Source organism: Apteryx rowi, unplaced genomic scaffold (genome assembly GCF_003343035.1).
Source record: "Apteryx rowi isolate R43461 unplaced genomic scaffold, aptRow1 scaffold_71, whole genome shotgun sequence".
In the NCBI taxonomy this organism is placed as follows: domain Eukaryota; kingdom Metazoa; phylum Chordata; class Aves; order Apterygiformes; family Apterygidae; genus Apteryx; species Apteryx rowi.
Genome location: NW_020450994.1, coordinates 1757279 through 1812356, shown reverse-complemented (window position 1 = coordinate 1812356; position 55078 = coordinate 1757279). Strand labels below are relative to the sequence as shown.

The 55078-nt window shown below is 40.6% G+C and overlaps 3 protein-coding genes across 3 annotated transcripts; 1 reads left to right on the top strand and 2 right to left on the bottom strand.

Annotated features, from left to right (window-relative positions):
• The first annotated feature begins 6 nt into the window (after positions 1 to 6).
• On the top strand, positions 7 to 1325 carry RXFP3 (relaxin family peptide receptor 3). The gene has a single exon (XM_026087272.1). It carries the CDS (start codon positions 66 to 68, stop codon positions 1323 to 1325), a length of 1260 nt encoding a protein of 419 aa, XP_025943057.1. The 5' UTR covers positions 7 to 65.
• An 11154-nt stretch (positions 1326 to 12479) lies between these two features.
• On the bottom strand, positions 12480 to 27287 carry SLC45A2 (solute carrier family 45 member 2). Its single transcript, XM_026087218.1, has 7 exons — positions 26849 to 27287; positions 25569 to 25745; positions 22930 to 23252; positions 18886 to 19029; positions 17639 to 17762; positions 16492 to 16697; positions 12480 to 13322 (listed from the first exon to the last, which is right to left on the bottom strand). The coding sequence occupies exons 1-7, from the start codon at positions 27285 to 27287 to the stop codon at positions 13098 to 13100; spliced, it is 1638 nt and encodes a 545-aa protein (XP_025943003.1). The 3' UTR covers positions 12480 to 13097.
• Positions 27288 to 28734: 1447 nt separating this feature from the next.
• Positions 28735 to 47553, bottom strand: AMACR (alpha-methylacyl-CoA racemase). The gene is made up of 5 exons (XM_026087211.1): positions 47273 to 47553; positions 45700 to 45843; positions 42664 to 42824; positions 37889 to 38075; positions 28735 to 29847 (listed from the first exon to the last, which is right to left on the bottom strand). The coding sequence occupies exons 1-5, from the start codon at positions 47520 to 47522 to the stop codon at positions 29438 to 29440; spliced, it is 1152 nt and encodes a 383-aa protein (XP_025942996.1). The 5' UTR covers positions 47523 to 47553; the 3' UTR covers positions 28735 to 29437.
• Positions 47554 to 55078: the final 7525 nt, after the last annotated feature.

Here is a 55078-nt window from a genome sequence, read left to right as displayed (position 1 = left end):
GCGAGCCCGGGCCCTGCTCGCCGGCCGCCGGCGCCAAGGGGGGAGCAGACGGCGACCTCTGGGACATGTCGCTGAGTTTCCTGGAGGGCGCCCCGACGGGCAACCGGAGCAACGTGTCCTTCCTGCAGCTCCTCAGGAACATCAACCTGGAGCGAGCCGATGGGATGCAGGGGGACAGCTCTGATGTGGTGCGGATCGTCATCTCCCTGGTGTACTCTGTGGTGTGCGCCCTGGGGCTGGTGGGCAACCTGCTCGTGCTCTACCTGATGAAAAGCAAGCAAGGCTGGAGAAAGTCCTCCATCAACCTCTTTGTGACCAGCCTGGCAGTGACTGACTTCCAGTTTGTGCTGACCTTGCCCTTCTGGGCAGTGGAGAACGCACTGGACTTCAACTGGCTCTTCGGCAAGGCCATGTGCAAGATCGTCTCCTATGTGACGGCCATGAACATGTACGCCAGCGTCTTCTTCCTCACTGCCATGAGTGTGGCTCGCTACCGCTCTGTGGCTTCAGCCTTGAAGAACCAGCGGCGAGGTGACTCGCTGGGCAGCTGCTGCTCTGCCAAGTGGCTTTGTGCACTCATCTGGGTGTCAGCTATCCTGGCTTCCCTGCCCCATGCCATTTTTTCCACCACTGCCACTGTCTTTGATGACGTGCTCTGCCTTTTGAAATTCCCCGAGGGCCGCGGCAGCAATGCCCAGTTCTGGCTGGGGCTGTACCACATCCAGAAGGTGCTGCTGGGCTTCGTGGTGCCGCTGGCCATCATCAGCCTGTGCTACTTGCTCCTGGTGCGTTTCATCAGCGACAAGCATGTCGGCAGCACCTGCAGYGGCCCCAGCACCAAGCGCCGCTCCAAGGTGACCAAGTCAGTGTCCATCGTGGTGTTGTCTTTCTTCTTGTGCTGGCTGCCCAACCAAGCGCTCACACTGTGGGGTGTCCTCATCAAACTCAACGTGGTGCACTTCAGCACGGAGTACTTCCTCTCCCAAGTGTACCTGTTCCCCATCAGCGTGTGCCTGGCACACTCCAACAGCTGCCTCAACCCCATCCTGTACTGCCTCATGCGCCGGGAGTTTCGCAAGGCGCTGAAGAGCCTCCTCTGGAGGATCACCTCGCCCTCCCTCACCACCATGCGCCCTTTCACCGACACCACCAAGCCCGAGCAGGAGGAGCAGGCCCTGCACGCCTTGGTGCCTGTCCACCCCGTCACTGCTTCCTCACCTGCTGCAGCCGTCCAGCCCGAGGTGGCCTACTACCCACCCGGGGTGGTGGTGTACAGCGGCCGCTACGACATGCTGCCCACCGGCTCCTCTGAACAGCGCTGCTGAGAGCAGCAGCAGGCACTGGGGGTGGGACTGAGGGGGGTCTGTGAAGGATGTGGCCCTGGGACACTGAGTGCCTTGGAGGGACAAGTGGAGGGAGGGTCACGGGTAAGGAGGACTTCTGGGTGGGAGATGCTTTTCAGGGATCATGTCTGCTCTTGGAGGCTTGTTAATGAAAATTGTCCTCTTGCAAGTGTCTAGAGAACAAGAGTAGGAGATGGTTGTGGTGCCCAGGGGATAGGGGTGTCTCTAGGAGATGATCTTGAGCACTTGTACCTGTCCCGGGGAAGAGGAACGGGGAGGGTGATGGGGCCCAAGCTGCTGGCTCCAGAAAGGATGCAGGATGTGCAGGGCACCATGGGGAAGAAAGGGGCTGAGACTGGGAAGCCTCAGCTGTGTCTCCCATCTGCGCTCCAGCCCGGGGCTGCAGGCAGCAGGGGGCCAGCAGCCCCCCCAGGGTGCGTGTGTGTTTYGAGGGAAGGGAGCTGGGTGCTTTCTTGCTGCCACAGGGCGGCACACCAAGCAGTGCCAGCCTGGCTGTGGTGGCTGCTTCCTGGGCTCCAGCAAGGACAGGGTTGGGGCAGTCCATGTCCCACTGCACACCTGCCCTGATGGGAACAGCCGGGACGAGCGGGTCTGAGTCTCCTGCTTGCTCAGGTTTGGCCCCTTTCCCCTCTCTTAGGGCGCCGAGAAAGTGCTGCCGGCCTTGGGCAGAGCAAGAGAGGGGACAAGGAGTGCTCTGCTCCCTGTCCTCCCCATCTGCTTTTCCAGCTTCCCCCATCCCCACTGGCAGGATACAGAGCAAACCAGACAGCCAAGGAGAAACCCAAGGATGGGACTTCCAGCTGTGTGCAGAGGTGTTGCTTTGCCTGGGTTGGGAGGGGAAGGTATGAGCCCCCCCGGCATCATGGTCCCCAGCCTCCTCCCTGGCTGCAGAGGGGAAACCCACCACCCAAACCGTGTGCGGCAAAGCAGGTGTCTCTCCCGGGGCGCTGAAGCAGCAGGTTTCTTCTCGCTGTGCTTCAGACTGGTAACTCACTCCAGGTAATCAGCACAATTGTAAATAAAAAAGGGAGATGGGGGTGGGGGAAAGCAGCCACTTCAAATTATTTGCCCCAGGATACTTCTGGGCTCAGCTAAAACTGAGCCACAAAGGCTTGTGTTCTGCAAAAATGCTTGTAAAGGGTCTGCATTGATACTTGCCGGTGTTTCAATTAATGCAAGTTCAAACCTTCTGGTGTGAGCAGCCTCGGAGCCTGCAGGTCACCGCTCTCATATGCAGGAGAAGGGCAGAGACAGAGGATTATCCCCTTGACTGTTCCAAATTAAAAAATGGGGAAATAATTTGGGGTTGATCTGAAGTGAGCTTTTAAGGGCATGAAAAAATATCATTTCAAGCTGTGAAACTTCTTATGGCAAGGCTATATATTTCTTTTTAAAATGTTTTTTAAAAAGTAAGACGCTAACATTAATTGTTAAATTATTAACATCATTAATTTTAAATGGAAAGGTCAGAAATACTTCCGTTAAAAGATGCAGAAATTGAACAGTTCTTATTTTCCTGCCAAAATGCAAGTTCATTAATACCTCAAAACTGCATATGGGATGAATAAAACACGATATTTGTAACCTCTCTCTATTCCACACACACACACACACACACACACACCCGGCAGCCAAATTCCAACATTTGTCCAACTCTGCTAAAAAAAACATTTCTGCAGAGGGCTGTTTCACCTCTAAATACAGATACAGAGCAAACTTGCTATTTCTGTCTGGGCAATATTGCATTGCCATTAGTGGCAATTATGCTTTGCAGACTCCTTTAGGTTTACTGCACATCAGTAACTCCTGTTACTGAATTCAGGTTTGGGTTGGAAGCAGCYGGCTCTGCTGCTTGCAACGAAAAGCCACTGTTTCTTTTTCAAGGCAGCAGAGACTTTTACTACAGCCTCGGGCGCTTGCTACCTGGGAAGATGCTGCAGTTTTGCAAGGTGTCTGGAGAAGAACCTCAGGAGAGACCTGGCAGCTGATGGACATATTTGTACAAATGCAAAGACTCTGGAAATCATTGTGTGAAGATGTATCCACAGAAGAGCTTGGGGACCTAAGCACTGTTCAACTGCCCCTCTAGGTTCCTAAATCCTGAGCAGCTGCTGATTGAGATCTGTAGGTACTTAAAAGTGTGTTTTTTCAGTAAAATTTCTTGTGCCTAGAAGTCTGCTCCTGAGCATGCCTAAATCTGTTTAAGTCTGTAGCATCCGCCTTGCGTGTGTTTCCCTGTGATCCCTCTGGCAGGGCTGGTTGCAGGTATACCCCAAGTGAGGGAGGCAGCCTTGCACCCCCCACACATGAGCACCCCCTGTCAGGCCCTGCTGTTAGGAGGGGCTGTAAACTTAGTTAATTCCCCCTCCCCAATCCCCTTGCAGCCGTGTCTAGCTACTCTTCTGCTGTCCTGCCTTCAACGCATGTGCAGCCTGTGCTCTCTTCCCTTTTCAAATGCTGCACCGGTGGTCTGAGCTCTTGCTCACAATCCAGGAGATTAAACTTTCCCCTTTCCACATCCYATGTGTTTTCAGACTGCAGACTGGCTCAAATCCTCTGGCTCGAAACTTTCATTTTTGCATGAATTGCTCACCGTTGCTGGATCAGGAAGGGAAAGAAAACCATTGAACATTACTTTGCAGCCTAGTGGTTAAGGTGTGAGCCCTAGAGAGAAAGTACTAGGATGTTTTTCCTTGTACAAGTAAATTGCTATAAAATACAGAAACATAAACTGGATCCAGGTCTGGATTCTAGATTTCCTGTTTCCAAGGACAATGATTAACCACCTGACTGTATAACCGGACTGTAAAACACCTGACTTGTTCTTGCTCCCAGGCCCTGGTTCAGTTAAAATTTCTGCACACTGTGCAATGTGAGATGGGTTTCACAGCCTGAGAGCTTTCCAGTCCCATAAATCTAGCAGCCTAATGTGTCAAAGGATTTGCAAGGGATGCATCTGGGTCCTATACGTTCTGGGAGAAAGCCCTAATGCTTGTGCTAACAGATAAATGACAGCTGCACGGTTGTCATGTAAGAGCAAGAGACCATGAACACCTATCTCCAGAACCCAGACAGACCTAAATTAAGGAGCAGGGATGGATCTTAAGACCAGATTTGTTTCTTATTGTTTGCTCTTAATCATTGAAGTTTCTGCTTGGCTTGCTGGATACTTAATTCCTATCCCCAGGTGCTTAAATGGTCTTGTGCATTTCATGGAAAGTTTCCAGGTATCTAAATCACAGCCTGAATCTCACTGGATAGCAAGTTGCCTAAAGGATATTCTCTGCAGTGTTCAGCATAACAAAATCTAGGTCCTTTTGTGGATATCAATCTACACATAATTTTAAGCGAAAACACAACACTATAAAATGGATGATACTCAGAACAACCCATGGTTAGCTCAGAACACCAGCAACGTACCATGACCAAAGGAAGCCCCAGATATCTGATCACTAAAGATATAAAAACCTTACATATGGCAAATCACCCCAAAGGGCAGGGAAATATCCTGCGTGTGTAGAGAGAGGCTGGAATCTGGACTTAGAGGGCCACTCTGTCTTAAGCCACTGATCCACCAGATCAAGGTCATGGATCTGCCCTTTGAAAGAGGCACAACCCATCCACAACTGGTCAAATGCTGGTTTATGCCTGACCCGCAGCTGAGGCTGTGCAGCTGGTCTGTGTGTGTCCAGCACCACTCTGGCTGTGCATGTGCAGGTATCATGCAAGTGTGGGGCTTTTGCTTCAAGTGTGCAGCGAGTCCCAGCTCGTGGTGCGTGAAACCTGGGCCCTGCGTTGCAGAGGCAGTGGGACCAGCCTGTGTGTTCCTGCTCGGGGCCATCTCCCTGCAGGTGCACACCTACCTGGCATGCGGCCAGAGCAAAGGTCTTCCCAGCTCCAGCTTTGAGGTTACACATAAACAGCAACAAATCCTAGCGGGTATCAGGGATGGGTGGGGTGGGGTGGGAGTCCTAAGTAATTAATACAACACTCTACAAAAATACTCCTGTTTCCTCCAAGTGTTCATGCTTTCATTTGTAACCATCACCTTTTCACAAACTAAAATAAAAACCACTGAAGGATTGAAAACAATATTTACAGAGTTCTTAAGGGATTTTCGTGACCTTATCTTGTCAATGTATACAGATGTCTAAAGCGAGGGTGTCAAGAGGATGGGGCCAGACTCTTTTCAGTGGTGCCCAGCGACAGGACGCGAGGCAACGGGCACAAACTGAAACACAGGCAGTTCCATCTGAACATGAGGAAAAACTTCTTCACTGTGAGGGTGACAGAGCACTGGAACAGGTTGCCCAGAGAGGTTGTGGAGTCTCCACCCTTGGAGATATTCAAAACCCTGCCTTGTTCTGTCAGGAATTCCTCTTAGGGTGCTGGTAGAGAGGTCCTAACTGCGAAGGAAGGACAGGAACCCAGCGGTGCAGACTGACCTCTAGTGACAACCTGGAGGAACCTTTACAGCCGCGATATTCTGATTAGGCACCGGCTTCAGTTTGGGTGCCTGAGGACTTTTAAATATTCACCTCCAAAATAACTAACCAAACTCTTAATGTGATAACAACCTCCAGTTACATTTCCAGGTTGTCCTTTGAAATATCTCTTCAGTGGAACAATTACTTCACTTTCTCTTTGAATTATTTTGGCACTCACTTTAGCAGGAAAAAGTCCAGTACCCTTCATTCCCTTTCACTACTTTCTGCTTTATACTTGGATTAGTCAAGTGAGTGCCTATACAGAAAACTCTGATCTAATAGGTGTCCATGAGCTTGAACAGGAATATATATGGGTGCAGTTCATTTCAAGGAAGCTAGAGTGGAAGCTTGGCTCTGCAATTTTTAGTAAGGGTTATTTCTCTTGTGCTTCAGAAGAGAATTCTGATTAATCTATTCAGAGGGGGCTATTGAAAATATCTTTTTATTATGATCATTCAGCTATAAGGGGCTCTTCCAGTAACATTTCTCTGCATCAGTCAGTGCAGTAGCTGTTGAGACAAGGTCTCCAGGAAAAGGCTGCGCAGTCAGTTAACTCATTCCTTTGCCAAAGTGTAGTTGGTAACATGCCATAAACATGTTCCCTAATTGCAAGGAGCTATTTTCCTTACAATAGGCTCTTTCTGATCCATATGAATTTTCACATCTATGCAGGTTTCTCAGCCTGTATTCATGAGCTGCCTCAGAGTCATTCCCAAAAACTTAACTATAAAATACAGACTCTTACAGGATGCCAGAGCAAATTGGGCAAAACACCAGCTGGAGGTAGAAACCATTTATTTAGTTGTGCAAGTTTTTTTGGAATCTTAACCTAACTGTGTAGGGAGTGCTAACAGAAAGTTAAGGTGACCCAATGCAGGTTATTCACCATGGGAAATAATAAAATAAAGGTAGCTCACTCAAATATTCTTTACACATCCATTTCTAGTGACAGTGAGGCACTATTTCTCCATGAGAGCCTGTGTCATTCCTTGCACAGGCCCACTGAATGAATACATTTATTGCACAATGATCAAATTAGCTATTCAACACTAATTTCTAGTTTCACTGTTCAATGAACCTTACCATGCTCTTGTTCCAAAATCACATCAAACCTGATGCTAGATAAAATTGGAATCTGGCAGAAAAATGACTTCTCCATATATTTATGAATGAGCTCTGAGAAATCTGAAATCTGAAAATCAAATACCTTCAATTTTCTTTTCAGGCTAAATCCTAAAGCTGAGATAATTAAGTAAGTTGCTAACAATTTATAGTTATCAATAATTAGCCCAGGGTTAACATGATGAGAAAATCTTGTTGGACTAACTTGATAGCCCTCTATGATGAGATGACTAACTTGGTAGTTGAGGGGAGAGCAGTGGATGTTATTCATCTCAACTTTAGTGAGACTTTTGACACTGTCTCCCATAATAGCCTCATTAATAAACTGATAAAGCATGGGCTAGATAAGTGGACAGTGAGGTGGGTTGAAAACTGGCTGAACTGCTGGTCTCAGAGGGTTGTGATCAGCAGCATGAAGTCCAGCTGGAGGCCAGTGACCAGCCATGTGCCCCAGGGGTCGATCCTGGGGCCCATACTGTTTAACATCTTCGTTAATGACCTGGACAGAGGGACAGAGTCCACCCTCAGCAAGTTTGCAGGTGATACAAAATTGGGAGTAGCTGTTGATACACTAGAGGGTTGTGCTGCCATTCAGAGGGACCTCAGTAAGGTGGAGAAATGGGCCAACAGGAATCTCATGAAGTTCAACAGAGGGAAATGCAAAGTCCTGCACCATGCACCAGTACAGGCTGGGGACCAACTGGCTGGAAAGCAGTTTTGCAGAAAAGGACCTGGGGGTCCTGGTGGACAAGAACTTGACCATGACCCAGCAGTGTGCCCTTGTGTCAAGGAAGGCCAATGGTATCCTGGGCTGCATTAGAAAGAGCATCGCCAGCAGCCTGAGGGAGGTGATCCTTCCCCTCTACTCATCCCTGGTGAGGCCACATCTGAAGTGTTGGGTCCAGTGCTGGCAGATATGGACCTACTGGCACAAGTCCAGCAAAGGGCCACAATGATGATTAAGGGACTGGAGCATCTGATGGACAAAGAGAGGCTGAGAGAGCTGGGGCTGTTTAGCCTGGAGAAGAGAAGGCTCGGGGGGAACCTCATCAATGTCTATAAATACCTGATGAGGGGAGTAAAGAAGACAGAGCCAGACACTTCTCAGGGGTGCCCAGTGACAGGATGGGAGGCAATGGGCACAAACTGAAACACAGGAAACTTCAACTTCATATTTCTTAAAGGTCTAGCTATTGGGATCAAGTGTTACACTAGAATCTCAGCATTTATCAAAGAAACAAGTACATCTTCAGCCCCTAAAATCTCTGGAATCTGATAACTTGCAAATCATATTGCAAGGCGGTACTTCTTGTATTTAAAAGTTTCGGATCTGAACATTGAAATGAAAAGCAAACTGTCTGGGATATGTTTGCACTTATATGTCAATCTGCCAATCATGCAACTCCAGGCTAGTGCTCCCAGCCTTTTAAAAAAAAGGCATCACTGCCACAACCTTCTGCTTTCTCTCATGCCACTACAYAGACCCCACACTCTTACTATTTTTCCCTTTCCCACTCAGCACTAATGGACAGAAGGACCTGAAAACAGAGGTGCTCAAGAAGTTGATGCTGCCTCCTCTCCTCACTACTGCCGCTCTTGCCTCCCGATGCACCTTACCCGTTGGGAACCAAAGCAACAAAAATTCCTGCACAGAACAAACAAGGGGCAGTTGCACCACAGGTTTGTATCTCAGTTTTAGCCGTGATCCACTTTGCACGGCTGCCACTAGTGCCGAAGGCTTGGGGGCCAGATGCCAGCAGGGTCAGGCACTACACATGTCCTCGGTGGACTCCAACAGCTGTACATCCCGATAGCAGCGTCTCCATCAGCATCACGCAGCTAGGTTAGAGGTAGCAGCAAGCAAACTTGGATTTGTTGTTTAGATACAGAACAAGAGAGAACTGAACTGCAACACAGCATCGTTATAAGGAAACTTCAAAGAAGATGAGAGGGACAGTATTCAGGTTAGAAAGCCATGCAAGAAAAGGTAGCTACGAGGCTCTGGAGAAGTGCTATAATGTCATTGAACACTGGGGGGCAAACAAGCACCCGGCCTTTRGGGAAGAAATTACTCCATCCTTGCTAACACAGCAGCCCCAGTCTCTCTCTCCCTTGGAGTACAGTCRTAGTCTTAGGTAACTATCTCTTCAAAAAGCTGCCCATTTTTTAGGAAAGACAACAGATTTCTGCTTAAAAGTGACAGGCAGAATCTGTTTTTCTCGGGCAATCAGGAGTGGAGAGCACTGAACTTTTATTTTCCTTCTTCGCAAGTAGTTACATGGAGCACACACAAGGCAATACTCTGGTTTGATGTCTCTGCGTGATGTGAAGACGTTATCATTAATACAGAGGTAAAATATTAATACATGGGAAACTAATAAATTCATTTTTCAAATGGGAACTTAATGGAAATACAATATACCTTGCATAACTAAACACCARTGTATGAAACTGAGTACACTGTGGAAGGCACCAGAATTGAGAAGAGTTTTTGACAGTTTAGTCTTGASAAGTGGCCCCAAGTGTTTGCTGCTTAAATAAACAAAGCAGCAGCAACTAGGAAATGAGAAGCAAATGCTGGAAACTTAGAGGGAAATGGTTTATTTTATAGATATAYTTTTTATAGCTTTATAATGACAAAAATTATTTGAAGAAATTTTACAGCAGATACTTCCACCCTCTTCCTCCATGGAGCAACCCATCTACAGTTCAGAAATATCAAACGCTGTCATTGGCACATCTCTTAATTACACCACTTTCTCCCTATCTTTTGACACGTTGCAGGGACTCGTAATGATTTGCAGGCACCAATGCTATAACTGAGAGTTCTGCCAAGGCAAGAAACATTTATGATTCATCTTGACTAATGTAGTTTTATCTTGAAATGTCTCCCACAAACCATTTGAGTTGCTTGTTTTCAGGGAAGTCAAAGAAACCTAATGAGATCACTGTGAGAAACAGAATGAAAACTGGAAAAAAACAACTGTGACATTACTAATACTGCAATTACTTTAAACAAGAGACCAAAAATTTCCTTAAATCTTTTACTTGTATGGCAGGCCAGTTTGTTAAAGGGGAACAAATGATATGTATTCCTAAGGAAAAAGAAAGTATCAGGAAGATAAGACAGCTGACATGTTTCCTGCTTTGTTTCCTTCAGCTGTTACTAGCTCTGTTGAAATGGGAGGGAGGGAGCCTTGATTATCTCAAAATGTCTCCTCTTTTTCAACTAAATTTATTCATTTGCGTAAATGCACCACAGATCTTCTATGTATAAGAAAGCAAAAGAAGATGAGAAAGATCAGACTCAGTGTCCTTCTAACTTTGACACTCACATCATCTTAATAAAAGCTGATAGTAAGTGCAATAACTGATCATATTGGTAACTTGATCCAAGGTCTAAACTCATTAATTTAGTACAGAAAACACAGAACTTTTTAAATTAGTAGAACCACAGTGTAGTTCCTCAATGCCTGTAACATATCTCTAGTGCTATTAGAAATATTTACTTTCTGCCTTCTCAGGAGTCTGTAACATTTTAAGTAGCTTTCACTGGCATCTGAAATACATTTTTGGCCTCAGAATGAGCACCATCATAATTCTTCTGTTTAAACCTTTTTTTAAATTGTGCTTAGTTTTCTGGCTGCTTGCTATTTTTGAGAAAGACCCATTGAGCTGAATATTATTTTGACATCTTAGAAACAAATATAGCTAGCTTTTGTAGGGAGACTTCCAAAGAAAAATGAAATCAATTCTGTTCCTTATACTACAGTGTGCAAATAATTTTAAAAGGAAGGATCATGGGAAAGATGATAACCTGATCCCTTGAACAGCTGCCTCTGAACAGATTTCTAAATAGAGCCATTGATAAATGATGCTCACATCTCCCTTCTCTTCACAGGTTCATGCTTCTTGTTATGTTGCTACAGATCTACAGCCAGTCCACAGGTCTGGATCAATGTCAGCTTTCYCTGTGTGTAACAGAAGAGAGAGAGTGCAGACCATCCAAATTTTCATGCTTTGATGGCATTAAACTTTAAAGAAAGTATTGACAAAGAGATAGGTAAACATTTCAAGGTTCCTTTCCACCCACGGCCTCACATTGGCATCAGAGCTTTAGCCTTAGTTATCCTACAGTTCCCTTAAAAATTCCTCCTCCTGTGAGATATTACTCAGTTAAGGTGAGTTAATGAGTTAATGATGGCAATGTTTGAATCACRATGTTGGTCCTGAATTTTTTTTGCCTTCTCTTGTGTGTCCCAGTTGAGGCCCTTGTGCTCGAGGCCATCCCAGCACGTACAAAGTGGTTTGAGCATAGCCCAGGGGCTCACTCTTGCAAGCTTTTTACTTCCAGGGATGCAACAAGAGAGGGACTAACAAAGAGCCACAAAATGAAAGAAGCCATACAGCATGGCTTTTTCACAGGGAGGGAGGAAGGAGCTGTGGATAAAAGTAAGGTCTGCTGTGCATTGAGCCCTGTTTTGAGCATACAGGGAGACACAATCATCAACATGGAAAGGTAGATGAGCCTTCCATGGGCTTGTAATAATTAATAAGAGTTTACTCTAAGGGAGATCTGTTTTTTCCTGAGAATAAATGACTCACCATACTCTTCAAAAAAAAAAAAAAAAAAAAGAGGATGAAGTTGGTGCACCTGTGCAGAGACATTCTCATGCTCAAATTAACAATTTATATGTGTAGTTGTCTGTTCATGCAGGGCTACTCTAGTGGCTGATCAGCTCAGCAGTTAGGATGACTGAACAGCCTTGATTACGTGCAACATTTAGGGAAACATATCTGGCAACAATCTTTCTCTGTGTCATTGTTCATTAATAATACTGTATTAGCAGATGACTACATGCGGCTTAGCACATAACACAGTAAATGGATTTGAAAATTTCCAGGGTGGAGGATGCACAGCATAAATAGAGCATTTCACTTTCACAAACACAAGACCTTTGAAACTCTGACAGTATCATAAAAATAAGAATGAAGCTCCATACTCACTTAAATACAAATAATTTGACTTCAGGATTTACTGTATTGGTTAGAGGTATACCTGTACAACAATTCATGATAGTGCTTTGCAGAACTGAATTAATTTACAATATTCTGTAGAGAGCAAAAAATATTTCACTCCAGGCTAGACACATGCAGGAATATAGAGAAAACAGAGATACTACATTAATTAAGGTAAATACTGTAATATCCAACATGAAGATTTGAGTGGCTTACAACCGTTCATAAAATTCTTATTTTGGCCTAGATTGTTCTTTTAACTGAAGTATTGAGGTCAAATGGCCAGACTTTTTGAGAATGAAGAAATTGTAGCTGCTTCCTGTAGACTGATTATTTAGGTGCCTAAACATGGATTTGCAGAGTAGCTTTAGGCAGACTTTTATGACAAGCTTGGCTGGTATTTTCATTTCATTTATACATAAGCAGCAGAATACAGTATAAAAGAATTGCTTTATTGTAATGGGTTATGCTTTAAGCAGTAGCCTTCAATCCTTTCCGAATCCCAATCGCCTTTCATACCCAAATCTGCTTCTGATGGTAGCTGGGAGGTAACTGATCTCATTTAACAATACTGCTAACCATAACATCACAGCACTATGGCCTTTGACACCTGTTTGATCCTCTTGCAGCTTTTGTCTACTGAAAGGAATAGTCCCATCTTAAAAGATATTTTAAAAATAAGATAAGCAACAGCTTTCATCCCAACTCTGTCCATTTTTATTACTTCTTCAATTTATCACATACTTCATTTATTAACTTCCACAAATTGATAATGAGGAATATCTTAATGACTACTCATGTAGGGTATCAGGATACCATGGCATACAAGCCTTAATGTGTAATAGTGTGTTAATACACTGGGCTTAGTATGAAGGAGGTAATAAAGCAGACAAAATAGAGAAGCTTTCAATTTGATGCATTAGGCTGCCAGCTTTACCAAGAGTCTCCACTTTGCRGAGAAGAAATGCTCTGGAATTGCAACCATTCCAAGGAGGTAAAAGAAGAGGACGTGCCAGCAGTCTCAGTGTGGCAACAGCACCAGTGCTACTGAACCAGAAAGAAAACGCTCGCCTGTGGTGATTTCTTCCAGTTGCTTCATACTGTTCTACCCCACATATCGAACGCAGAAAGCAACAAAGCAACAGCCGATCAGCGCCACAGTAGATGCTGAAATCACAGTGACCGCACTGCCAGCAACACTAACCAAGAGCCCGAGGCCCACGCCGAGAATGATCTGGGCCAGCTGGACCATGCAGGTGAGAGCAGCGCAGTCAATACCCTTCCCTCGCCCGTGCTCTCTGGCTTGGTCTCCATCCTGCAGCTTCAGGTTCTGCAAATAAACACAAAACAAAGCCCAGTGAAATGTGAACACTGCTAACTGGCAGCTCTCAGCCAATGCTTACAGGCAGCGCTCCTGTCACGACCCTCAGGTGCAGCAAGACGGGCCAGTAGGTTTCTGTGTCCCATCTTCGTTTTTCTGCCAGTCCCTCAGAGGTTACATTCAGAGCCTTTATGAGCAACAACGAGCTTTCCAAGCTCCCCTCAAATTGTCCCATTTCTCCCACCAACCATGTTTCCCTCTATCCTTTCTCTCAGGGGAAGAAAAGAAACTTGGTGAGAAAAAATAGGCTTTTCCTTGAAGTTTGGGTCTATTCGAGCTCTGACACAAGGTGAGAGTTTCACAGTACAGAATACCCCGTCAAGGATACTTTAGCTCCAACTCTCACGTGCTTAAAGGAGAGCGCCAAGGGATGTTAAGATAAGAAGAGTCATACACACACATCCCACACACATACAGATCAGAAATGCTTCTCATGGAGSACTGTGCTCTGAAGTCATGCTTCAAAGCTCAAAAAACAGTTCAATACTAACATCTTAACATAATGGTTTTATTGYCGATAAAAAGATTTGAAAGCAATGCCCAGACTAGGATTCTACATTACAGAAATCCATTATCAACTAATGACATTCAAGTGATATACATAGCAGAGCAACAGGCTTGATTTATTATATATGAGCATCTCTTCAAGGAAAGAATTATTCTGGTTTTGTTGTGAAATTATTTSATAGTTTACATATTTATAGTTCTTGTTGCATAGGCTATTGAATGTGTTGTAATAGACAGAGCTTCCAAGCTGTATGGTAGGTGAGCTGCTGTCTCCTGGTATCCAAATGCTCTCAGTCATCAGGATGCTTTTTGCTTTTCCCAAGACCTTATTACATTGCATTTGAGATGTTACCATGCAAAGTTCAAAAGTATTGGAGAAAAACAGTTATTCTCTTCCAAATCCAGTACACAAAACTGAATCGGGATCCTAGGGAACAGCAGCACACAAAGGAATCGAAAGGCCAGTATTTTAAAACCCAGCACGTGATTTTGGAAGAATGCATATTGGTGCAAAATACTCTGTCTACTTTTTGTTCGCGAATAATATGGTCTAACAATGTCATTTCATCTGAGGTATTTCAAACTTTAAATACAATATTTTTTTAAACTATTTTGCTGGGCTCTGCCCAGTGTCCCTATGTGCCAGTAGTTCTGAGCACAAATATATGAAGGTGCAAATGAATGCAATCTTGCACTTGATGTTTCCTCTTTATCTTTTCTATCTTGTCCATTACAGAAGGTTTGGGATAAACCTAATTTTGGTAATATCAGATCTAACATAAAATTATATATCATTTAACATCTGGCAAAGCAAGTACCACACATCAAAGAAGAAACAATCAGCTCCCTTCCAGGTAATATTTGAAGATATTAGCCTATTAAAGTCCATGCACACTTCACTTCAGCATATTTTATTTCACTGCTATCTTGGAACAGAGCTAGACTATGATTTGGCTTTTACTTCCTCTCGCTAAGATGACTGGCCCAAGGTTGGGACTGTGATCTCACCCTAAATTGGGTTCAGTCGCTGTGCTTTGTTAAATCTTTTTTAAATCCTTCAACATGGTTGTTCTCTGTTGGAAGGAACAGAGAAATAACTGAAGAATTAGGAATCAGTTCTATGAAATATTTCATTACCTTGAAAAATCCTCCTAAAATTCAGTAGAATAATTAAAGAGTTTTCTTGTATTCACCATTACGATGATGATGCTTAGAAGTTGTACAGAACAGCAGGATGTATTCTCAAGGATTTAATCTAGCCCTGTGCTAGTCTCAGCTATATATATATATATATATTATATATATATATATAAAAAATATATATATATGTATATATATATTTATATTTCGACTGTTCAGCATTTCCCTTATTCATTTCTTCAAATATCACAGGATATAATGAGAACTTTTCCTAAATCCTTCAAATTCTCCTCAATCCTTCTTCTTTCCATCTCTCTCACCAACTTAAGAGACTTCAGACAACTTTTCCAGTAAGGAGCTCAACACCTTACATGACAAGAAGATCCTGCCATGCCCAGTAACATGACATATGGAATGCAAGTTCTTCCAGATTTTCTTTGGAAGCAGGATTTCACGTTGGGGAGGACCAAAAACCAACTCCAGACATTAGAGAGATAATGAAAACATGGAACAGTTACAAAATGGGGAACAGAAACATGTTTGAAAAGGGGCAAACATTTGTTTTGAGGCATGAGGCCACAGGAAAGAAACTCCCCTCTGCTTGGTTAGGAGAAAAGGCCTTGATGGTCCCCTCATGCCCTAGGCTGGGGTGGTTCTTATACCTTCCTCTAAAGCATCTGTCACTGGAGGCACAGGCACAAACCACAGAACTGAGACAAACAAATATTCTGTTCCAAGCAAGTAAATTTTCTTAAAAACAGCTGTTCTAGTATAAGAAACATATTCTTGTAGGCATCTAATTTAATACTAAACTACATAAAATTGTTTGTACTTGAATTGCATACTTTTATTAGCAAATAGTTTTTGTAACACTTTGTAGTCAATTAAAATTTTTGTCATCCTTTACAGTTTGGTTATTAACTCCAGGGACTCAAAAGTCAAGTTCTCCACTAATATGAACAGGTTAAGCCTCCCTGAACCCAAGTTTGGCACAGTTATTCAATCTGAGCCTCAGCTCTCCCTTTTGCTTTTAAAAACAAAGACATGCATGCACACAACTGTGTACAAAACAGTGATTTAGATTTGATTCCCAGGATGGCAGCACTTACAGCCCAAACTAGAGCCCTGTTGTCTGTGTACTGCCTGAACACATACTGGGATCACCTTTGTTTCAATTGCGATGATAAATAATAGTTTGTTTCAATGCATGACTGAATTTGGAGAATTTGGAATGGGACCTTAGCAAAAAAGTAGTATATAGCTACAACCCAGCTTATAATGTTAGTATGGTTAGTTAAAGTCCTGAAGCTCTCTCTGTCAGAAACTTTCTTTTCATAGCATCTGTGTCACCACAAATAGTGTGAAATTATTACTAAAGTCTTTCCTCCAGTTCTATCCCAGTTTTCTCCCCAAACAGATTAAACAGACCTTGCCAGATATAAATTTACCCTTCCTTAGGCCTTGAACTCACCTCTTCTTCCCTGTGATACTCTGCGATGAGGTGGAACGGCACTGTGTACAGCGTGCTGGACATGACACCGAAGAGGGAGCACAGAGCCAGAGTTGAATAGATGTTGGGAAACAAGCCAATTAATCCAGTACCTAACCCAAAAAGTAGGTATCCAATGAAATAAAGTCCCTTTAATCCTATATATGGCAGAAGGGCTTTCTGCAAGTCTGTGAAAAGAAAGGGAAAATGGTGATGAGACTTACAAGAGGTTTCTTTTTGTAAGATACAATGAAGGGAAAAATCTTACAGATTTTGGAAGTTACTTCAAATTATTATGAGTATAAACTTGCAGCAGATACTTCTTCCTGACTTTCCTCTCTCTGGTAATACTCTTATTCTGAGTTAAGCAAGAGCAGAGAAGAATCAGTTAACAGGTATTCTGTAAGAACTGCCCTTGCTGGCAACCCTGACAATTTGCTGTTTGATTATAACACAAGCATTTGGCAATAACCTCTCACTGAGCTGAGAGGGGTGCTACACAAATGCCTGTATTTAAGATCCAAAGGGGAAAGGATTTCCATCAAGCCTCTTTTAGATGCTCAATTCATCCCCCGAAATGCTACTAATTTGATTTTTTGGATAGCAGATAATTTTTTTAATCCTGGGTAAGAACTATGGTAAGATCTGTCTGGGGAACTGGGCTAGCATGTTTACATGCAAGTCTGCAGAGCAAGGTTCATGTTTTTGGCAAGAAATTCTACTGCATTGTGAAAAAGTTATTTTGTGAAGAAGGCAGATAGGGAGAAGCACTAGAGCGACCTTCTGAGAACCTACAGCTACGTGACTCCTATGTAAAGAGCGTCTTAGAATGACGCTTACGGCATCCATTTTACTCTAGTATTTAACTTTAGGATGATTTTCAGTGCTCAGGGTCAGTCCACATATAGAGCAATACCTTAGTCCCAAAGTGATCCCACATCATGAGGTCTGGTCAGGAATTGTTCATGTTAAGAGATAGGTTTCTAACAATAATGAGAATGCAACATTTCTTTAAGTTTTAATGTGAAAAAGCAGTAAATTGGGGATCATTTTGTTTTTTTAAACAATGGCAAACACATTTAAACACTGTTTTGAAGTACGGTGTTGGAGTACATTCCTGAGTACTTACAAGAATAGAGTGACGAAGAAATCGCATTAATGCACAGCCCCCAACATCCAACTTCTACTCCTCTTTCATAGGCATGGTAAAGCGTGGAGTTACGAGGCGCATAAGGACTACCCTGGTATACAATCTGAAAGAGACCACAGAGATCACAGAAGGCAAGAACGTGCTGCATGTATATAATATCTCCTTACTAGGGCTGCATGGCACCCCAACACAGGGTCTCATCCTTGGGCCGTTCTTCTTGCTCCACTCCTACTTTCTTGTCTTAGCCTCTCTCTCCTTTTTTTTTTTTTTATCTACAATTGCTTTTCTGTTTTGTTTTGTTTTCTCTTTCAGGCTTGCCCACACACACTCATTTTTCCACCCAGTCTCTCTGAGAGTCATTCTCTTATTCAGTTCCTCATCCAGGCAAACAATTTTTTTTTCTTTAAAGTTGTTTATATATACTGCAGGAAACAAAAACTCCCTCTCACCTAGAGAGAAAAAAAAAAGGCAAGGAAATATGGGGTACTGGGTGGAAACCAGAGCAAAAAGGAAGTGGCAGTGACAGGATTGGTGCCAGGAYGCTGGAAGGAAGGAAGCAGACAGGATCAGGTAAGTGAGCATCACTGGGAAAAGACATACAGTCTCACTGCTTGGGAACAGCCAGGTAGAGGGAGGACTTGAGTATCGTGAAGGCAAATCGCTGGCAGAAGGGACTCATCCAGGGAAGGGTTTAAACAGATATGGCAGGGACAGTCAAACCGACCAAGGGGACAAGAGCCTTGGGCTACAGATCCAAGTAGCTCAGTGAGTGCAAAGAGCTGCAGGGGCTCAGGCCAGCGAGGCTCCCGTGCTTCCACCTTCGGACGAACGGCCTTGCATGGGCAGGCGGTGCTGGGCGGGGGGCAGCTCCAAAAGCGGGGACTGAGAAACATCTGTGCTTCTTCAGTCAGGAAACCTGCCCGTCCCTGAAGCCAGAGCGGAGAACAGATGTGTTTGGAGTTGCTCTGAGAGCTTCATGCTGAGCAGTGAAATAGATACGAATACCCTTACAAACGCAGGCAGCCTGATACCCAACAGAGGCCAGCTTAGAACAGGGCCTGAGAGCAATTAGCTATTTTACAAAACTCATGTTTGGGCACTCCAGATATAACTGGCTCTGACACCGTTGTCATTTCTTCAAGGTTCTAATGCATTCTCATTTTTTTTTCTCTATAGAGGATGAAATGCTACAAGTAAAGAAAAGCAAAAGGATTTTATATTTTTACCTGTCCCATGAAATCTGTGAAGAAGAGCATGTTGGACAGGAAAGCCGTCCATCCCAAGAGGTGGCTCACACACAGATTGCGATAGTGGGATGGCATGCTTAAAAGTGTCTTCAAGAGTGATTTAAGCGTCATCTGCTGCTGAGTCTAAACATAAATATTTAACAGTTGTTAACAATAAACTATTTAACAATAATACTGTATTACTGCCCTGACAGCAAATAAAATAGCTGACAGCAAATGGAGAAGGCCTCATCCTCTTTTAAATGCCAGACTTCCTAAGTTTCCTATTTGTTTTTTTTTTTGTTGCTTGGGTACTGAAAGTCCTTCCATATATTTTCTATTTGTCAGAGCCAATGCCTAATAAAGTCATCTGAAAGATTCACAGAGACATTGGGAGAGCTGGGGTACATCACTAAGGATAAAAACATTTCCTGCTGTTACAAGCAATCAGTAGGATTATTATTTACTTGTAGAATGAAGTGAAAATTTTCTGCCAAAACAGATTCTCAGTGGAAAACTGGAGATTCAAAAAAAAAAAAATTTTCTTCATGAAGACTATCAGCTTTCCATCGAAAATTTAAAGCTACCATAGAAAAAAAAAGTGACAACCAAAATACTTCTTGAGAATTAAGAATACTGCAGTTCTGAGACCTTGCTCCCATTCCCTTTTGTGTATTAAGCTCCCTAGAAAACTTCACCTCTTCTGATGCAACATTACCATGAGATCCATTATGCACCATCTACCCCCCATCAGGCAGGGAGAGACTGATACATCACAGGAGATGCAGCACCACCCAAAATCCTAGTGCCCAGAGAATGTGAGTCCCAGCACCTGAACAACTCATCCCATGGGAAAAAGGACTCACTTCAAAATCAAAACATTACAGGTATTGGTTAACAAACTTTTACTGAAGGAAAAATAAAATTTCTTACCATCTTCAAAACCCCATCTTATCTCCCTCCTCCTCAGTCTCAGTCCTGGACCCAAAGACTCTCTTCTTTTCCAGTTACATTCATCATATCACTTGTATGTTAAGTATGATGTGCATTTTTTAACACAGTAGGTGTGCTGTCACACATTTGTGACATACCGATCTTACTACTTTAAAGCTCCTGCATGATTCTTTGCTTTTAAAGAAAAAAAATTTCTTGTTTTATCTGTGAGTGATGGAACATTTCCAGTTTTCTCTAGTAACATTTGGAGGCAACGGTGTTGGGAGAGATGGTAAGGGGAGTTATATGGTCATTAGATGTGGAAGAACCATAAAAGTTATGTTCATTACTGGAAAGCAGAATTTTATTGTAAATTTGCTGTAAGCTGATGAAATATTCTCCTATCTTCCATGTTCTAGTTACTTTCCACAGTTCTGCTGTCCTTTGAACTAGTTTATGCTGCTAGATGCTCTACAAATAATCACCACGTAAAAGGTTGGAAAATATTTTGCTCCAGTGAGAGGTTTTTAATCCTCATAGGAATGCCAAAATTCAAGTTGCTGACTTTTACCTTAAGCTGCATATTGTCCAAATCCCTTGGAATTTGTCTTGGCATCACTGTCACTTTTAATTGCATTTTAAATAAGGTAAGATTTCTATTATACTACAGTAATACAAAAAAAAMCAACCAAACTAAACACATTGACTCATTAGTCAAACCTAATTAACTCATTATTTCAAGGATAATTACTACTGTTTGATCTAGCATATATAATTTGTTCAACTCTTCCAAATAGTTCTTTAAAACAGCCTTTCCAATCAAGGTATTAACAAAGAGTCAGAGAACTACAGAGGACACTATTGTAATGACAAATGATCGGTTGAGAACCAGCCAGAAATAGTTGTTTTCTATTCAGATATTTTCAAAAGTGGAAATGCATATATTCAGTACATACCAACACACAAATCCCACACTAATATTTTTAAATGAAGAGTTGAAGTTTGGCTCAGGCCTCTATTTAAGTGGCTTACCCTTCAATAGCCCAGAGTACCCAACCATTTTCTCTATAAAATCACTGTAACTTAAGGCCTAAGGAAGCTTCATAGGGATACATGGGAATCAATATGACTTATGTTTTACGGCAGCAGGTCCTGAGTAATTTGGTACTAAATTAAAGAACAAAAGTAGAATCATTTTGGATGTCTATTCCTACTGTAACAAGTCAAATCTCATTAGATAACTATGGGGACTATGAGCATTAGCAAGAGCACTAATTCAAAAGAAATAGGACTCTAATGCCTGCAGCAAAAAAAGAGACACAGAAAAGCAGGAAAGCAAACCATTTTTTCAAGAAAGCAATGACAGTAATGAATAAACTCAGAAAACATGTGCCACATGAGACAGACCATTTCTGCAGTGAGAGAGTGTCTAGAATTTATACAAGCCCAGGCACATCAAAGAAACATTGGATGGATGAAAGCACTCAGCCTCTGACAGACTGTCCTGCTGACCACTTAGAAGGGAGGGCAATGGACAAGCTGGAACAGAGCGGACAGCAGAGCTTTACAAGCRGTGTCAGATGTCACTGATTCAGTGGGATTAGTTCTTGCAAAGCAACAGATTACCCCGTTCCATAGTCTGCTTCCCTTGTTTTCACTGGATCTGCTCTCTCTTCCTAGTTTAACTTCCTTTCTCTTAGAGCCTACGTTGGCCAGACAGTGCAATGGCATTCAGAAGCTTTGGCAATCATGAGGATGCTCAGAGCGAACAGTGCTGGCAACGGATGCTGCCTGCTGTGGCTGGCCTAGGCTGGGGAAAGGGGGGACGCGCCGCAGCGTGCTAGCGATATTCTGCTGGCAAACTGTTGCTTTGCTGCCTCCTCCCTGTTGAGTTTGGCTGGTGTTCTCATCAGGCAGCGTTCATCTTTTATTCCACCTTTGTGTAGTACCCGGTGTAATAATATMGTCATTTTGGATAGGAATAATAAGTGCTACTAGAATGGAAATGATAAAGAGTAAAAGATAATAAATCCCTTTTACTTGTAGCCTAAGCACGAATGTAGGTTTCTAACTTTTAACCATCTGCACATTCTCAGTATTTTTTTAGCTGATTTCCCAAGACTTATTTCAGGGATAGATATACATAGTGCTAAGACATCAAAAGTGAATTTAAGACAAAGGGCAACTGTTTTGTTACTTATTGTTATACTAGGAACCAAACATGTATATTATTAGCCTTTGCTTACCTAGGATACCATGAAAGTGCAGTCAGGATTCCTAGCACTGCAAATCATCAACAAAACAGTAAAAACTATTATCTGTTCCTAAGACTATTCTAGAAATGTGATCTCCAGATATTTTTCAGACAGATTCACCTTTTCCTAATTGCTTTAGACTGAAGCAACATCTCATGAAAATGCAGCATGAATAAAATGCCAGTGGTGAAATATTTGCAAGTACTCACTACTCCCTCCCACCTGAAAGTTATCCCAAAGACACAGCTACAACAACAGTTTAAAAGAAAACCAAAGCCTTGGAAGGGAGGCAGTGTTGTAAAACTGAATAGTGATTTTAACTGAATTAGTGTTGTCAGGTACTTGCTGAAACGCTGAGCAGCAGCATAACTGGAACATTTATCAGAGCAGGGAACACTTCATATATACTACATATGTGGGTGTTGTTGACTTCAGTGGAAGCTACAGATTTATACCAAAGATTAATAGTATCTAGTTCTTGTCCACAATATGTTGTGAATTCTATAGAGATTAAAGGACAAATTATATCCTCTTGAGGAAACACACGTGAGGAGGATATGAGGAGTTTCTGCTGTGTGTCAACACAGAGCTGAAACTCCAAACTGGTTCTCCCTCATCCCTGCAAAATGTTCAAAGCCTGCAAGACCAGTCTGTCTCTGTCCCTTCTGTTGAAACTGCTGTATAAATAATGAAATAGAAAGCACGGCAAAGAGAGGCTGACTCTATAACTTGGTGGAGGATTTTTTTCTGAGAAAAGGCTCCATTTCAAATAGTCAGCAATAGGTAATTAAAAAGGGGTAATTGGTGGTCTCCAAGGTTGCAGTTATATGGGTTACAAAGTCACCTCTGCACTTACCTCTGTATGTGATGGACTGGAGGATTTCCCTGGTTTAGGTGCAGCCTTTATTTCAGTATATGCTGATTTTAAGTAACCATTCTTGATGTCTTCTATGGAGTTATACTGACAGGGTTCAACCACTTCCAACAAGAACTTGGTCTCTTCACTGTCGTATCTGAGAGGGACTTCAGGGATACTGCACAAGTGTACAGTAAGGCAGACTAGGAAAACTAAGGCTGCGAAGAAGAACATCACCTGGAATTCCGATACCAAGTGATGTCCCAGTATGGTCTGACTCCAGTCCATAGCACCTGTCAGGTAACCTAGGGCTCCTCCCAAACCTACAGGGGAAAAAAAAAGGAGGGAAGAGAGAAAAAAATTATCGGTTTTTATGAAATAGATGAACAATACGCAATATGCTCAACATGTGATCTCCTCTAGAAATGACTGAATAATCGCCCTTCGGATATCAGGATATGTGGGAAGAATCACAAGAAATTAGAACACTGAGCTAATCACACATGTGAACAGTTACCAAACATATCCTGAAAAATCTCCCCAGCAATGGTGGACAAAGCTCTCCATGAAATGGCTGAACATATAGCAACATGGGTCTCCACCCCTTTTCTAGCAAATATTCTCTGAGCCTGATTCAGAAACATTTCTCTGAGGCTTTCTTCTCTCTTAAACAGTGCCTAATACAAAACAAATCCCTACAGCAATTTGTTTTTAGTGTGCCATGAATATAAAAGACTTCACAGAATAGACTAAATATAATTTTTGTAGTATATCAAGGCTATCTGTACTTTAGACCTTATAAAACATATTTTATACAGCTGAATACAAACAGAAATACTGCCTCCATGTGAAATTTGCAAGAAGGAAATAAAATCAAAACCATTTATTTGTAATCATCACAATCCAAGTACCTCAGCTCTAGAAAAAGAAAAAAAGAACACATACAAATGTGAATTTCCTTTTACTGGTTTTCATCATCTCAAGAAACAAACAAAAAAAATCAGAGTAAAGATAAAATGAGAATACTATCTTGTCTCCTGAAGTTAATAAAATCAAAATTCAGCTTTTTTTTAATACAATTTCTTCTTTTGTTATTAGTGCACAGTTTCAGTAGCGCAGGAAGATGTGCATTGTTATGTACAGTATGGAGCTTTGGTACTGGAAGCAGCTTCGTACAGTCCCGACACCTTGTTAACCAGGTGGTTCTGCAGGATGTGAAAGTCGACTAGCATGGAAGAGTTTGAAGAAATGGCAATTATTTCTACTCTTCTGCCTAGGAGAACTGGAACAGGGTATGGCAGAACCAGTCTGTCTAACAAAAATGAAACGAAGGTAACAGGACCGGCCTTTGCCTGACCTAACAACCATGTGATTGTACTTTCATTCTGGGATTTCTGTACTTCTTTCCCTTTTGGGTCTGATTATGGCCTTGCTTGTTTTAATGAAAAGCAGCTAAGCTGGTAATATCTTCTTGACGAAAAACAACACTACATTTTTGCACAGTGGTAAATGTTTTATATTTGAGATCTTCTTTACATACTGTTTTGACAAAAAGTAATCATGATACTGGAAGGCACAGTCTGAGTGTTGTACATTGGATATAGGCAGTATCTCCTTCCTCAGTCATCATAAGTCCTTAACTGCAAAATATCTGGTTTCACGTTTGGACCTTAAAAATGATGAAGACAAACTGAAGAGCAAAATCTTGGGGATATTTAGTGTAAAAAGAAGGAACTAAGCTGGGAGCTGAAATAACTCAGTATCTAAAACAGAAGCTAGGAAAGAGAGGCAAAAGGAAGGATACATTCTGTGTCTACTCTGGATAGTACAAGGAGCAATGAATCTAAGTTATAGGGAATGGATATGAAAGTTAAATTTTAGGGAAAACTGKCTTAACAACAAGGCCAGTGAAGTGCTGGAATAGATTGCCTTATGGGGGCTAGAGAATCTCTATCACGGGAGGATTTTAAGAACAGAGCAATTAACCATCAGGAAGGGTTTAGATGCAGATGATCTTGCTATAGAGARCACAAGGTGCTAGACCAAGAACTGCAACATTTCAGAACATGTATAACTGCAATCAAATGAAGCAAGAGCCTGGACTGAACTCCTCAGCGTTGTTTTGTGAAAGTTATGAAGCTATGAATTTTACACAGGGCCTCTATCTCTATACAAGAGCCTAGCATATATTGAAGCATTGCTGACAAATRGAAACCAACTATACAGCTTTTTGTATCGCTTGCTCTGTGTCACATATCGAGCCAAAATGTTGTTTATTTTTAACCTTCTATGGCAAGGAAACAAGTTGCATTCCTTAATTTTTGCTTCACCAAAAGCTTAAAAAAAATCAGAACAAGCTGAATAAAAACCACTTTGCTTTCTAAAACAATTAATTGCTCTTAATTTAACCATGGGTAAGTTGCTGTAAATATTCAGCCTTCTGCAGCAGAACCCCTGTAGCAGCCATCACAAGTTGCTGTTCTTTGGAGTAGTGAAAACCCAGCAACAAAAGACTCGTGACTGAAGCACAGGATCAGATGATCAGTTCATTCAAGATTAGAAACACAGTCAGAATAAAATCCATGCAACTGCCTTCCCCTCCCTCCAGAGGTAGGAAGCAAAARAAGGGATCGGAGTACCTGTAAGGAGGGCATGGTAATGCAGACCTTTCTCTTTTTCCTGATGAGAGCAGACATCAAATAAATACGCTTTGATGGGGCCATCAATAAAGTCAGCTGCAAAATCAAAAAGCACTACTCCGAGCATGGTAGTGACAATTGCCCACGTCTGCTGCTTGTCTCTCTCAGCGATGAAAGCTACAAAAAGAAAAAAACCCTCACTCTGACAACTTTCACGTGCTTCACAAGCATTTTTCTGTACACAACAGTGCCATGTTCTGCAAAAATCACATTTTATCTTTCCTGGTACATCCAAATACAAACATTTCTCAGTTTTCTATGGGAGAGCAGTGACACAAGAGCTGTTTTCACCAGTGCCAGCTGACATCCAAGAAGCAGCACAGCTGAGTTTGTGCAGGGCTGAGCTGTGCTACATTGACTTACTGCCTTGGGTCAGCACAAGCTCCGGGTGCTCCAAGCTCCACAGTCAAGAGCACCACTAACTTTCTTTTTTCCTTTACACTTGCACTGCTTGCTCTAGTAGCCTCAATCACCTTTTGTATCACTTTTTTATTTTATGCTATTTGTCCCATCCTTCCATTGTTTTAGATAATCACAAATTGACTATAACACATGAATACCAGTATATACAACATCAGTGATACCCAGGAACAGAGGACAAATCAACCTATAAAGACCCACTCCTCCCCTCACTGGCAAATCACAATGACAACAACTTTCCATCAAGACTTTGAGAAAGTTGCAACTGAAATACAACAGCAACTAGGGATGTCACTCCTATTTGGTTTTGCACATTCCTATTGCAACACAGTTTCCAGGAAGTTGCTGATTTTTATTATTCATGAACACAACACATTCCCGAGTCAAGTCGGTGCTGCAATAATTATAGGTATATATTTTGAATGCCAACACATCTCAAATAGGGATTAATACGCATTCAGTTTGGATGTGTACTGGCAACATCTGTCGTTAAATTTAATATGACACATTTTAGTTCTTAAAACCCTCTCTGGGCCCAAGCAGTGTTTGACTTTTACRAACTGGTGGGCAATCACACCAACATACAGTATACAGTAATCACATGCACAAATTACAGAACAGTCAGTACATATCAGGCAGTATCAGGACTGAGCTGGTATAAAGACTGTACTGTTCCTCAACTCCTCTGATGCAGCTGAGTAATGCAATACCCAATTTTAACAGGAAAAAATCTGAATCTTTCTGATTCAAAAGGCTAGAATGAGTTTTGTCTGTCAGCACAGCATATGCCCCTCACTCACCTGAGGTCATCACGTCCCCATTGAGGTACAAAGCCATGCCTAACAGCATTATGATGCCCAGACCCAGAACGTAAGGTCTCCTCTTGCCCCAGCTAGAGGTGCAGTGATCACTGGCTGAACCTACCACGGGCTGCAGCACAAAGCCCAAGATAGGGCTGATGAGCCACACCAGGCTGTAGAGGCTCTTGGGCAGCCCTACAGTGAGCAGCACCGGCGTGACGAAGGCGGCCTCCACGGCATAGCAGAACTCCCGGCCAAACATTGCCATGCTATGCATGATCAGCCTTCCTGTCCCTTTCTTGCTTGGCTCCGCTATTCCAGTTCTCRCCACGGACTGCAGCGTAGCCCCCTCCTCCTCCCTGCTGTTGTCCACATTGGCCTTGGCCACCTCAGAAGGGGGTGGAAGAGATCCAYAGAAAGTCTCTTTTGTTAAGGTCATTGCTCTGGCTAAGTCCAGCACGCCGGGCGGCCGGTGGGGAAGTCAGCGCTGCCTGCTAGGCTGACATGGAGCCCAGATCATACGCCAGGGGAAAYTGGTCTGTGCTGGGGGAGGGACTCGCATACTTTCATGGCTCTGCGATCACAAGTTATGAAAGGAAGGGGGCAGGGAAGCATGTGTTAGCATTCGCAGATGTGCCCTCTTGGGTGTCTGCACAGCTCCCCGCCACCCATGACTCAATACCAATTCTTAAAGTGCGAAACATGCACATACGGGGTACCTACACATCACGTGCGTGAGGCGCAGGATTAGCTGGACACAAGCTATTYCGCTGGTTTCTGTAAGACAACGATGATACCCAGAATCTAGAGCCCTCCCTCCGTTCAGCAAGCAGCCTGAGCACCAGACGGCGTGCTGATTGCCTGGTGATTAGAAAGGAGGGGAAAAAAAACCCAAAAGACTATAATCATATATTCAGCAAAAAATTTCAATGCACTTTAGGAAGATAAGTAAGTTAACCTACCTATTGCTCTAGASTGTTAGTGACAGATAAAAAAGCTTGACAAAAGTCTGTCAAAAAGCAACTGGTATTTCTTTTGTGTTGGTTGTGTGCCACCCTCAATGCAATTGATTATTTTCTCGGTTTCTGAAAAAACGAAGGGTATTGGGATCACCTAATTTTTTTTAAACAGTCTTACCTGCCACATAAAAAGGAGTATTTTTGGCAAGAGAACTGAAGGCTTTAACAGAAATCTGTAGCGACATATCAAAACCATACCTTTCAGGTCAGCCACCCGAGCGAGGCAGCTAATCCAGTCTATACTGAAGTTAACAGGAGGTTTTAAATTGGCTTCAGTGGTGTTGGGTCAAAACCTAGATGCACTGTAGATTACACTTGACAATGTTTACTGTTCTCTGATGTAATCAGATATATCTGGGATAGAAAAAAATGTCAAATCTTATTGCAAGGGTGTATAACATTCAGTAATTCATTAGAGTTGTTTTCAGCTGGAAACTTAAATGCCTTTTGCTAATTGTTTATCTAATTTTTCAGGACCTACTAGATAATTCTTGCTCCCATGCAGGCATTCACGTAATAAAATGTAAAAGGGTTTTGTTGTAGTAATAAGGCTGACACTTTGGCATGACATACGTCAATGTACATATCTCAGCTTTGGAAGATTTTGTAAGTAACAAACTAATGTTTAGCAAGSTAAACACTACAAAACAAAAATTAAGCAACCCCTCATAACATAATTCCTGACTTGCCTAACTAAAGAAAACTGTATTAAGGCCATATAGTTAACTCTTTCTAAAAACGTAATTATTTTTGAGTTGAAGGAACAAAGGTCATTTCAAATAACTTTTAATTTTGAAGGAAATGACAACCAGCATGGAATAACCACTGTTTAAAACTTGTGCAGCTAAGCTTCCTTAYCATTTTTCCAAAAAGAGAGGAAAGGATTAATTCTTGGCAGCTATTTTAAAACAACAAATTTCATCCTGAACCAATTTCCAGGCAAATTGAAATTCCAAATGTAATATAATCATGGGACTGCATTAAGAAAATGTAGTCAGGCTCTTAAATAGAACCGTCATAACAACTCTATAGCAGAGCGTAAGGAAACAGCATTATATGAACCACTGTTTCAGCATGATAATGCAAACGAATCAGCATGATAGAGTTAAAAATCCTTTCAAATCTATGAGTAAACAACACAATCACCCATTTATGAGGCATATAACTATATTTTATGAAAAGTATTACCTTCAGGTAATTACAAAATATATTACAAAGCAACAGTGTAACGAAGAATTAAAAGAAACAAACATTTCACAGGATATGCTATTTAAAGAAACATTATGAGAATTTACATCTGCTTAGTAAACAAACAGTGTAGATCTTCAGAACACAATTTCAGTGACATTCTAGACTTACTAGGAACACAGTTTGTGTACTCCCATGCAAGCCACCCAGGTACGCAGGTACTTAACTCCCACTGCTTTCAATTAAATTTAAAACTTCATTCATTTAAAACATTCATTTAAAAGCAGTACCATAYAAACATTTATTTGTGATATAATTCAATTTTAATGCATAAAATCTCACTGCATCAGCCTGAAATTCTTCTGATTTGCATAGTCAGAGATCATAAGTTAGCTTTTGGTTTACTGAATTCTATTACTTTATCAGAATGAAGCTTAGCAATCTCTTGCTTAGTAAATCCATATTCTAGAAGTATCTCTTCCGTGTGTTCTCCTATAAAAGGATCTCTTTTAAAAGAYGGAACGGCAGGGGTCCGTGAAAGAAGAGGAGCAGGTCTAGGACTTATCTCTTCCTGATCATTTTTGATAAAAGAACCTCTTTGTTTGTTATGCTGATGCAAGGCAGCATCATCAAAGGATAAAACCGGGGTCACACAGGCATCGGTACCATCAAATATACTGCACCATTCAGTTTGTGTCTTCTGTGCAAATATGGATGCAAACATTTTCTTCATTTTGGGCCAGTCAGAGAAACTCAGCTGACTAGGAAGTTTATTTGAATCTAGCCCAAGACCTGAAAAGAGAAAAGCAAAATTTAACAATAGCATAGCTTAGACAAACTAAATAGCTGCCTATAACTAAATATGTTTCTCAAGAAACTAGTATTTTGTAGGCAGTCCAGCGCTGCACAACACACTAAGAGTCACTTCAAACTTCATTACAATATCTATGATTGGACAGCGAGAGAGACAAGAAGAATGCCATGTTCTATCATTTGCTCTTAAACTGAACTGCATCAGCTATGGCCTTTTAACTAAGTACATGTAATAAACACTTGTTCGCATAAATGTCTTATAAGAGCAGCAGCTGCCTAGAAAGAACATTTTGTCCTGAGAACATTTTCTATAATAGGTATTGTGTCATCTATCTGGCAGTAGCAACACACTCAGCAGCAGCTGCTGCAACCATCCATTGAACAGGTCCAGGGCTACTGCAACATACTTCAGTCACGGAAGTCAGTAAATCTGCCCTACTTGGATATTCAGCAAGCTACCGTATTTGGAGCCCAATGCAATCAGGTATTTCCATGCTAGAGAGGAGAAGACAGCGTGGACATACTCAGGCCAGATGTGAATGAGGTAGTGTGGCTGCAGCTGCCTGCAGGCTAAGTCCCGCTGCCCAGAGACTGCTGCTCTCATGTTGCAGCACACTGCCTGGCTCAAACTCTCCTCCTGCTCCTCTTTGGGACGACTGACACTCCTAGCCCTTACACTCACTGACCGCTTAAGAACCACGCTTCCCAGATCAGTCTTATGGACCACCAGGTACACAGTACACCTCTTCTCCGCCTCTGGAGTTACCTTGCTCCTGTGAGGCCAGTTTCCCAGTTCTGCTTCTGTTCCCTTCTCATGGGTTCTGTTCTCTGAACTCCTCCAATCTCCTACTTTAATTTCTCCTATGTTTGCAAACAGAACTGCTCTTTTACAGTCTTCAGCTCCCTTTGCCAGGGACTATTTTAGCACTCTGTCCAGGACCTCCACCATGCACAAACATTTGCTTAGTTGCCTACTCAGGGAGCGCAGGCTTAGAAAATGGGCATCTTGTAGGTCCCACAACAACTCCAGCCAGCTATCTAGGAGATGATAACAATTCTGGACCCTAACACAGGCATCTAGGAGATGCAAGAATTGTTAACATTTCTTGTAAGGTTTACCTCAAAAAGGAGGTAAGGAACAAAAAAGAGAAAAGGCAATTAAATCCCATTTTCAAAATGGAGATAGTACACACAGGGGTACAGAGTCTATAATATCAAACAGAATTCATAATTGGTATAATGAAGGCTGTCCAAATGGTCACAACTATAGCAGCTTGAAAGAAGCAGGAAAAAAAAAATCTGAAAAAGCAGGGATAGAAAACATGTAAATTTGAGAAATTAAGAAGGGCTTGAGAATAGCTATCATCATAATGCTTTACAAACCAACATAAAATCAGAACTTTTTAGAAAACAACAGCTCTGTGCAAAATGCAGAGAAAGCATGGAGCTTTTAATTTTGAACCTTTTTTCTTGTATCTGTTGCTATGACTGCTATCAAATTGATGACTGGACTTCCAGTTTTTATAACAGGCTTGCCTACCAGATGCCTGTTTGCATGCAGAATTGACACAGAACTCCTCTCAGCTTCAGCTGTAGATAGGCAGAAAAAGCTTTCTGTATCTTCTCCTATTTCCACAGTTTCCTCATCACTGAAAGGGGCAGAAACATAACTACTAAAACATACAGGGGAGAAGACAGTAAGATAATTTCTTTTCTTCTGCTCTTTAAGTTCATTCTTTTTCCTGATAATCTCTACTATACGTCCTTCTTGGGGCTCAGTCTCCCCCAAATTATAAAGTTACCATAATATTTAATGGGCTTCACTGTTGCTCAATGAGACTCTAAATAGTGTGTTTGAAAATGAATACACTCTTTTAAATCTTACTTTGGTACTGCAAAGAAAAACACACAGAAATTGCCAATCTTCAGACTCAGAAGTACAGCCATTCAATGGTTTGTATGTAGAGGAAAATCAACACAGCCAAAGGCAGAATAAACAGTTCCACATCTTATTAGAAGTTCCTAAGGATATCAAATTAAGTATCACTAAAAGGTAAGCATTATTCCTTACTTAGTTACCAAGTACACGTACCTGAAATCTCTAAGCTTAAAATCTACTCTGCAGAGCAATTCTTATCATCCTAAGTAACAATTAATTGAAGATTACTCATAATGGTTCAGCATCTGCAAATAAATTGAAGCTACTGATGCTCACAAAATGAATTTGATTAAACTTCMCTCAAAATATATTATTAAAGATGAATAGTGCTAGATAGCCTACTTAAGAACTAGGAGGTGAGACAAATTTACATTCCACAACAAGTAAAGCTAAGTAACAACATACTATCTGTGATTCTGTCTCAATGCATGAAATCTTACCAAGTGGAAACACTGGTTTGATAAGTATTGATTTGCTTATTAATTATGTTTTGGCTTCTAGGAGTCGGACCATTACGAATATAACTCTATCATTATTGTATTACACAATTATACTTGGAAATCATGCCAGATGGAAAATTGGCAGAATCTAACCCCAGACGCTCTAGTAAAATAGAACAATATGCAGAACCTGGAATTTAATATTACGTACTCATTTTCCACTGACCACTGAAGACTTCAACCTTTAAGTAGTATGAACTCACAGCACTTAAGCACTGAAGCTTCTCATTTTCCACCTTGTGCTAAACATTTGTGGTGCAGACAAACAGAATCACAGCAGGAGCAACTGAGTCAACAGGGAAACAATTACACAGCACAGAATTGCTTGGGATACCACAGAATGACGTATTTCACCAATATAATCAAAAGCAAAAGATATTTTACGCAGAAAATCTGGTACAGCAGTCAAGACCTGTTCAGATTTTGATCTAGGAATTTTTCTTTAGAAAAGGCCAACAATTACCCCACTACAGCTTTGAAACAGTGTTTTTTGGAAAAAAAAAAGAAAAAAGAAAAATTAAGTCTCCCTTGTATGCTATAGCTATATTGAGAGATATATCTGCAATTGATTTATTAATGCAACAAATCACAAATGTCTATTCCTACAGAACTTCTCAGATGAACTGCAGTGAAATTAGGCACCTATTTCAAGAGAGAGAAAACAATAAAATTCAAAAGATAAATCAGCAGTGTTGATTTGATAAAACAGAAATAAGCAGTTTCTCTCAGTATTTCAGCTAGTAGTTTAAAAGGATATTTAGGATCCCTAGCAGGATTTTGTTTGGGATTTTCTTCTTCTAACCTGCTGATTTTCTTTTCCAAGCTATATGCTCATAGCACAGTAATTTTTAAATTATGTTCCCATGATATGAGAACAGAATCATCTAAGTATGGGTTTCCTTAATTTTTGCCTAAACCACAGCCACAAAATGTATACCACTGCTCTACATAAATGCAATTCATTCTCACTCTCACAGGGAATTAAACCTTAGAATATTCCAAAACAGCAGTGAATTTTCATTAAAGTAACTATGTATTGTTTTTTGCCCTCTCAATTTTTATTTTAAAAAGAAAAAGTTCATCAAAAGGGTGATCAGAACCAGACTGCTACCAGAGCATCACTACAAATGCGTCCATAGCTGCACTCTAAGTTTGCACAGTAATTACCACAACTGTAAATGTTTTGGTGCAGCAAGAACCTGGGTCTCTGGAGTTTTAGTACAAAGTATGAGGCCTACCATGATAAATAAATTCAAATAAAATTACRTGCAACTGAGGATCTCTAAACTGTAATGAGGAAACCATTCTTCCACCTTGCGTATTTCCTAACAAAAAAGTGGTATCAAATACAGTACATTGATATATTTTGAATAAAATAGACAATACTTCATAATCACAAAATGGACAGCCTTGTGGAAATCCTTCATAATGATGTAAACTATGTTTTTTCAAGAACTTTCTAAATCTTTTTTTTTCCTTCTTTTTAAAAAGAAAACATACAATGTTGTAAAAGGAATACCAAATATCTGTTCAGAGCTTTAGTGACTGTTTCTGCTTTTCATAGCATTGTAAGTTTATACTACATTCGTCTTATGTAACTGAGTTTACACCACAAGATGATGCAGAATCACACCTTCACCTTCTCCCCGATATGTGAAATTACCAAGTTCTGCATGTTTCTCTTAGCCTGGCCAAAGAAATAACTATGCACATATTGCTAAAAATCAAGATAAACTTGCAGAAGCAATTTACAGCTCAGCTGGAAGACATTCTGTCTCTTTTTATGAAAATATTGAGACTTAGCCTTAGTAACAAATATTTCTTTCATCAGAATTCTCATAAGATGCAAGGTATTTTCATTATTCTTTGGCTGACTTTACTAGCAACAAAATTAAAGTAAGCAAGAGGATTACAGCATGTTTGTGAACAGCAAATAGTCTATAATGAGCCCAGAACATAATTTCTAATACTGCAGCTGTTATGGCAATTTACCTTATCTATCTTATATAGCTTCAGTTTCTCTTATAACCAAGTTTTTAAAAACCCATGAATCTGTGGTAAATGGAAATTTCACTTTCCCTGGTGAGCATGATCCACAAAGCCAACAAGTTTCTCAAAATTAAGATGCAGTGTTTTCTTAAACTTAACACTTTTCACTCTGTAGTCCCCTTAAGAACTTTCCTCTCTATTTTATTACCTGCACTCTCATCTAGCACTGGGTTCCTAATTCTACAGGGAAACACTAAAGTGAAGCAAAAGCAAAAGGAAATTAGTTTTACTTCTGCTAATCACAGTTTTGCAGGCAGCTACAACTGGTTCAGAAATCATGTTCCTTTTTCACATCTGCAGTCTTTCAATCTCTGTCCATTACTTCTGCAACATCCTTGTGTTCTCATTATACAGGAGTGGCAGAAGTAACATATTCTCTGAATATGAGCAGATGGACATAAAGTGGCCTCTGAATATATTTTATCTGGAACAGCACCAAGTTGTTCACCAACAGAATTGACCAGAAGTATGGAAAAAAAGAATGAAATGAAATCATGGAAAGTGGAACACAGCATTTTAAAACTACTTCAAAGCAGGGAATTAATGCCTTGAACAGACCACTCAGTCTAAGTCAAAGTTCTTCGGGTTTGTGGAATAGCGATACAGTTCTCACGAGCAGCTTTTTCTTCCGTATAACATTCAAAGGCTTAAATTCTGAACTGGATTTCTCCTATAGATATCCCTGAAAGGAAAAAGATCTCTTAGCTACAAGCAGAATCGGCTGTTCTAATTCAGTACACTGCTGCTTCAGAAGCTTACAAACGGAACTACTGAAGGGGCTAATTATTTCCTATGTGAAAATCTGAACAATTCACAGTGTGCACTTAGAGTGAAGAAAGACCATTTATTTTAAATGCAGCATTGTGAAAAAAATCTTGAGTTTATAGTCTGAAGCTTTCAATAATGCTCTTTTATAAAATAAATAAAAATTATTGACTGGAAGCAAAAATTGTGAACAAATTAAAGGTAAAAAGCAGTTTTTTATTAGAAGACTGTAGCCTATATGTTGAATTTTTGAAATATGACAGAAGCTGACAGATACACAGCCACAACTGTGATTACACTTGTCTTTCTACATACATGCAAATACACTTGTCTTTTATTGTGCAAAAAAACATTTTTGAAACTTTAGCTGTTAAAATCAAGCCATTTCTGTGTGTTTTAAGCATAGGAAATATTTTCCAACATGAAAATAAAGTTGTCAAATGTGGGTACCCCAATATAGGCTGATGAATTCATAGTCTCTGCTCTGACTTTATGCTCCAAATTTCTGAGAAACCACCAGGAGGGAAACAGARTTTCAATATTTTCCTCAGTAAAGAGATACCTACATGAGACAGAGACCAGTCAGCGACTGTACTACTTTGTCTGAATACTGGATTCAACCATCCTAGGGTATCCTCCTAGACAACCTGGCTGGCTGACTGGAAAAGTCCTGAGTCTTCATACTGTGGCCCTGCAACAGTGATCAATACGGGAAGGCTGGAGCATCCAGGAAAGGTTCACTGAGGAAGAAGGGCAAAAAACCTGAGCCCAGACTCCATTACAGAATGTGTTTTCTTCCTGAATAAATAGAGATTTCATCCCAGTCCTGTAGCTTAAAAGCAATTGCTATTCTATTTAATCTCCAGAGAAGCATACAATACCGCAGCCATGAACTTAAGGCCAAACAGATGAGTATTTGAATATGTAGCTTTTTTTTTTTTTCCCCTTTGTATTTTATAAGAGCATTCTGCCTGAAGAAGTGGTACTGGAATTCCAAATTCTCTAATTTTCAGAGCAAGGGTTTACATTTTACTTTGATACAGGTTTATATTTAATTATTTTTGTTCTCCAGCTCTATTTATTGCAAACAAAAAACTTCAGGGAATTAGATGAGAATAACATTTCAGAGAATCAGTAACTGTGGAAAAAATAACTACACTTTCTTTTTCAAGGAGTAGCTTAGATCTGGAGCCAAACAGGCAAGGTATTCCCAGGACAATGAGAAAGAGGAGCACTAGCTTCATCAGCCAAAAACATGGTTCTCCCAAACTTGGCATCTGATCTGGGTGCAGAAGATCATGCTGGACATGTCAATGGGTCAGTCCATGAGGCTGCTTTGTGCATTTCATGTATCAGTATATACCAGTTTGGATATTCTCTGCAATTGCGAAAATTCTCTGCAATAAATTCTCTGCAATAAATAGTCCTTTATGGCCATTTATAGAAGCAGCCATTTACAGCCACAAATGTTCAAGGACTTTCTTTGGGAGCACACAGCCTGCAAGAGAGCAATGTCAAAAAGAGAAAAAGGTGTCCTCTCTCTTTAGGACTGTGCCCACCAAAAGCACATCCCACCTTGACCACCTTCCTGAATTTCAAAAACTCCTGGAAATGCAAGCCCTGGCACTGACTATGTTCTTGTTAGCGCAACGGAGCTGATGGGGGCTGAGCTGACTGATGGTACCTGCCTGTGAGAAGGCATCCAACCTGCTATTCAAGTAATAATCTTTGGGGAAATGCTGAGCAAGAGTCAAAAGCTGCTTCACTGCCACCTTCACCCAGCCAAGAGTTACCACATTAAGTCATTTACATATCAAAGTGATTACATAACACAGTCTAGGAACATCCACTCCTATGTGGATTTCATCCTACTCATTAAGAAGAACTAAAATTAGGTTAAAGGGGATTTCTTACATTGTTCATATCCTAAATACTAGGAAAAGAAAATAAATCCCAAATTCTTTGTGGATTTTTAAAACTTTCATAAATTCATTATGGAAAGCATAGCAATTTATCAAAGGGGCGTAACAGAGGAAATCTATTTTTAAATGAAGTACCAATAAGAAGCTAAGAGCACACCTGATCTAAAGCTGAGACTACACAATTGGTTCAAAGGTAAAGGGGCACCTGCAAATTTCAGTGTCAACATTACAAAATAATGTCTTTGCATGACCCAATCTAATTTTTCAAGACATATAAATCATACTTCATAAACATAATTTAAAACTCTTCAGTCAAATATAAAAGTTAGATCCATGGTTGTACTCTAAAAGCACTCTTAAGTTCTGTGGTGAAAATTAATTTATAAAACTGACTTTTGTTTTATAAAAGGTCATATTTATCAAAAAATATTATGGGATATTTCCAGTGAACATTCACTTTTAAAATAACATAAAAATTTCTTTAAAAATTTGTATAGCAAAAATATCTGAAACTGCATGAAATTTTATTTGATGTATCAGTCTTTTTTTAAAGTAGATTCACATTCCTTTGAAAAAAGTGGTTTCCAAAAGAGTTGTACAGTGCTTCAGCCACATCACTGACTAGCAATACCATGACTTCAGAAGAAAAGGGATGAAAAAGAAAGAAATCAAATGCTAGAAGAAGAAATTCAACTAAAAAGCTACAATACTACCCAAATGGTTTCAAAAGGGTTTGGCTTTTATAAAGATATAAACATAACCAATGTCATGAATCAAAATTTAGTTAAAAAGAATTTATTCAATCATGCTTTGCGGATGTGAAACAACTGCTCCAAGCTACTTACCCTTTACTAACTGCTCGTAGAATTGAGGCTCAATGGCACCAACAGCCATGTATTTTCCATCGGAGGTCTTGTAGGTTTCATAGAAAGGAGCACCACTATCTAGTAAGTTCTCACCTCGGGGTCTGTTCCAAAGTCCTAAATTTTGTGATTTCCACAGAAAAGAACTCAGGTATGCTGCTCCTTCTACCTTCAAGATATACAAAAAACCAACAGCTTCAATAAATTAGCTGACATATTGCCTTAATTTGACATGAAACAAGACTACAGAAACTCACTAGCAAGTCTGGCCTGGGTTAAGATTTTTAACCACAAAATTTCTGTTAAGCAGTTTCATTTCTTGTACTTGCAAAGTACAGTTTATATTGTATATGGGAAATTTTCTAGTATTAAAGAATGACAAGGAGCATAAGTGTAATAATACAGCTTCAGTTTCCTAGTTTAGCAACTTCATAACCACTAGTTGTTCACATTGAGGTTCACATTTTAGGTGATGGGACAAGCCTCTTGGCTCTCTAGAACACTTCAAGCTTTCTACCTGTAGAAACCAGTATGCCTATACCAGTCTTGTAATTACCAGTTTATAGATCAACAGTAAGTTGTCTTGAACTTAYCTGACTATAAGACTGCTAATTTTAGAAGCAGAAAACCGGAAGGAAAGCAGAAGTTAAAGCTCTCTTTCATACTATGAGAATGGGGAAGCTCAACTGGATCACTAAGTTAGAAGAAAAAATTATTCTCCCACTCTTCCCACTGGCAAGTACTTAGGAATTATCTTCTCAAGAAAACCGGAAATAATTGTTCAAATGCAGTAGTAGCTATCATTTTGTTTCATGCATTTTCAGCTGTGTAAAATTAATCTGATATTGTCTGTAGAGCAAAGTGTGGAGATTGTACCAAAATATAAAGCTGCTAAATTTTAAGGTAAAAATACCTATTAGTTTCTACCTTTCTAAGCATGAATTTAAAAAGAGGTAAACCTCAAGTATGCAGAGTCATGAAGGTTTCTTCATTTAAAGTATATTGTCTGTCATCTTCCTCCCAAGTTCTTGCCACAAAGACAGGAATACTTTTGCCTTACTTGTCATATGTTGAAGTCAATTAAGGTACTTTCCTGTGAGAGAATATTACATACCTTCACCTGCATGTTTGCAAAATGACTGCAAGACTACCAAATTACTGTTTGCTTTACTAATGATCTTATCTTGCACTACTCACATTAGCAAAGAATTACATAAAAGACATTGAAAGTAAAGATAACAACAGGTGGGATAATATTCAGAATAAGCTCTAACTGCAGATTAGACTTTGGTGTCAAATTTGTCAGAACTATTCAGAGCACCTACCTACCCTACTACCTACCCTGGAAACAACTACAGTAAAATAGCATCTCTTTTTGACTGGATCTCAGAAGTATCCCAGGCTTGGCAACCAGACAGCTAGTGTGCGTCCAAGTCCTTCACAACTCAGAAACAAGTAAAAAGGTGTCTAAGCTCTGCCCTGAACTCCCAAAGGCAGGCTCAGATGACTCCACACACACCACTATGATCACTTTCCTCTTTAGCTCAACTGCACAATGATTACAGCAATACTGGCTATGCATTTTACTTAAGGACTCCCTAATGCTAAAAGCACCAGGAGCCTCTGAAGCAGGGATGGGTGACCCGAGGCAGCATGCTGCTGGGTGACCTCTACCCACACCACAACTCTTCTGTTCCTGCTGCAGAGTGAAACAGTGCAGACAAAATGACTGAGAATGAACCCACCCCAATCTAACCTCTAGCCTTGTGACTGAGGAGCTCTTCCAGGATGTGGGAGCTTTGCTTTTTTAATACCTCCAGGCTGAGAAAAACTTGGATCCCCAGTGAAATGCTCTCGCCATGAGGCTATTATGCAAGAAGTGGTCATTACCACCATCTTCTCCTGTGGCTCTTTTCACAAGGAGTCATGCTTGGTCAGATGCCTACTATCAGCAGAAGGATCAGTGTCTGAATTTTGAGTGAACTTAAGTCGTCGTCCTTACTCACGTGCCAGCGTTCCCACATGGTGTGGGAGCACAGATGCATCCCTGCGCCGACTGTATCCTACCACAGTTTTCAGCCAGCACCCTACTCAGCATGCAGGAGCAATCAGATGCATGCACTTCCAGAGGGTCAATGAGAAGAGACAATAACTAATGTAAATTGGTTAAGACCTGAAGTTTAATTCTTCTGAGCTAAAAAGCAGGACCTAGTGTCTACTTTTTATGCAGCGTGACAATTACACTGGACAAATGTGAAGAGATGATGCAAATCTAGCCCTTGGCCTGATCGCCCCTCTACCCTCTTTTGGTATTAGTTTAGCTTCGCTAACTAGAGGAGTTCCTCATATGTACATTACAATAAAAAAAAAAGTGGTTCAGTAAAAACACTTCTTTCTCCATGAAAGAAGACGAAAACTTATTAAAAGTAATCCTGGGGACACAAAGCAGCTAAAAAAGAAATACATTTTCCCTCTTTTACCATAGAAAATTCCCCCGTGTGTCCTTAGCATATTCAGATTACCCAAACTATTCAGCAACATAGGTAATATGCCTACTAAATATAACTTTAAAATGAAATAACAGCTCAAATATTTTAATGCTGCATTACTGTATTAAAAAAAACCAAACACTATGTCCATGAATTAAATTTAGAAATAGAAACAGACTTAACCATTCCAGTTTATTTAACTGTCTTTGCTGTGAATGACACATGTATGTTTTTCATCAACTGTCTCACAGAAAGTTTGTGTAAGTGAAAGGAATGTAAAGAAATTTTAGGCAAAATACATCCAGTGCCACCTGACAAGGATTTCAGAGGTTGCCTGGAATATCAGTAGGGAATTGCAAATTCCACGACTAATAATGAGACAAGAAAAAAAACTGGGAGAGAGAGAAGTTTTCAGGGCTTTTTTAAAAAAAATATAATTAAAAAAAAGACATTCCTTTCCCAACTAGCCAGAGAGCTCATTTGGACATTAGTGGACTTGCACTCATTCTTCTTGTAACAAATTCTTTCAGTGACTTAAAGCACAGATAGAGAAGATAAGGTAATACTCCCAGCCATAAGAAATAGCCTTTTACGTATTTGAAGACTTATCATATCTCTTCACAGTTTCCACTTCACAAATACGTAAACTCCTTCAATCTTCCCCTGTAGGTCATGTTTTTTAGACCCACAATCATTTTTGCTATGTTCTTTGGGCTTCCTCCAACTGTGAGTTTTTGGGGGCTTTTTTGGGAAAGATTATGGTTGGTGTTAGACACAGTATTTTCCTGAGGCCTTATAAATGCTGAATAGATGAACTGATTAGAAGAATTACTTCAGAAACCTTGCTGGCTATATTTCCTGTTTGTATATCCTAATACAGTGTTTGTGTGTTTCACAACAGCATGGTACTGTGGTACTGTTGACTCATGTTCAGCTTGTGACTACTATAAATCCCCAGGACTGCACTTTAGCCCACAGTTCTTACACTGCATTTGTGCAGCTAATTGTTTCTGCCTAAGAGGAGTACTGAGTAGGGGTCTCCGTGGATTTCAGTCAACTTTTGCAGGTCATTCCTTCAATTTGTAAAGGCCATTTTCAATTTTAATCCTGTCATCCAACATGCTTAGTTATTCCCAGATTCACATCAACTATGAATTTACCAAGTATATCCTCCAGTCCGTCATTCAGGTTATCAGTGAAAACACTGACAGAAAAAAAGACACCCTGTGGAACTCCACTTAATATTTTTTTCCATTTTGATAACTGACCATTAATAACCACTGTCTGGGTAAAAAGATTATACCAGTTTTGCACTCATCCCATGCAATTTTCATCTAGACCATAATTCCATGGCCTACTTTTGAGAATGTCCTGTGAAGCAGTCAAAAAAACACTAAAGTCAAGACAAAAAACATCTGTTGCTATTCCCCTAGCCTCAAGACCTCTTATGATGAAGGGATTTTTTAAAACTTATATTTAGAGTCCAAATGATAGCCTTCATTATACTACAATATCTCTAGAGAGGTCAAATTTTAATTGCAGCGTTCTTTTGAAAATAAAAAAATAAGAGAGAGTGCAAGTGAGAAAAAATACTTGTAGACAATACTATCAATGGGTTTCAAGGATAAATGTAAATAACCATTTTCCTCTACACGCAAGTGAGTGGCCTTGCAGTGAAAAATTCCACAGCATTCATGATTAAACTACTACAAATTTGCATGTAGCCCTTCTTTCATTTCCTCTACAATGTATTAATGCAAAGTGTTTGAAATTGATTTCCTGGCAATTATCCATGACAGTGTAATTTTTCTGGGGGGGTGGCGTGGGGGCAAAAACAGTGCTTTTCAGAAGACATGACCTATCACAAAGTTATAAGCAGATGTGCCTTGGATAGAGCTAACGCAACTTTTTTATTTTATTAGAATCATTGTTTTTGCTATTATGCATTATGGTCGTTGTCTATAATACATCCTATTCCCAACTTACTCATCAAATATATACAGCTAACACTTTTTGAAGGCAGGCTGGTAAAAGGAAATGGGGAATGGCACAGGGAAAGAACTTCAGTGCATGTACTACACCATAAGGAAGGCAACAGTGACCTGTGAAAACTGTTTGTGGATAAAGGAATAGCCATTTTAGAGATGACTTACTTTACCTTTCCAAAATTCCTAATATTAAACTTTACCAATAGGTCCAACATTTCCCATTTTACAGACTGAGTAGAAAAGAAACAGCAACCCGCCCTCCCCATGAGACAAAACTTACCATACTGGCATCAACGATCTGCCCTTTGCCAGATTTGGTACGTTCATATAGGGCTATAATAATGCCCATTGCACACATGACACCTCCACCAGCAAAATCAGCCAGAAGGTTTACAGGTGCATATGGATTTTCATCTTTTCTACCCAGCTTTGACAGCACGCCTGACAGTAGAGCAAACAAAGTAAATGTAATTATAAAATGAATTATAAATATTAGTTTCCACATTTCTACAATTAAAGTATCATTCCTTTCAATCTATGTGAGCAAACTAGGGACAAAGCAAATTTCTCCCAACATTGTTTTCTGATTCTACTCCAGCTATGTCTTTATTCACAAAAGAATAGAATATCCAAAGTCATGTTAATGAAGATGTATCTGATTAAATAGATTAATAAAGGTCACATAGATAAAACATTGATCATTTGGCTATATAGGAACAATATTTCATACAAAAAATACATATATGAAATAATATTAACAATTTGTACATACTTAGAACCTCCCACATAAGAATTCAATAGGCATTATGAGCAGGAGTTAAATCTCAAAAGAACTTTGGTAGATTTTTCTTCTTTGAATCTTTCAAGGTAAAAAAGCAGATCTGCAGCCTTCTGTGCACATAACCCATGAACTAACAATCATAAGAAAGGACTTCACACCAACAACCCTACTTTAGTCCTACCGTCCCTCTTCAAATATCTTTGAAAATAAGGTTGTATATATGAGGAATGGGTGAATAATATAGAAAGGTTACCTCCTTTTGCATGCAACATAGACACAGTGAAGCTCTGTCTGCCAGAAATTATGAAGAAAAGAAACAGAGCCGAGACTTGGCCACTATCATTATTTTAGACAGAGCTTTGAATCTGTTAGCGTTTCTTTGCCATCTTGATCAGCCTTTTCACTAGCACTTCACTCTTTGTAGTTCCTTCATAACAATTCCCTTTGCAGAAGTAAGAAACTCTCCAATAAGATCATGTCTCACCTATGCCTACAGCCTAAGGTCTGAGACTTGCAGCATATATGGCCAAAATTTCCTGAAAACTGCATGATTCTGGTGCAGTGTTTAGTTAGTTAATGGTCTAATGCACTTCTTAAATGCAAGCAGCTGAGTGTACAATATAAAGAAGTTTGCAGAACTGTAATGCATGTAGAAAGCCCTGTCAATGACTAAAATTTGACTTTTAACAGTCTAATGGTTGTCACTGGCAGCAGCAGATTAACATATTAACTTACATCTAGAATTTCTAATATAAGCCATTTTTGAGTTTCAGAAAGGTAAAGCYCATCAGGAAAATACCCAAGATGTGAGATCACCTCAATTTTGAGCACTGATACCTCCCAAATACCTTGTCCTATTTCCTTTAAGTTGGCAGAAAAACCTGACTATGTGAAATTTCAAGCAGATTTAATTTTATTGAAGTGAGAGTCAGTGTGTTTAAAACCAGACTTATTTTTTACAGTGGGATGTCTGGCAAGAGAAACATTACCAGTGAAATAGTTAAGAAGTGCAGTGAAGGCTCTGTAACTCAATCATTTCTTTACCTGACTACAACCTGAAAATCTCAGACTTTTATACTTTAAAAGTACTGATACATAATTCACATTTTTAAATTTGAAATAACAAAAATTTTGAACTGTCTGCTTGAAACTTCCTTCTCGTAGCAGGCCTTTCTCAATTACAGTAAGATAGCACTAACCAAAACTATACTGATTAAAAAATTGTAAACAGAAAGGACTATCATCTAAGGTTGCGATGGACAACAATGCTTGAACCTTTCCCTAGGTTTGTAACAAATTAAACTATCACAATACTTTCAAATCACGCAGACACAAAGTCAAAAGTGTTCCAAACAAAGTCTCTTTTTCTCTTTTTGAAACCCTGACAATCTAATGCCATGAGAGAAAACTGAATCCATCCCTGAAGAAACTTCATTCCCCAATGCAGTGAATCCCCACAGATGGTGGTACCATCTCTGTATCTATAGCAGTTCTGCTTTGGCACTTTCCTGGGGCTAAAAGAAATGCACCATCCAGTGGTAAGCCATGAGGTTTTGGCCCACTTTCTCTCCTCCCTCATAGGTTTGGAAAAGGGGCAGAGACAGAAACACACATGGTCCAGGCAGTGTGAAGAGCAGTAAGTGGGGCCATGCATGACTACAGATTGATTGCTACCATCAGAGTTGGGTAGTTTTGTTATTCTTTGGTATTGCATACCTGTAAAATCATCACACATTGAATGAGCATACTGTTTTACAATATTCTAAGGCAATGTAGCATTGCAGACAAAACTCACTTTATCTTAAATCTGCTTTCCTTTGAAATGGCATAACTGGAGAGAAATTTACAGCAGAAAAGCACAAGAGAATGCCTTGTAGGCTGTGCAGTTTTACTTTACCTCAAAGCAGCTGCTCACAATGTAGGCAAAATAATCTGCAACCCTTCTGGGATTATGAACATATTGATTTTCTAGGAGAGAGGCCCCAAAGGAAAAGATAAAAATACATACAAATTTCAGTTCTCTCTTTAAAGAAAAAAACTTTATTCAGATAAAACAGCACAAAAGGAGAAAAATACACTACAGTCTGAGAAGACACGTTGATCCAGACTAACAGCTCAATGCTGCTGCCAAAATGAACAGCCCTGCCCAGCCTGAGTTTCCTCCTCTTTCTTGTGCCGATTTTTTTTTTTTTTTTAATGTTTGTCCAACCAAACTCTTAGTGAACTGCTTGAACTCAACAATCTGGCAGGAAAACATCCCCATTTTTCCTGGGTCAGTTTTTGACATGCTCGGGAGCTGAGTCAGCTCACAGAGGGGTCAAACAAGCACCAGAGATTGGAGAGAAGGGAGCAGAGAGAAGCACAAGGATGGAGGAGGAACCTCTCCTTCATTGCCAGTGAGGCTTTAGATCAGCTCAGCTGCTTCACCAAACTACACCTCATGTAATTTGAGCTATCTGCAAAGAATCTTTCAATAAATTCTTAAGTCTTGATTAAAGGAAAAATAAAAACTTCAACAGGAAATTTTCAGCCTACCTGATAATGCCAAATAATTGATGTCATGACCTGCAGACTTGGCATATTTTCCTGACTGGCCAAATCCAGTGAGCCTAGCATAGACGAGTCTGGGATTCTCTTGCAAAAGAACCTCTGGACCAAGACCAAGTTTTTCCATGACACCTGAACCAAAAAAAAAAAGCACCAAATCCTAATTCACATTTGTTTTTTTATGAGACTCAAAGTATACAGGGTTCATAGTTAAAAGTAAGTGTAAATTACACTACAACAGAATTGAATTGYAATTTATAAAATAATACGTTCTAATTCAGTATCCATATTAAAAAGTTAAAAGCCAGAATGTTATAAATTACCAGCATAATGAATGCATTTTGAAGGCAAGCCAGTTAAGTGGAAATTAAGCTTTATGGTCCTTTCTTTTTCTCAGCTTTATTTTTTCCTTTTTGCTTCCCTGACAGTCTGCCAGATTACTTCCATCTTTCATTAGAACATACTTCCTTCGCAAAACCCATGTATTCCCCACCCAGTACCCCTTGTGTTCCTCYATCTTTAACTCACTGATGCAAATGAGCTGCACAACTATACATCCCACAAATGATTTGCAACAACTACAAAAGAACAAGTCTTCTTTTGTGCAATGTAAAGAATAAGGAACTTTTAGAGATCTATAAAATACAGTTTTGGTCAGCATAGTTTACTGTAATCAAGACTAACATTTTGATGCTGCATTACTAAAACAGTGGTTTCAAAGAAGCATTCAATTTGCACATAAATCATCAATTTTATCTGTTTAGTGAATCGTGGTCAGACTATACCCTATAATCCATACTGGGACTGCAGTGAGGCACAGGTTGGAGAAGGTATTGACTCCCTTGACATAGCTTCAATGCCTGTTCTACCCCTGAAGCTATTACCAACGCTTCTTTCACAAACTTGTCCATAAAATCACTACATCTTCAAATACCTTAAAATCTATTTCTGTTGTATTACTTAGTAAGCAGCAGTAACCGATTAATGCAAGGGAGAAAGCAGTGAAATTTGGTAACACATTTCTACCGGTTAACAACTATTTTGAGAAGCTAGGCCCATCCAATTACCAGCAAGAAAATGAAAGGAAAGAAAACCTTCTGAAAAGCAAAGTTTTCAGGGTTCACGTCCATGGCTTAAGAGCGGGGCYGGGGCAGCCCGGGAGCCCAGGGACACAGAGCTCTGCACCWGTTTAAGGACTGGCTGGTCCAACACCAGTGGCCYGGTGCGACAGCCCAGCTGCCGTACAACTGCGAACGCCTTTCGATGGAAGGAGTTACTACAGGTATGTCCAGGTCATAAATTAATTTATATGATAAGAAGGAGGCAACACTGGTGCGGAATCCAAACCTGAGAGCTAATTTCTGCTGGCTCCCTCTTTTCTGACAAAGATTCTGAAGAGCACAAGGGGGAACGGGGTGCCCGGAGCCCGCTGGCGCACAAAGGCGTTATCTGAAGGTGAAGGGCACGGGGGCGTCTAACGAGGCTCCCTCCCGACGCCACTGGGGCCCAAACCTCCCGCCGCCCCCAGCACCGGGCCCCGCCGCCGCCGCCGCCGCCTCACCGTGGCGGAAGGGCTCGACGAGCACGTCCGCCCCGCGGCAGAGCCGCCGCAGAGCCGCCGCGCCCGCCGGCCGCTTGAGGTCGAGCGCCAGCGAGCGCTTGCCGCGGCCCTGCGCGTCGGCGGCCACGGCGGAGCGCGGCGCGCGGTCCACCCGCACCACGCGCGCCCCGAAGTCGGCCAGGATCATGCCGCAGAGCGGCGCCGGCGCCAGCCCCGCCAGCTCCAGCACCCGCAGCCCGCTCAGCGCCATGGCGCCCGCCGCCTGCCGAGCGCCGAGACATCGATGCCTTCCCCCCGCCCCCCACCGCCGCGCCGCTAACGGCCGCCGCGGCTCCWCCGCCCCCGGCGAGGCGCTTCGGAGAAACCGCCCCTCCTCCCCCCAGCCCGGCTGTTGCCTCTTCTGAGTAGCAGCTCTTCGCGTATTTCGTGCAACTTCGTCCCTGTTTCTCCTCTGCAGCTTGATTTTAATCGCACTGATTGCAGAAGGTGTATTTTCCATAGCTGCCCGAGGTAGGGCAGACAGGAAGGAGCGCAAAAGTCAGCGCCTGGTTTTCGGAAAGCCTCCCCGCTGGGTGGGCGCACGGGTGGTTTAGGGCTGGTGCGGTCAGGTGTGTTGCGCCTGCTCCGTCTGGCGCAGGTGGTTGTGGAGGGCAAAAGAGCGTGCAAGCCCACRCACCCCTCAGCTGCCCCACGCTCCAGCATGTCAGCCGAGCTGCTGAAAAACTGGCTGTGCTGCCCCATGTGCCCTTAACCCGGGCTGAGCGGGCCTGTTGCTCCTGCTGCAGCAGCTGTACCCCCGCCTGAGGAGCCGAGCGCATAGCTGCCACAGCAACATCTCAAACCCGCTAAAGATTTAACGTGCCCCTGGGATTTTGACAACAGCAGCCAGGGCCTTAGTGTTTGCAGCTCGCCGTCGGCTCAGTAGCAACACAAAGGGGAGACCATCGCTTCGTAGGCCGTCACCCCAGCCTTCTGCCCATGGTGAGTGTTGAAGAGTTTTAGCCCAAAATGGTCTCCTGTCTTCCCAAGGCTTTGGCCGTTTCCCCTGCGCAGAGCACAGTAACTTGTGTTTGGTTAAATCATACCAGGTTTAATAAAGCCTGTATTCATGCACGGTTACACTTATGAAGCCTTCCAGAAAAGCAACTGCATTTGACTGGAGGCCTGATAGTTTTGTTTTTGTTTAGGCTGCTCACAGGGATGGACATCCAGCCGGGATAAGGTACTGAAACAGCATTAGCTTCACAAGGCTTTTCAAACTTACATCCTGCTCCTAGGATCTCCAGTTACCATATAGGAGACAGAACGAGGAGGCCATTAAAATCAATTCCATGGTCATTTTATGTTTTTATTTAGGTTAAATGGACAACAAAAATGGGTAAAGGTTGCAAATATGAATGCAGAATTTGTTCTATCTCTGCAATAACAAACAGAAGAGTTCTGTTTCCAGAATGCCCTTTATTTTTCAAGTAGACAGACACCTGATTCCAATTCACTGATTGTATCCATTGCTATGCTGCTGTCCACAAGAAATGGGGGGGAGAAAAATATGTGCATGTTTGTTCAAAGGAAACTGGCTTGTTTTATTTATCATCCATCTCCCTTAGAGACACTATTCCATATAAAGGTTTGCTTCCACAGTTACCATCGTGTTACTGGGACATTGCATTTCTTTAAATGATTTTCAGTTTCTTTTGCCTCCTTTTTACCTTTAGGCTCTTGGAATTTGTGTTGAATAGGAAGAGGCAATTTCTGTTATGTTGCCTTCTTAAATTTCACCTGATGATGTTTATTTTATCAGATCCAAGTAACACTATAATCATAGACTGGATTATGTCTGGATTTTGCAGCCCATATATAGGATGCTTTACACCTGGGTTGTTGTTGTTGTTGTTGTTGTCATCCACTGTTAAAATGAGTACTCAGTGGCAGAAACATTTTAGTCATGACCTTATTAAATGATTTCAGTTTCAGCAGAGTGAGGCTGGCACTTCATGAATGTTAAATCCACTTTGAAAAATTGGCTTTTAACAAACTAAGAAATAAACAGGTGTGTGAGAGAAATAGAGGGATTCGGATTCACCAAGGGATGGACGCTAATGATCTGAATCCAGCAAACTCTCTTAAGGCAGCAAATTGTCCAGCATAAAATGTATATAAAAAACAAGGAGCCTTCCCCTAGCTTAAACTTGCAATAAGAACAGTGCAGCGTGCATATATGTGATACCATTTAACATGTGTCATTAAAATTACAGCAACAAATAGGTTTCTGTAAGTTCACTGCTGGAGAGGCAATGGTTATGGAAAAGGAGGTTGTTACAAGGTTAAAACACTGGGGTGTGAGGCAGGACACTTGGTTCTATTTTAGATATTGTCAGAATGCTTTTGTGAGCTTGATTAAATTACTTCAATTAGTCAGTATCTGTATCATCCTTTGAAATATATAAGCTCCCTATATTTAAATTAGTGCATTCCACAGTGTTGAAAAAATGAAATAATATATATTGTGTTACATAAATATTGCTCACAGAGGTACAGGCACTTTTGTGATACAGACTGGCTAGATTGCCTGCCAGACTTACAGTTCATATCAGATTTGTTGTTTACAATTACTCTCACTTTTCACTCCATTGGAAAAATACCAGGGCAGGAATGTGAAGTCAAGGTATAGCTGTTAATAAAACCTTGTTTCTCCCCTTTGCATGTGTATTATTTATGATTTAGTCTTATTGCATAAATACATAATAGTCCTTAGCAATGCAATATAATAAGGTATATTCCTGTTAATAATAGGTATAAATATATGGGTTTTTTTCAATCAAGGACATTTATTTGAACATGAAAAACATTGACAAGCACCAGAAGTTGTTAATACAGAAGTATAGGACTGAATGGGAGACCACCTGGGTGTTGATTCCGGTTCCCTGCTATTTCGGACAAGTGTATAACTGCAGGACCCACCGAACACTTGCTTGACGCAGTCGCAGCCTCCTGTCTGATTGCCAAACACTTCCCAATGCTCTGTAAATAAATGGCTAGTGTAGAAAACCAAAAGCCACGAATGATAAGGAGCCCAGTGAACGGAAAAGGGCAAATCGAAGGTATTACCAATATCCTTGGACCCTGTGAGGAATTTATTAGGTAAACATTCATATGATGTTACAAGCTGTGTAACATACAATCACACCCTTTTTCTACCACATTAGTGTATTAGGTGCATGCACAGATGTAAAGAGTCCATCTTAATGCATGGTTAAAGAGATGCTGATAACAGTTCAGTTTGCTTTGTTAAATGGAAAAGCAAGAAGTGCAAAAGAATTGCTCACATCTGTTGTAATATTTCAAATCTTACTTGGTAATTAGCATTGCCTAAAAATGTGAGTAGTAGTAGTGTGAAACTTCCCTAGTTAATTCAACTGTCAAGATTCTCATGAAGTTTATGGTGGTATTTTTGTATCCTGAACTTGTCAAAGCTTTCAAGCATGGGTGCTTTATCCTGATGTCTGCATTTATGCCTTGCCAGAATAGGAGCTGTGCTCCATTCATAACACTTCTTGATATCTGCAAAGACAATGTAGACCATACTCCGCGTTTCTGGCCTTATATTGAGTGTTGTTATGACACGCTGTCCTTTGTACAGCACTCTGTCAAATGCAGCAGCTTAATCTCTGCAATTTCAGGACATTCTTCAGCTTGCAGATGGAGCTTCTCTCTGCCTTTCCGTGTTTCTCTGCTTCTGTGTGAGTGTGGACTTGCACTTTCTTGCTTGCTAAGTGTATGTTCCGCCACACATACAAAAAAAAAGCCCCAAAGTGAATTTATTCTGAGATCAAATACATCCCTCCAAAGTAGCTGTGAATTCATGCTTCCAGAGAGTCTGGTTCTATCTGTCAAAGTTTATGAATTTAGATTTAGGAATGAAAGCCTGCTCTCATCCTCAGAAAGTAATTGTACAAGCTGCCTTGTGCTGCTTCACTAAAACGGTCATATCTAGAAAAACTACTGTTTGTGAGTTGTTTAGTCAGTCAGTGGGTTGAAGTTTCACTGTCAGTCAGTGGGGTGAAGTTTCGGCCTTGCTGCAGTCAGTGACCTTTGCCACTAACTTCCGCGGTGTCAGAAAATTTACCCTCAGTTACTCAGTTAAAGTAGGAGAGCCGATTACTGATGTTTGTGACAGTGACTTCTGTGCTGTGGACTTTTACTCCTGTAGCTGAACTAAAGTGTTCATTTTTTATTTTGAATTACAGCTTATGGTATTACTGTGCTTTTTTGATCTAGCTGAAGAGACTTTGGCCAACAACTTTATATAGTTAATCTTTATATTGACTAATAAATAAAATATTTTCCTGCAAGTTTATTATTAACCACTATTTTAGGGCCTGAAAACTCTAGACTACGGGATTCCCAGATTTCATTTGCTTGGATACAGAGTGTCAGCTCTGTACTGGGCACCTCGCATGTCCAGGGAGATGTATCTGACAATTTACCTGCCATTTTGAAATAATTAGAATACCTCCATTCTACAGTTTGGCAATCCTGTCCTAATTTATTTTCAGCGAGCCATTCCTGCTGGACAACGTTGTCTGCAGCATTCATCATAGACAGTTTTTCCAATATTGCTAGTGCAATTCGTTGATATGCCTTTGTTTTCATGAACTGTTTCCATCACCCTACCAATGAGCAATTTATTTGAGCCTTGGCTATAGCCACAAGATACTTAATTCATAACTGATTCACATTCTTGTTTATTTTGTGTCCCTTTGATAATTTGAGAAAGTAAAACTGACCTTTCTGAGAAGCACGTAATCTTGGAGTGAAGAAAGCATTGATCTGAAATGATGAACTATCTGAAAGATTTTATTCAAAACAATGGTAATTTAACTCTTTTGTATCTTAAGAAATGAACAGCAGACAAATTAATTTCCATCCAGCAATTTCAGCTGCAGATCAAGACTTTTCCCATGACAGAATGGCACAAACTCTGAAGCCCCATCTCCTGCCCTGAAGTCCTTGAGGTGGAACACACAATTAATTCTCTTCAACTGTAGTAGGCTGTGAGGGCCTGGAGTATTTTTCTTTCAAAGAATCGTTAATATTAGAAAATGAAGCTCTCAGAAGTTTAAAAATGCTAAAATTAAGGTTGCTGTTGCAAATTTAATTCTGTTTTTCCCTACCTATTAGTGTGCTCCATTTTCTATAGTGACCGTGCTTCATTAACTAACTATACATTTGGAGAAGTCAGTGAATGAAGCTGTTCTATATTTGTCTTCTGTTACCACATTCCAGTATGTGGTCCATCCCTTACTCAGCAAGCACCATCTAACTGCTGCAGGATGAGGCTAAGAAATAGCATATGACTATATARTGGGAAGAACATATAGTGAGACACGTTCAGAGGAAACAGAAGCTAAGATGTCCAAGATGGTTTTAGCATGGGTATTTCCAGTCTTGGCTTTGTAACAATGCGATTCTTTTAAAACACTGGGTTTTTTTGTGGAATTTCTCAAGTCTGCTGGATTGTTTTCAGAAAAGCAGAAGGATAAAACTCTATTTGTGCAATTCTTTGCCAATTAACACAAGAAATCTCTTCTGCACCACACGGGTTTCGTTATTCTGTGTGTGTGTGCTCATGGACCTTGCCATGCACCAATTCAAATGCAGGTGCACATTATGGAGCCTCTTCCACTGTCACCTTTGCAGTCTCCATGGCAGAATCAAAGAGCTGGATTTTATCGATCCAGTGGTAGAAAACAGGGACCTCGACACATAAACCATACAAGATATCACCTATTTCAAAGTGGAGAACAAGAGTCTTTGAAAAGAGAACATATTCTTTTTAGCATCGGCTAAAGAAATAGCTTTCAATTATGGACAACAATGCAAAGATGACTATTATTCATAAACATTTCTGAGAACAAATATGCCTTCCATCTGATGTACTGAATATAAAAAAATAATTTTGAGGGACAGGAATACAGAGATTTTTACATCAACAGCTATATTTTGAAGGACCTTCAAAATTAATATCCAAGTTAACAGTTTATTTGTAAGGTATCACAACAGTCAGCAGAGATTGCGTGCAGTAACTTTACAGAGAAAATATCACAGAGATTTCAYGTGAGATTGAGCCTTGATGTAAAAACCTCTTAGTTTTAACCTTGGAACTGAGACCAAACCGTGGTTTGTCAGAAACTTTCAGGCTGATGCTCAGTTGTCTTCTACCCTGTCTTAGCAGGGCAAGGTGTACAAAACTTGTGAAGACAACATAAAATGAGAATGGCAAAAYGTGACGTTCTTTTATATCATGGTCATTTCCAGAGAAAATGTAAAGGACCTTAAAATGACTGTATGTATCATATGTGACCAGTCTATAAGTGCTTTATTCTGGTCAGAATGAGTTAAAGTGGCCATACCATAAAGGAAAATGAAGCCCCAATGGAGGCATTAGAGATTTAAATTTAAATATATATACGTGTGTGTGTGTGTGTGTATGTATATGTATATAAAAAATAAATATGTTGTTGACCCTCAGTAATGGTTTTCTCCAGTTCAGTAGCGAAATGAATGCTTAGGAAATGTGTTAAGGATATATCCTCCCAGTGTCCAAATAGTAAAGGTCCTTGGCTGATCTCAGATATGTTATAGTAAATATAGATGTGAACAAATCATTATAGTTTTACAAATATTAAACTTTATTGGGTAAATGTATGTTTTACACAGTAAGCAAACATTCCTAACACAACAAGAAATAATTTTTTCAAGATTTTTCTTACTGTGAAAGTTAGCTCATTATACTGTATATCACATAGGCTTTGTGCACTTATTCCAAAAGAATAACATCTGATTACCGGGTGGGTGGCTTTTAGTTTGACGGCATGCCAAAATGTCACTAAAATGCTTATTGAAATAACATGGTCTCAGGTTTTGAAAGTCTGTATGGTGCAAACGTGCCCCAAATTCATAAAGAGAAAATAAAGTCATCAGAAGATAGTTCATTAAAATTAATATTTTCAGTGGTTGATGTATAAAACTAAAAAAACCACAAATCATAATCATCAAGTATCAGCATGCATTTTTCATCACAAGATGTTGTTTACATAAACTAAGAACATTTACAAGGACATAGAAATTCTTAGGGCAGATTTTGATTCTTTTACTCTATTGTACTGGTAATGGTAACTTTATCCTATATAAAATAGGTTCAAATAAATTTTGAACAGAATGTACACTTGTCCTAACCTCACCTGCTTGTTACACTTTAATGTCACGGAATGTCTGGTGCAAACCTCTGTTAAAATGTAATTTATCTTTTGTTAGTTTTTGTGTGGAGAGCCAGAATATGCAGAGGATACACACAATCAAACCTCAATATTTCTGAAGCCTGTTTGGTGCTGATAGGTTCATTCTTAAATAAAAAATAGCAAGATAGGATTTCAGGTATCCAAACTTTGAAAAATTGGTGGGCAAATATTAATGCTAAAGAATGGTCCAGTTTACTGTGAGCAGAACTTCTAAGCTAGCCAATGTTTCCTTTAACCAATTAAATATTGAACGGGATTAGCGATGGCTTTGCCAGGCTGCAATATCTTTTCCTGAAATACTGGCTCTTAGCAGGCTGGTAGGCAAACTGTATCAGCAACTTCACTGTTAGGTAAATATGCAGTATAACAATGTATAGCCTTCTAAAAGAGCTCCAAACCCCACAAAGCATGTGTTTCTCTGTCTGCGTGTGCTGCCAGCAAATTCCCAACCTCTCCAGCATCTATGGCTCTGCCTTGACACCCTGCATTCAACTGCATCAGGTTT